This window comes from Lissotriton helveticus, chromosome 2_1 (assembly GCF_964261635.1).
Source record: "Lissotriton helveticus chromosome 2_1, aLisHel1.1, whole genome shotgun sequence".
NCBI lineage: Eukaryota > Metazoa > Chordata > Amphibia > Caudata > Salamandridae > Lissotriton > Lissotriton helveticus.
In genome coordinates this window covers 973,852,371-973,924,459 of record NC_136059.1, presented here as the reverse complement: position 1 = coordinate 973,924,459, position 72,089 = coordinate 973,852,371, and positions in this window count along the sequence as shown.

Genomic DNA, 72,089 nt, shown 5'->3' with positions numbered 1-72,089 from the left:
GGGCATAACAGAAGTTGGCCGCCCGCCTCCTGCCCGGTGGAAGGTGGGCGGCAGGCGGGTGTCACGTAACGGAACTATGTGGACAGGCACGGAGATTTGGTCAATCTCCGTGCCTCTCCGCGTAAGTCCCTTACGCGACTTCCACACACCCGTAGTTGTTGTGGCTGTGCCTCCTTGACTCCGCTTCATTTCTCCACATCGATTTTATTTGCGGCCCTGCCTTGGCAGTTGTGACTGTTCCGTACCTCACTCTTGCCGATGGAACTTCCAAGACCGCCGCATCCTCTTTATAGTGCTTTTCCGCTGTGGCTTAGAGTGGCACTACCTGGTTCTCACCCCTGATGCATCGGCCGCTCCGCTCTACGGTTCAGGGCGTCGAGCGTCAAGTGACTGGTTCCTGCCCCTCTCCTCAGCTGGCTCTTCCCGCAGCTGACGTGGCCGCTCCGCTTCAAGTATTAGAGCGTCGAGCGTCAAGCATCAGCTTTCTCCTCAGCTGACTTCTTGTGCAGTTGACGCGGCAGGCCATCTCGATCTCTTCTCTACACCATTAAGGGTGCCATTCTCCACAGCCTGACATCGTTTCTCCTCGCTGACAGGCACAGCTCACCATAATAATTTGGTTTTTCACATTGTGGCACAACACAGCCAGCCAGCGGTTACAAGGCCATTAGTTCATCGTGATATCGCTGACAGGCACAGCTCGGAATCTACTTTTGAACCCTTGCACTTACTCACATTATATGCATAATTTTCTTGTAATTCACTTTAATTACTTCCACGAACATACACAGCCTGCTACAAATTACATCGCTGACAGGCACAGCTTTGAACTCATATTTTTTTTTCTGTCCTTGTGCTTTGTTTATCTTACAAATCCATTGAACGCTTCATATATGTAAGTAATGTGTTTTAGGGGGACTGTGTTCATTCTGCTTTCATACATTGAAATGTGAAAATTGTAGGTTGCTTAACTTTGACAATTTTACAAAGGACAGTGATAATTTTACTTTCCTTTACATTGTATATAATCTTTAGTGTTATCCTTAACACTACCGTCTTGTGTATCTTCACATTGCTCTTTTCAATTTTCACTCTCTCTCTTTATCTTACCTCATTCTTTTCTTTTTCCATTCTCACTTCTACATCGCTCTGCTATGGCTGCTTTTGCTATGTCTCAACCCCACCCCCCCCATTTCTTAATGAAGCAGGAGAACCCCTTATACCATTTAAAGAAATGGGTTAACCAATTTGAATCATATTTAATTGCTATAGGAGGTGACAGATTTTCTGCAGTACGCAGACAACATATTCTCCGGCACAATTTAGGAAACCATGGCAGAGAAATATTTGATGATCTTCCTGATTCTATAGTTGAAAATGTAAATCTCAATGAAGAGGTTGAAGGGGATGCACAGCAAGATGTATATCAAATAACTCTTAGGAAACTAGAAGCACAATTTGGAGAACAAAATCAACATAGTCTCAGAACGTCATAAATTATTTTCTAGGTCACAAGGTAAAAATGAGAAGGTGAATAACTACATTGCCGTCCGGAGGGGACTAGCCTCAACTTTCTGATTTCGGAACTCCAACAGAATCTCTTATTAGGGATCAACTAGTTAGATGCGTGTCAGATAAGAAGATCCAAGAAAAACTTTTAGCAGAAGTGCCCGATTTAAAACAGCCATTGATATAGCAAAGAGTATAGAACATACCACTTTCTGCATGAGTGAGATGAAAGACGCAATTGAAATCAAACAAGTTTTGGACAATGAAATACATAAAATCTCCAGAAAGGACTCTAAACTCATCTCTACAACAACGATTCTAAGCCCAAATCTTTATCTACGGAGTCAGAGAATCAACATCCCAATAAGAATAAATTTAGGTGTTACAGGTGTGGTAATCCCACCACTTAGCGAACAAAGTGAACTGTCCAGCTAGTGTCAATTGCAGTAAATGCAATAAAAGAGGACTTTTCTCCAAAGTTTGCAAAGCATTCAAGAAAATAGTCACCCATATGGTGACAAGTGATCCTATTCACAATGAAGACATTGTTTTCCAAGTATCCAACCAAGCTGAGTGTACTAGTAACACCTATCCTAAATGTGACATTTTACTTGACAATGTTCCGTATATGGTATTCTCTGATTCTTGTTCCCCATATACCCTCATCAACGAAGCCACATTTAAAATGAATTCAAGAAACAAGGAATACACTTTAATGCCGCTTGATATCAGTCCGGGCAGATACAATCAAGACCCCATACCCTTAGTTGGCATGCTGCTTATGCACATTGACTTCAAGGACAGATCCATGTTAGGAAAAGTATACATCACTAAAAACGGTTCAACCTTGCTTGGGTGGAAACACCTGAGAGACTTAGGGATTAAGCTGGATCCAAACGAGTCTGAACCAGTTTACCTGGTAGAGAGATCAAACACTCTCAAAGAAACTTGTGAGAAGTTTCCTGAAGTGTTCACCGATAAATTTGAACTGTTAAAAGGTTTTCTATATAAAATCAAACTCAAAACTAAACAGAAACCAGTTGTATATAAAGCTAGGTCTGTTACCCTACTCAAAAAGAGAACCACTTAAAACAGAACTTGATAGATTGGAAACCACCAAAGTAATAGAGCGCATTGAAAGCACTGAATGGTTGGCCCCCATTGTTGTAGCATCAAAGGAAGGGAGGAAAAGCGTCCGCTTATGTGTGGACTTCAGAGACTTAAACTCCAACATACGGGTGGACACACACCCCCTCCCAAACATCAACGAAATGCTCGCAGTCATGCAAGGTGCAAAATTATTTTGCGTATTCGACCTTTTATCAGCCTACCATCAGGTTGCTCGCCACCCTGAATCCAAATCCCTCTCTTCCTTCATAATTCCTTTTGGAGCTTACCTATTCTCAAGGATGCCCTTCGGCCTAGCATCCGCTGCGGTAGTATTTCAGCGCATAATGCAGCATATATTACAGGGAATCAACAAAGTAATGTGTGTCCAGGACGACATCCTGATTTACGGAGAATCTGAAGTAGAACACAATAAAGTCCTGGAAGAGGTATTAACAAGACTTAGCAAGGCAGGGTTTACTACTCAAAGACAAATGCAGAATAGGTGTTGAATCGGTGACTTACCTTGGCCACACCATATCGGGTGCAGGATTCAAACCTAAGGCAAGCCTGATAGACTCAGTCAAACTGGCCCCTGCTCCTACAAATAAAGCCAAACTTAAATCTTTCCTTGGGCTAGTTGAATACATGTCCAAATGCGTTAAGAATTTTGCTGAACAAGTTCATTCTCTAAGAGAACTTCTCAAAAAAGGATCACCATTTGAGTGGAACCATCAGTGCCATAATGAATTCATGCAAATTAAGCAAGCTATAATAGAGGCACCTGTTCTAAAAACATTCGACCCCAATACCAAAACAACGCTAACTACTGATGCCAGCATGAAGGGGTTAGGAGCATCTCTTACACAGTATGTGAATGGACAAGAAAAGTTAATAGCCTTTGCATCTAGAACTTTGAAGGAAGCTGAATGCAACTATTCAACTATTGAAAAGCAGGCCATTGCCTGCTAGTGGGCTATAAACCATTAAAAAAAATTCTTATGGGGAATCCCGTTTATCCTGAAAACAGACCACAAACCATTACTTCCCTTATTTTCTACCAAATGCTTAGAAAACACTACACCACACATTTCCAAATGGATACTAGGGCTACAAGGCTTCAACTACTCCATAATCTATGTACCAGGAAACAAAAACTGTGTAGCGCATTGCCTCTCTAGATTCCCAGTCACTGATGAGAACCCGCAAGTGATTCCCCCTGATGAAACTATTCTTTCAATCGACATTCCTGCCATCAACAAGGAAGAATGGGAAAAAAGCGTGAAGGAAGACTCAGTACTCTCTTAACTGAAGAACACCATTTGCAAAGGTTGGCCGAAAAGTTTTCAAGAATTACCAGAGACCCTAACACCATTCTGGGTGGTGAAGAATGAGCTATCTACCATAAACAACCTCATCTATCATGGAGGTAGGATCATACCTCCGGAAAAAAAATTATGAGCGCATCGTCCAAATTGCACATTAGGGTCATCCAGGCAGAAGCATGACAAAGAGCAAAATCAGACGTAGCTATTGGTTTCCAAGATAGATTCTATGGTAGAGGAAATGGTTAGAAACTGCCTTGAATGTGGAACCAGCGACAAAACCAAAGTTATCCGCAAATCCCCATTAGTGCCTGTATTCATTCCCACCAAGCCTTGGGACAAGTTAGGCTTGGATATTATTGGTCCACTGAATTTGCTCAACTACACGCAGAAGTACATGTTTGTACTTATCGATTATCATTCCCATTGGATAACCACAAAAATGGTCACTAACATCACCACGTCTTCATTGATTGAATTCCTTAGAGACACCTTCTCTAAAGAAGGCATCCCCAGTACACTAGTGACAGACAATGGGGTTCAATTCACCTCAGATCAAATGAAGCAGTTTATGTCTACTTTATCCGTAACCCATATCAAATCTCCGCTCTACTGCCCAAAAGCCAACGGATTGGTAGAAAGAACTAATAGGATGATAAAGGACACCATACAATTGGCCTTAGCATCCAGTGAACCAGTGGAAGAAGCCGTAAGAAAGATGTTATGGTCATATCACACCACACCTAATGCTGTCACTGGAATTGCTCCTTTTGTCTCTCTGAAAGGGCGTAACCCAGGTTCCAAACTAACACCCAACTGGCTTAATGGAGGGTGTCTGGTTTTGCTTGGACAGTAAATCTGTTCTAGAAAAAGTGGAGAGGCATCCACTAGAGTACAAATCTAGATATGACCAGAAATGGGGTACAATCAACAAGTGTTGACAGGAAGGCCAATGGGTGGTCATTAAGAAGCCTAACATTACTTGAGCCAGAATGTTCTCATTCTCTAAACCTTTGAGACTAAAATGAGTCAGCAAAAATTCCATTAAGCTGCCCCAAGGTACAATCTTCTGTGTTGTTGGGGTGTGGCTAGCAGCCTAAGCAAATGGCAGCTAGCTAGAGGAGCTCCGCATCCCCGCAGCCTATCCGACAGAATCCTGTGCCCACAATGACTGCAAACTAAGTTAAAAGATGCTCCCCAGCCGAGATCCACGGTGGCAGACATTTGACAGAAGCGGCCCCGTGGAGGGAGAGCAAACCGGGTTACTCTGACGGGGGACGGCGGGAGACGAAAATGGTGGCGCCGTAATCTCCGAACAAAATCCTGGATGCGCTTACACAGCTTGCTATTGCTGAGAACCGTGAGGATTCTCCTGATCAAACGAGGCGGCTGACGTACCTGACGGTGGTGAAGGTCGGTGCGAGCAGGATGGAGGCGGAGGCGAGCAGGCTGCATAGCAGAGGGCCTGCCGGGTGAGGCCGCTACTTGAGGTCCCGGCTTGGAGGCCCAGTAGGCCTGTAACGCAGTGCGTCACCCTGAGCCCAAACATCGCAGCGGAGGAGAAGTGTGTTTCACTGGCGGGGAAGGCGGGACACTGCCAACGCTGTGGCCGACGAACGGGGCCTGGGCTACCGACACTGGTAAGAAACACCACCACACACCCTTAAGAGAACCCGGGCGGCCGCTCGCGGCTAAGAAGGCCTGGGATAGACCGTCTGCAGAGGAAGCGCGACGCTGCTGAAGCGGTGGCCTGTGATTGGGGCCCCGACATCTGGCGCAGATGGGGTAAAACTGCTTAATATCCTGCACAAAGCCCGGGAGATCGCAGGCTGCAGAGGAGGCGCAGAGTAAATCTCAACGGGGGAGGTGAGTTACTGCCAATGCGGCGGCCTGTGATCTCAGCCCCTCCTGATAGTAATATAATCAAGCGTTGCATGCCTCACAGATGGTCCGGACTGATTTGAAGCAATACAGTCACTAGCCTCGACCCCTGGGGTTACTGGTGGACTTGGGTGGAAAAATAGCAGCAACAACGGAGAGCTGAGAGGGCGAATTGGCAGGGGGCCTGTGTCCCTTTGTTATTGGAGATCACGCTGCAGGTGCAAGAACTGCTAACCGGCCTCTCCCCATTGCCCTGGGGATGATTGAGGGGGTCATTGGGATCAAGGAAGACCTGCAGGCCTTGCTATAGAGTGGTGCCAGAAAATAGGAAGAACCATACTCGGGCGGCCCCGGTGAGAGTGACAATTAATGACAGGGCCCTGGAGCAAGACCAGTGGCCATACGCACCTGGCACTTCCTCATTGGAGTGTAATACTGCAGCGACGCAAGGAACCCCTGTAGGATAGTCCCTGGGACAACTGTCAGGACGCCGGTGAAAGTATTATCCTCACTAATCAGGTGATCAGAAGTATCCAGTCGACACCCTTACCTACTATTTCTTCTCGTGTGTCAAAGCCCATCATGGCGACTGGCAGGGGACCAAAAGCGAATGTACAAAGCAAACTCGCGAAGTTCGCCTGGAATAAGTCAGAGGAGGATCGGGAGATGCAGCAAATGGAGGAGCAAGGATCGCGAAAAGAGTCAGGACCGCAGTTGGAGCCTACCCTGCGTGACGTGATGGAAGCTATCAGTGGAGTGCGGTCCTCTCTTGACTCCGTAAACATTGAGGTGTCCCTGCTGCGAGCAGACTTTCGGAAGATGGATGAGAAAGTGAAAGACCTCAAAATAGTCACGTCGTCACTGCAGGATAACACGGCACAACTCCAGACCCAAGTTGCCGAACTTCAAAGCCAACACGTGAGGATGGCGCAACAACTAGATGAATATGAAGGGAGGGCCTGAAGAAATAATATACGTATTTTAGGGGTGACGGAACGGGCTGAGGGGCCAACGGTGGACCTGTATGTGGAGGACCTCATAGTGAAACATCTACAGCCCAAAAGTCTCTCCAACTATTTCTCAATAGAAAGAGCGCATAGAGTGCCAGGAGGAAGGCCAAACCCAGGCGCCCCTCCGAGGTCACTCATAGCCCGCATCTTCATCTACAGGGACAGAGACATAATTCTCCAAACGGCACGATCTGGCCCCCCCACTCAAGGTGGAGAATAGCGAAATAACGTTCTTCCTGGATTTCACGGCCAAGGTCTAGGTCCAAAGGCACAGTTTTCAGGCAGTGAAGGAAGAGCTTCGGGACCGAGAAGTAAAATATGCCATGTTGTTTCCAGCGAAACTTAGAGTGGAATCAGATGGAAAGTCGTGGATTTTCACTTTACCGGAGGACACGTGTGAATTGCTGGAGGGATGGCAAAGAGTTGGAGGCCACCGTCGAGATCGAAACACCGGATCAAGGACGTACAGAGAAAATGGTGGGACTCTATCAGAAGACGGCTCCGCTAGAAAAAAAGGACAACTAGCTGAAACGTAGGTGACACAACCATACCCGCGATTTGGACTACAGGACAATCTGCTTCCCTACATGCTCCACGACATTGGTGAGAACGTTCCTGTGTTGGTATTGACTTACAGGTCCTAAAGACACTTGCTATTGCACAGTGGGAGGGAAGGGCGCTTAATGTAATTTCATTGTATCTACCGCCTGTACTGGGTAAGGAAGCACTGACAACTCTTGGCAAAATATTGGCTGACCTTCCAGTGGGCACACTGGTCCTGGGAGGGGATTATAACATGACCATGGATGACGACTTAGATCATGGGTACTCACAAACTTTCTCTCGGGGGCCAAATTTACAGTGTGGTTTGTGGCTGAGGGCCGCACCGGTGGGGGCGGGGTCAGAGGGGCAGGGGGCGGGGCTAAAGCAAACAAAAATTGTGACCATGAGGTTAAACACAGGTCCTTGCAGCAGACACCTTCATCCACTGAGCCACCAGACCCGGCATACACACATCTTTCTCTCTCTCCCTCCTTCTCTCCCTCCTTCTCTCTCTCTCCCTCTCTCTCTCTCTCTCCCTCCCTCTCCCTCTGTATCTCCCTCCCTCTCTCTCCCTCCCTCTCCCTCCCTCTGTGTCTCCCTCCCTCCCTCTATGTCTCCCTCCCTCCCAGTGTGTCTCCCTCCCTGTCTCCCCTCTGTGTCTCCCTCCCAGTCTCCCACTCTCCCTCTCTGTCTCCCACTCTCCCTCTGTGTCTCCCTCCCTATCTCCCACTCTCCCTCTGTGTCTCCCTTCCTGTCTCCCACTCTCCATCTGTGTCTCCCTCCCTGTCTCCCACTCTCTGTTTCCCTCCCTCCCTCTGTGTCTCCCTCCCTCCCTCTGTGTCTTCCTCCCTCCCTCTGTGTCTCCCTCCCTGTCTCCCACTCTCTGTTTCCCTCCCTCCCTCTGTGTCTCCCTCCCTCCGTGTCTCCCTCCCTCCCTCTGTGTCTCCCTCCCTATCGCCCACTCTCTGTTTCCCTCCCTCCCTCTGTGTCTCCCTCCCTGTCTCCCACTCTCTGTTTCCCTCCCTCCCTCTGTGTCTCCCTCCTGCCCTCTCTCTGTGTCTCTCTTCTCCCTCCCTCTGTGTCTCCCTACCTCCCCCTCTGTGTCTCCCTCCCTCCCTCTTTGTCTCCCTCCCTCCCTCTCTGTCCTCGCACCTGTGTGTGTGTGTCAGCCCTCAGCCCGGGCTGCGACAGCTTCCCCGGCCGCGCGCACACAGCCGCACCAAGTGCTTCATGGGTCTTTCAAGACCATTTACATGTTAATTAGGCTTTTTTGAATTTCACCTCTTAGGCCCCTGCAGCTCCCCTCTGACAATCACTGGAATCCCCCGGGCCCCCACAGAGCAGAGTCTGAGTCCGCGCTGCTGCAGCTGTATTTGGGAACACTATTTAATGTATTTAATTTTAAACACAGGTGTCTGCAATGTCCGCGGGCCGCCCAGGAAGGCTTGCCGGGCCGCCACCGAACCACGGGACGTACTATGAGTACCCCTGACTTAGATAGATGCACACAACGGGTGGGGGCAAGTCCTACTGTACACATGAAAGAATTCACTACAGCTAGGGGTCTTACAGATAAACCCAACGACTTCCAATACACGTACTATTCAAATGCACAGAAGAGCTCATCCCGTATTGACTATTTTTAAACACACGTAGCCTCCATTGGTAATTTGCAGAACCCTCATGTTCTGCCAAGAGGCATCTCAGCTCACTTCCCAGTAATAGTCGAACTCACACACTGGGAGTGGCAGCCACAAACCACTATAGTTCTAAACCCGTGGTTATTGAAAATTCCGGATATAAAACCAGAACTCTGTCAACAAACTTGTAATTACTGCAACGAAAATGTTGGCTCGGTGACATCAGCACAAATTCTATGGGAAGCCCTTAAAGTAGTCCTAAAGGGCCATGTCCTGTCCTTAAAGGTAGGATACATCCAGAAAAAGCATCCCCAGTTAACCCATCTGGAAGATGAGCTTCGACAACTGGAACTAGATAACAGATGGAACGTGTCAGAAGACACGTTCCATCTCCTCACTCTAAAACAAGAAGAGTATAAGATCAAAACAACGGAACACATGCTGGCCAAACACCTTAATATGCAGCACCGATTGTATGAACTGGGAGACAGGGCTGGGAAAACCCTGGCCTGGCTAGAAAAGAGAGAGCAAGGGGAGAGCTGGGTGTCAAGTTTAACTATGTCCAATGGCAGAACCATAACACATCCCAAGGATACAGCGGAGGCTTTTGCGGATCATTTAGAGCAGATTTACTCTCCCTCCACCACATACACTGCGGAGGATCCTCGACATCTCCTCTCTGACAGCAACATACCAACTCTCTCTGAGACTGATAAAGAAGCTCTAGACTCTAGAGGGTGACTTGACAGATGAAGAGATCAAAAAGGCCATTAGCCAAATCCACTCAGGGAAGGCCATGGGACCAAATGGGACTCCCTTTGAATTCTTAATAAGCAACTGCCTCCCACGTTGCCCCACATCTGCGAGCCATGTACAATGAAAGCTATGAGCAAGGGACACTGCCTAGCGACCAACGTGTGGCGTCCATAGTTGTAATCGGTAAGCCGGGGAAGCCTGGTGATAAATGCGGCTCCTACAGGCCGATCTCACTAATCAACGCAGAAGTCAAGATCATAGCTAAAGTTCTTGCCACTAGGCTGGTTCCGGTTATCTCATCCTTGGTACACCCTGACCAATCTGGGTTTAATCCAGGGAGGAATACAGCACTAAACATGTGGCGTCTTAGCAGTCCGCTGGCACGTAGGGAATTCTTGGAAGAAGGCGCAGTAGTGCTGTCTCTAGATGCCTCCATGGCGTTTGATTCTATAGAAACCTATTCGAAGTCTTGGCAAAGATGGGATGTGTCCCGTAATTTTTAGGCTAGGTTAAATTACTATACACGGATATACAGGGCCAAGTGAGAGTTAATAACTATACCTCACGGAAATTCACACTGCGGAAGGGAACCAGGCAGGGCTGTCCTTTGTCCCCACTGATATTCTTTTTGATGTTGTAGTCGTTGGCTGCCTGGATCCGTCGTGATGTTATGGTGAGGGGCTTGAAATGGGCAGAGGGTCAGGAAGATCGAATATCCCTTTATGCAGATGATATTTTACTATACCTAGCCTCCCCATATAAATTCATACATGGTGTCCTGAACATCTTTACGAACTTTGGGAAATACTCTGGTTATCAAATAAACTGGAGTAAATCGGTACTCTTTATGCTCCGAGGGCCGGTTTGCCATCTCCCACAGAATTGCATGATTGAGGTAGCAGTGGAGTGCTTTCGATACCTGGGAATATTTCCCACATCTGACCCAACCCTTTTTTATGATCGCAACTTAGCCCCCCCACTAGCCCGGCTAAAAACAGACGTTAAACATTGTCAGTCCCTGCCCCTGTCTTTGGTAGGTCGCGCTGCCCTATTTAAGATGCTGGCTCTTCCCCACTTTTTATATATTCTCCAGAATTGCCCACATTGAGAGCAGGACACATATTTCTCAGCAGTGGAGAGCAAAGTCTGTGCACTTCTCTGGGAGGGCAGGGCCCCCCCGCATCGCTACCAAAAAATTTACAAAAGGATGGTATGATGGGGGAATAGTCCTCCCAGACCTTAGACTTTACTAATGGGCCTCGCAACTAGTGATGGTAAACCAGTGTATCTATCGCTCTACCAGCGATCCTGTCTATATGTTAGACAGATATCAACTGGACGATCTGGTTCCCTAGGAGCGTTATACTCCAAAGTGAAGCGAGGAAGATATTTTGGGCCTCTCTATCATATGGTAGCGATCTGGCACCAGGTAAATTCACGACTGGGGTGGTTGAATGTCCTCACAAAAGCAACACCACTATGGTATGCCCAGAGGCTGGGTTCTCTCTGCCACCAACCTGGCTTTGATAAGTGGGACACTATTGGGATTTCCGTAGTCGGAGACCTGATTAGAAGAGGGTCGATCCTCAGTTTTGAGGAGCACCAGGAACACTATAAGATGGCCCAGGGGGAACTGTTTAGATACATGCAAGTTTGTCACGGCCTCATCACAGCCCTGAAGGACCCCACAGAGACACCACAGTCGTCACAGCTGGTAGATTGGCTGCTAGATGGGCCACTACACTCTAAAGCCATCTCATTGACCTATAAAAAATTATGTAACAACCTGCCTGACACACTACAAAATTTAGAGAGCAGTGGGAGGGAGACTTGGGACCACTCGAAGATGAGGACTGGCAGGCAACCCTGATGTCCCCTAAAGAAGCAGCCATCATCCTCCACTTCCGATTGATACAATTTATAATTCTCCATAGATAGAGCTCTGTGGCTGTAGCCGAGAGCAGGACACTTAAGACCTTGCTAATTTTAAAAATTGTACCGTTTATCTTGTGTATTTTAAAAGCAAAGAGAAGCACTCCGTTTTTAAAAAGACTACTTTTTTGGAAATTGTGGATTGTTTCTTGTGTGTTCTGTAAATACTTGATCACTTACCTCCTTCGTGATTCTCCTCCCCGCGCAGCCGAGTCAGGCGCTGCAGCGGGTCGCAGGGAATCACCGTGACCTCCGGGCACCGCCCACTGACCCAGGCCACGCCCCCTCTCTATGTAAGCCGCGCTTGGGGAAACGCTCGCTTTAGATAGAGCTCTGTGGCTGTAGCCGAGAGCAGGACACTTAAGACCTTGCTAATTTTAAAAATTGTACCGTTTATCTTGTGTATTTTAAAAGCAAAGAGAAGCACTCCGTTTTTAAAAAGATTACTTTTTTGGAAATTGTGGATTGTTTCTTGTGTGTTCTGTAAATACTTGATCACTTACCTCCTTCGTGATTCTCCTCCCCGCGCAGCCGAGTCAGGCGCTGCAGCGGGTCGCAGGGAATCACCGTGACCTCCGGGCACCGCCCACTGACCCAGGCCACGCCCCCTCTCTATGTAAGCCGCGCTTGGGGAAACGCTCGCTTTAGATAGAGCTCTGTGGCTGTAGCCGAGAGCAGGACACTTAAGACCTTGCTAATTTTAAAAATTGTACCGTTTATCTTGTGTATTTTAAAAGCAAAGAGAAGCACTCCGTTTTTAAAAAGATTACTTTTTTGGAAATTGTGGATTGTTTCTTGTGTGTTCTGTAAATACTTGATCACTTACCTCCTTCGTGATTCTCCTCCCCGCGCAGCCGAGTCAGGCGCTGCAGCGGGTCGCAGGGAATCACCGTGACCTCCGGGCACCGCCCACTGACCCAGGCCACGCCCCCTCTCTATGTAAGCCGCGCTTGGGGAAACGCTCGCTTTAGATAGAGCTCTGTGGCTGTAGCCGAGAGCAGGACACTTAAGACCTTGCTAATTTTAAAAATTGTACCGTTTATCTTGTGTATTTTAAAAGCAAAGAGAAGCACTCCGTTTTTAAAAAGATTACTTTTTTGGAAATTGTGGATTGTTTCTTGTGTGTTCTGTAAATACTTGATCACTTACCTCCTTCGTGATTCTCCTCCCCGCGCAGCCGAGTCAGGTGCTGCAGCGGGTCGCAGGGAATCACCGTGACCTCCGGGCACCGCCCACTGACCCAGGCCACGCCCCCTCTCTATGTAAGCCGCGCTTGGGGAAACGCTCGCTTTAGATAGAGCTCTGTGGCTGTAGCCGAGAGCAGGACACTTAAGACCTTGCTAATTTTAAAAATTGTACCGTTTATCTTGTGTATTTTAAAAGCAAAGAGAAGCACTCCGTTTTTAAAAAGATTACTTTTTTGGAAATTGTGGATTGTTTCTTGTGTGTTCTGTAAATACTTGATCACTTACCTCCTTCGTGATTCTCCTCCCCGCGCAGCCGAGTCAGGCGCTGCAGCGGGTCGCAGGGAATCACCGTGACCTCCGGGCACCGCCCACTGACCCAGGCCACGCCCCCCCTCTCCTACCTTATAACAATGTGCTGCTCCAGGAGGCGCAGCGGACGGGCGCAGCGGGCGCGCCGGCGGTGCGCCGAAGGCGCGCCAAAGGCAAGCCCGTCTGCGCCCGTCCGCGACCGGCCGGGACCAGGGGCCACAAACCTTGGTCCACCGACCCCCCTGGGCAGGCCATATAGTGCGGCTGCCCTACACTCCATAGGAAGAAACATCGCTAAGCAATGCACGCGCATATTCGCCCCTACAGAACTTCCCCTCAGCTGCCCAGATTGCAAACTTCCCTTCCGGAATAACCCTTTGGCCGCCGTCCCGAAATATTGTATGTATGCACTAAATTGCCGATCACTGCCCAAGCACTGCACACAAATCGCCATGCTGCTGGAGGAGCACAAGCCAGATGCGCTCTTTTTAACAGAGACTTGGCTCACGGCTCACTCCGAGCCCGACATTGTCATAGCCTTACCAGCGGGCTATCACATTCTCAGACTCGACAGACCAGAAGGGAGAGGGGGTGGACTGGCCATTATCCTAAAAGACCAGTACCACTGCCGCACCACAACAGCCACCATCCCTGGCTGTGAGAGTCTGGAATTCTGTATAGAGTTCAATGCCAATTACTCCTTCTCTGGTACGCTGATCTATCGCCCCCCTGAGTATGCAAAACTATTCCTTAGTGCACTACCAGAGATTGTAGCAAAAAGACCCCTTTCGACGGCTAACTATACAGTATTGGGAGACCTCAACCTGCATTTTAACCCGCCATCCGATCACTCGGCCAAGGAGTTAATAGATGACCTTGAAGCCCTTCAGATGGCCCAGTTGGTCACAGCTCCCACCCACGAAAAAGGGAACCTTCTCGATCCCATTTTCAGTAATAGTATGGATATAATAGCGGCCCAACCCATCCCCCTTCCATGGTCAGACCACTACCTGGTGCCGTTTACTTGGTCCACCCATAAAACCCCCCAACTCTCCCCCCAAACCTCTATAAGGAGAAACTGGAAAAAACTCCCTGGCGACCTTTGGAGGCGTGAGCTAGACGCCACCCGCCCGCCACCCTGTTCAGACCCTAATCGGGCATATGCAAACTATGTTAGCTGGATCACAAATTCCTTAGACTTACTCCTGCCTCTTCGCAAATCGTCCTCTAAGCGAGCGCAGACATCAGCCCCCTGGTTCTCTGACTCGCTGAGAGAGTTAAAACGCCGATGTAGGCAACGGGAGAGAGCCTGGCGCTTAGACTTTCTTCCGGGGAAAAAGGCCTCCTACAGAGAGGCGATTAGAAGCTATAAAGAAGGGGTCAAGGCAGCCCAGGCAACTTACTACTCCGACAAAATCTTGGAAGCCAGATCAAAGCCTAAGGAAATCTTTAACATAATAAAGCAATGCACTAATGTCCCCACTGTTCCCCCTCTAACCAAGACCAAAGAGCAATGTAATGAACTGGCGGAATTTTTTCACGACAAGGTGCTGAACATATATTCCACCTTTCCAGCTATGCCCCTGAACCATGAGGTGCCCGACCCGTCCAACTCGGAAAATCTCCCCTGCTCTGGCCTGCCTACTACTGCACCGATTCTTGACCATATCCCTCCCCTGGACCTTGTCACTTTAGATAAAGTGGCTCGCCAGGTGAAGTCGGGCTCCCCCCGAGACCCAGCCCCCCCGGATATCCTGATGCAGGCAGGTGAAGCCATCCTCCCTGTAGTGTTGGAACTGCTAAACTCATCCTTGGCCACTTGCACAGTTCCCACTGCCTGGAAACAAGCCTCTGTACGGGCGCTCTTAAAAAAACCTAATTTGGATCCTGACGACTACTCCAACTATCGCCCCATCTCATTGCTCCCGTGGACCGGCAAGGTGCTGGAAAAACACATAAATGCCCTCTTGGTCCAGTTTTTGGAGAATCATTCCCTACTGCACACCTCCCAGACAGGCTTTAGACCTGGCCACGGGACTGAAACCGCCTTGCTAGCAGTTACCGAAGAGTCTCGAAGAATACTGGATCAGGGAGGATCAGTGGCAGTGATCCTCCTTGATCTAAGTGCAGCCTTCGATACGGTCAGCCATGCTACTCTGCTGAACCGTCTCCAGAACATCGGAGTCTCGGGTAACGCACTAAGGTGGTTCAGTTCCTTCCTGGCTGATAGATCTTTCCAGATCATTGATGGAAACACAACATCTTCCAGCAAGCCTCTTAGCTGTGGAGTTCCGCAGGGCTCATCGCTGAGCCCTGTACTGTTCAACGCATACATGAAACCGCTGGCTGGGGTAGTAGAACCGTACGGCATCAAAATCGTGTCGTACGCCGACGACACCCAGCTAGTGGTTTCACTGTCCCAAGAGAACGGTAGGCAGGCCTCGGCCGGCCTGCTGAACTGCTTGGAGAGCGTGAGGGAATGGATGACCAACTCCTCCCTCAAATTGAACGGAGGAAAGACTGAACTTATGCTCCTGGGTCCAGCCTCACCACTATCTTTTTCTTCCTTGTGGCCCGCTGGCCTAGGGGCACCTCCTACCCCCAAGGACAGTGTCAAGAGCTTGGGAGTCTGGTTAGACCACAAACTCTCCTTCTCCACTCAGGCCACCAGGTTGTCTGCCACCTGCTTTGGACTATTAAGAACGCTGAGGAAGGTCCTGCCACTTCTACCTCTGGATGCCAAGAAGGTGGCGGTACAAGGCCTCATCCAGTCCCGTTTGGACTCAAACAACGCCCTATACCTAGGGGCGCCTGAGATGACTCTCCGAAAGCTACAGGTGGTACAAAACTGCGCTGCACGTACCATACTCCAAATTCCACGGTCTCAGTCCGTCAGACAGGGACTGAAAAGCCTACATTGGCTGCCTGTGAGACAGAGAGTGGCATTCAAGGCTCTGTGCATCACACATCGGGCCCTCTGGAAGACTGGATCAGCAATCAACGCCAGCCTTGTCACCCCTTACCACCCTAATAGGAACCTCCGGTCTACCGGTGCTTTTCTGGCAGCGGTACCCAGAGTAAAGAGAGCCAGGTCCGGGGGCAGGATGTTCTCGCTGAATGCCGCCAAGCTTTGGAATGCCCTTCCCCTTGCTCTTCGATCCACACCTGACCTGCTGACATTCCGCAGGAAACTGAAAACCATACTATTCATGAAGCCCCTTTAGTTTCCTCGCGTGCTCTGCCACGTCTCTGTCTATACTCAGCGCTTGGACGCCCCCGGGCAGCAACTGCGCTTAATAAATCGATAAATAAATAAATAAAATAGAGCATATTTAACAGGAGTGACATTGGCAAAAATAGGGGCCAGAGATGATGCACTTTGCCTCAGTGGCTGTAGCCAAACAGTTACCTTCTATCATACGATATGGGAGTGCCCGGAGTTCCTACGACTATGGGAGGGGGCCACGATCCAAATTCAACCTGCCTTGGGAAAGCACTGACTCTCACAACAGGGCTGGGCCTGCTTAATATATGGGGGGCAACAGACCTCACAGAGGTGGAACAGCAACTAGCCACACTCGGATATACCCTTGTCAAAAGAGAAATAGCCAAGGGGTGGGGGGGGGGGGGCAAGTTCACCGTCTATCCAGATAAGTATTTATAACTCGGGGGAGCCCAAAGAAGTGGGATCGAAAATGGGGCAAATGGAACGTATATCGTGGGAATATCTGTGTCTCCCTGACAGTGGAACTTGAAATGAGACGAAGTGGAGATCGAGAAGAAGATATGGTGTAAAAGTGACTTTCTTCTCCTTGACATTGTAATGATGTAATAAGTGATTGTTGACAATACTGATTGCTAATGAACGCATAACTACAAATAAAACTAATAAAAAGAAGTTTAAAAAAAAATTCTTCTGTGTTGTCCAGTGAAGTACACCAAGATGAATCAACATCCAACGCATGGGTCTCCATTGAACCCAGGTCTTGCCGGCTGCCATCCTGGTGTGTAGATTATAAAATGTATCACTAGCATAGATACTTAACTGTATTATTGTTGTTTATCTTGGTTTGTGCTGTTATTATAGTATTAATTGCCTTATTCAAAGGGAGATGTGTTGTAACTTAAGGTATTCCCCTCTAGTGCATCCTTCTTCCCCTCCATTGTTTCTCCCTTCCTTCCTAATTGAATTGAATTGAAAAAGGATTTATACAGCACAACTTTGCCCGTAGGCGTCAAGGCGCTAACGATGGTATAGGCTGTGAGGAAAAGGGAAGGAATTACAAATAGGTCTCCCTAAAGAACCAGGTTTTCAGGGCCTTTCGAAAAAGAGAGTAAGCTAGCTGACCTTTAATGTCTGCCGGCAGAGTATTCCAGATCTTGGGGACAAGGGAGTGGGAAGATCTCCCGCCCCATCTGGCTTTGTAGATTCTCGGGATCACAAGAAGATTTTTATTGGCAGATCGAAGGGCCCTAGCGGAGATATAGGGTGTTAGCAGAGATTTGAGATCTTCTGATCCATCGGCATGCAAGGCACGGTGAGTAAGACATAGAGCCTTGAACTCTATCCTAGCCTGCATAGGGAGCCAATGAAGGTCCCTCCTGATGGAGGTTGCTGATGAAAGTCTGGGGGCGTCAACGACAAACCGAGCAGCTGCATTTTGTACCAATTGCAGGCATTGTACCTGCTGTTTAATGATACCCAAGTACAGTGCGTTACAGTAGTCTAACCTGGAGGAGATTAGAGCTACTGTAACAGTTTTCCGGGCTTCTGGGGAAAGATAGTGCACCAACTTCCTCAGGGTTCTGAGAGCTCCACAACAAGTGGAGATCGTCCTGCTGACCTGTTTGTCGAAAGAAAGTTTATTGTCAAAAATGACACCCAGATTTCGAGCGGACTGGGAGGGCTTAGGACAGACCCCAAGAGCGGGAGGCCACCAATCATTTGACCATATTTCTTCCTTGCCTCCGAAGATCAACACCTCTGTTTTTTCCCCGTGTAGTTTGAGGAAATTCCTCACCATCCAGCCAGCCACTGCTTCCAGCAGTTTCTGAAATTCCGGGCTGTGATGTCGGCTGAGTATGAGATGGAGACCATGATCTGGGTATCATCGGCATAGGATACCGCTTCTAGCCCAAAAGATCTTACAAGTCTGGCGAGCGGTGTTACATAAATGTTAAAAAGTGTGGGGCTCAGGGAGGACCCCTGAGGAACCCCACACTGCACCGGTTTTGCTGGTGAGAGAAAGTCGCCCAGCTTGACCCTTTGTACATGGTCATCCAAAAAAGATTTCAATAGGCTGAGCGCCGGCCCGTTCACTCCTATCTCCTTGAGGCGATTGACTAAGAGGGAGGGAGATAGGGTGTCAAATGCGGCTGTAAGGTCGAGCAGGACCAGAAGGGTAGTCTGGCACTGTCGACCTTAGCACGGATGTTATTAGGGACAACTGTGAGAGCGGACTCGGTGCTATGAGCTCTGCGGAAGACGTGTTGAGAGGGATCAAGAAGGCTGGCGTTCTCCAGAAAGGCACTCAAATGGATGTTAAGATGGGCCTCTAGCATTTTGGCAAGGGCAGGAAGCAGAGAAATAGGCCGGAAGTTTTATTAAGATACCGGGATCCGGTGAGGCTTTTTTGAGGAGGGGCTTAACTATGGCCATTTTCCAGGACGTGGGAAAGACACCTTCCAGAATTGAGAGATTGATTACTTCAAGAAAGGCAGGGAGAAGAACATCTCTGCATTCTTTAAGAGTCTTTAACCGCATGCGTGCGGGCGGAATTCCGCCCGTACGCTGGGATTTACTCATTCCCATGTGGAGAAGTGTGGCTCACTGGTTAGAGGAGGCAGACCTGGAAGCAGAGGTCAGCCTGGGACCAGGGTTCAATTCCCGGCTTGGCGGGGTCTTGAGTCCTAAAATGTCCATGGACTCGACAATTCTCGCTCCGGTGCCTACTCGATTCACGGGTTCACACTCTGCGACTCTGGGCAATAGCTTGCTTAATCTCCACAACGGCCCCTCGCGGCGGGATGCCTGGCTTTCACCTTGCGGATACCCTGCCGGGGTTATCTCACAGGGGAATACCAGGACGGGTTCCCTAAGCAAGCGCTTAGAAACCGCTTGGTGATTTGCGCTATATAAATTCCTGTACATTTACATTTACATGTTTCATGACGAGCTGGGCTCGTCATGAGCGTAGCAGGAGGCTACCTCATGACGAGCCCAGCTCGTCATGAGCGTCGAAGGGGTTAAAGGGCAGGGATCCAGAGGAGAGCATGACTTCAGCTTATCTAGATACAGATTGAGTTGTTCTAGTGTAAGCTGAGGGAAGTTGTTAAGAATGCCATAAGATGATTCAGGGGGAACTACTTCCACGGAAGGAGGAACAGAAGTGGCCGAAGGTTCTGGTTCCTGATTGAGAGCTCCTACCCCTTTTTCTTCTCACCCACTGGTACATTCCATCTGTAGAACGTTGGCCGCGAGAGCTGGTCTTGGAATGTTGAGTGTGAGACTGGAAGCTGGTGCTGAAGGATCTATACAATAAACTCCTGCACTTACCTTACTTGATTGACTTCTTCTTAACAATTACCATTAGTTGTTATTTCTGAAACTTGCAATAACCGGCCATCAAAGCAGCCCTAAGGGTATGCAACCTTTACAACGCAACTTTTACCACGCAGTGCTGTTGCAACGCATGTATTACAACGAAAACCATTACAACGCATTACACTGGGGGGCGCTATAGGATAAGGAATAGTTTTAATTTACTATCCAACACCTTCCATAGTGTCCACGGGGACTGGAGTTGGAATAGTAAATTAAACTATTCACTATCCAGCCCCCCCAAGTGTAATGCGTTGTAATGGTTTTCGTTGTAATACTTGTGTTGTAACAGCATGCGTGGTAATAGCATGCGTTGTAACGTCATACATCCGCCCTAAGCAGTGGTGTTTGTCATGTCACAGTGCTTTTGGAAAAAAAGCTAGGAATGTGTAAGTGTCTCACGCATAACATGGCACTGTTGGCAGCCATGTCTGAAAGGAATTCAAGATGTGTTTTCTGTTTTGTCTGCCAGAGTTTAGTAGATGGTATAATTAGGTGGAAGAATGTGGCTTGCAATATAATCGGATTATTTAAGCGATAAAAGTAGTGTCTGCAACAATGCGATGCAGTTAGAAGTTTGATGGGGTACATTAGGGGCAGGCACCCTTTCACTGTCCCAACTGCGTTTTCTTAACTCGTTTATTTCGCTTAGATCTATACCTCCCATCCCTTCATTTGGTCATTTTAAAAGTAAGCCAATTCCATTTCTCTCGGGCCTCTGCATTAAAACAAGAGCAGTGAATAGTATTTGAGGAATCAAACACGGAAGCTGACAGGCAGCTGTAATGTTGACTTTGGTAAGGTAATACAAGCTGTTTCTTGTTCCCAGCTCCCAATTTTCAAGTGCGCACTTAATGTTGTTTGCGTAAAGGCCACTAATCTTTTGTGCAGTTTACAAACATATTTTGTCATCATGGCAAGGATGACATCAATTAAAATGATGTTTTTGTTTCTCCTTTAATTTTATTATACCATAAACAGCACACTGATATTATGGTAACATGGTCTTAACCTGTCTTAAATACAATTTGCATGCAATCATGTTAGAGTGAAATGCTGTTAACTAATGATGATTGGCAGGATGTGTGGGCCTCTAAAAATGCAACAAGGTGCAGACTTAAAAAAAACTGTTGGAATAAAGATACAGGGTATACACACAAAGGAATAAACACCCCCGTATATTTACTCATGTGTATACTTACTACCACACCTAGGTGAAACCCTGCACTTTTTTTCTATTCACTATTTCTAAGTGTAAATTTACACCTATCTGTAGAATTATGTATAGACCCCCTCAAAACATGGTGTGGTGCCTCCTACAGTGGGAATTATGAGTGTAAAGTTACTGTTAGGAACCATGGCAAACACTTTATGGGAAAGTATAAGAACATTATTAAAGTGTCATATTCTTTCAGGTAAATATTTAAATTATTTTCAGGTAAAATGTAAACGCAAATTAATTTGAAATATTTAATTTTAAACTAAAAATAATAAGATAAAATGCTCATATCCTTGATAATTCTATGGAAATAAATCAACAGATTGCTAAAATCCAAGATAACGTTAAGGATCTGCATAGTATTAATGATGACAGAGAAGGTTGGAATCCTTGAGATGGGTTACAAAGTGTATGGGGCGAATAAAGATAACTAAAGTTGTTCTCATAATACTCAAACAGATTTTAGCATTTATCTATTCGGTTAAAAAAAACAGAAATAAGAAAAGATCCACAGGCCTTGCCAATTAGCGCTACATCATTTCCAGACGATGAAGCAAATCGGTAAGACATTACAGGCTCGATTTATCAAATGATCACATTGCCCTTGCGTCATGCAGGGTGTCTCAAAGGCATCGTAATCGCTAAGTCAGATTTATGAAACAACGCAAGACCACCTTACTACACCCTGGGTTGCTTGGTAAATCTAAGGTAACGCAAGGCAGCTTAAGTAGCTCCCTTGTGTTACTCTGCCCCAGGGAGGCATTCAGTGGGTGGAGCGTGTGTGTTCCCACGCATCCACCCATGGATTTTGCCGCATTCCCAGATTTAATAGTACTTAAACCTGGGAATGCTTCAAAAGCTATGTCTTCCAAGGCGAAGCTCAATTAGGAGTAATATCTTTATTTCTCCTTGTTTCCTCTTTTGATGTGTGCTGCTTTCTGCAGCACACTTAGAATAGGATTGTTTGTGTGCAGCAAGGTGTCCCTTTCTGCACAAAACATCCTGTCCATAACTCAGGCACCCTTGCACCATGCCTGTCTTGGTGGTAGGCAGCAGATTGTGCACCAATACAGGCAGAGAGTAGAAATGTGTTGTATATTGATAAATACAGTACATTCCTGCCCTCTCCTTTCACGCAGCGCAATGCCGCAAGTTGTCTTGGGGCATTACATTGTGTGAACTATTGATTAATCCGGCCCCTACATCTTTACATGAGGCAAAGTCTCCAAACATTTCTAATAGTTTCTGTGGTAGTTCCCTTACACTGTGAATTATGTTGCCATTAACCGGCTTTCCTTCTCCCTTTCTAGGACCTCCTCTGATTGTCATCCAAGGACCCCAAATTGCATCATAATGTTGAGGCAACCCATGCCTTTATATACTTAGTTCTCTGCAAGCATGCATCAGTCCATGTCTGAGCCCGTGCTGCTGAAATTGGAACCACACAGTTCACCCACAATCTGGCACCATTCGATCAACCAACTCACAAAAAATGTAACATTGTGAAGGTGCATTTCACTCAATACTGCAAACACAGAGGTTTTTACCCACTCATTCTGCATAGTCTCTGTCATAATTTTTAGATAGTAACCCATCTTTTCCCAGAATCGCTTTAATTTGGGACCGAGGCAGACCATGTAAAAGGAGCCCTTAACCTGCCCACAGCCTCTAAGGCATAGGTTAGTATCCAATCTCCCAATGTGTTTAACATTGTTCTGGAATAGTAGACCCTATGGAAAAGCTTAAGTTATGCTAGTCTGACTCCTTCTGTAATAGCCATCTATAGCTTGTATAATATGCCATCCTCTCATTCAGTGTAATCGAGATCACCACAGATCTGATACCAAATAAGACTTCCATTTGTCGCCGTTGTCTTCAGGATTATTAATCATGGTTTTATAAATCGAAGAGCCATGTTTCTTAATTGGAGTTCTGAAAGCGTCTCTGTTCTCTCAGCCTGCTATGTGCCAATAAAGGTTAGGTCAGTCAGTTTGACTTCCAATTCTAAATTCTTTGTAACTACAATCCATGCCCTGATCATAGATGTCGTATGTTGTAGCAGATGTTTAATCTGAGTGACATTGGAGAGTGCTGCTTAAGTTCAAGTTCAAGTTCAGGCATTTATAAAGCGCACTACTCACCCAGAGGGTCTCAAGGCGCTAGGGGGAGGGGATCACTGTTTATCGAATAGCCAAGTTTTCAGTTCTTTTCTGAAGGAGATGTGATTCTGAGTAAGGCGGAGGTGGGTGGGGAGTGAGTTCCAGGTCTTGGCGGCCAGGAAGGAGAAGGATCTGCCACCCATGGTGGTTTTTCGGATGCGCGGGACTGCGGCGAGGGCTTGATTGAATGATCTTAGTTGGCGGGTGGGATAGTAGAAGGACAGTCGGGTGTTGAGGCATTCGGGTCCTAGATTATAAAGGGCCTTGTGTGCGTGGGTAAGAAGGCGGAAAGTGATTCTTTTGTTGACGGGAAGCCAGTGGAGGTTTTTTAAGTGACCGGTGATGTGTTCTTGGCGTGGGATGTCTAATATGAGTCTCGCTGATGCGTTTTGAATGCGCTGGAGCTTTTTCTGCAATTTTGTTGTAATTCCGGCGTAGAGTGTGTTGCCATAGTCCAGTCGACTTGTGACCAGTGCATGGGTGACAGTCTTTCTTGTTTCGAGGGGGATCCAGCGGAAGATCTTTTTGAGAATGCGAAGGACGTTGAAGCAGGAGGACGATACCGCGTTGACTTGTCTGGACATTGAGAGAGAGGAGTCTAGAATGAAGCCAAGGTTACGTGCATGGTCTGTGGGTGTGGGCGCTGATCCCAAAGCGGAAGGCCACCAGGAGTCGTCCCAAGCTGAGGGGGAGGATCCAAGGATGAGCACCTCCGTTTTGTCTGAGTTGAGTTTTAAGCGGCTCTGTTTCATCCATTCGGCTACTTCTTTCATACCTTCGTGAAGGTTGTTTTTGGCGGTGTTGGGGTCTTTGGTGAGGGAAAGGATTAGCTGGGTGTCGTCGGCGTAGGAGATGATGTTGAGGTTGTGTTGACGTGCGATGGAGGCGAGGGGACTCATGTAGACGTTGAAGAGGGTGGGACTGAGTGAGGAGCCTTGAGGTACGCCGCAGATGACTTCGGTGGACTCGGAGTAGAAAGGGGGGAGTCGGACTCTCTGGGTTCTTCCGGCTAGGAACGAGATGATCCAGTCCAAGGCTTTTCCTTGTATGCCGATGTTGTAGAGGCGTTGTATGAGGGTGTTGTGACAGACAGTGTCGAAGGCGGCGGAGAGGTCGAGTAGAATGAGGGCCACTGTTTCACCGTTGTCCAGGAGTGCTCGGATGTCGTCAGTCGCCGCAATGAGGGCGGTTTCGGTGCTGTGTTTGGCTCGGAAGCCGTTTTGTGAGGGATCCAGGGAGTTGTTGGATTCGAGGAAGGCTGCGAGTTGGTTGTTGACGGCTTTCTCGATGACTTTGGCCGGGAAAGGGAGGAGGGAAATGGGTCGGTAGTTTTTCAGTTCTGAGGGGTCTGCTGTTGGTTTTTTCAGAAGGGCGCTGAGTTCGGCGTGTTTCCATATTTCTGGAAAGGAGGCGGAGTTGAAGGAGCAGTTGATGACATCGCGGAGTTGGGGGGCGATGATGGAGTCAGCTTTGTTGAAGATGTAGTGGGGACAGGGGTCCGAGGGTGAGCCAGAGTGGATTGAGTTCATGAGGCGAATGGTATCTTCAGTGGTGATTGGGTTCCAGGACTTGAGGTAGTTAGTTGGAGGGGTGGGAACAGAAGGGGGTGGGGTGAGTTGGTCATTGGGAGTATTCATGAAGCTGTTGTGGATGTCGGCGATTTTGTTGTAGAAGAAGGAGGATAGCGCATCGCAGAGGTCCTGGGAGTTAGTGATGTCGTTGGATGCTGCGGGAGGGTTGGTGAATTCTTTGACGATATTGAAGAGTTCCTTGCTGTTATGGGAGTTGTTGTCGAGACGGTCCTTAAATGCTGATTTCTTGGCGGATCGAATCAGTTGGTGGTGTTTGCGGGTGGCTGTCTTGAGGGAGGCCATGTTGTCTGAGGTTGGTTCTTTTCTCCAGTTCTTCTCCAGGGTGCGGCATGTCTTCTTGGATTTTTTAAGGTCGTCATTGAACCAGGGAGCCCTTTTGCTGAATGATTTCAACTGGTGTTTTTTCAGGGGTGCTAGTTCGTCCGCACTGTTGGTGATCCATTGCCTGAGGTTTGTGGCCGCTTGGTCTGGGTCCGTTGTTAGGGTGGGAGTGTTTTGGCTGAGTGATGTGAGGAGTTGGTCGGTGGTGATATTGTTCCATTTTCTTCGGGGAATGGGTTGTGGACGGTTGTGGGTCAGGGTTGTTTTGTAGCTGAAGTGAACACAGCTGTGATCCGTCCAGTGGAGAGCTGTAGTGTGATCGAAGGAGATGTGCTTGCTGGAGGTGAAGATAGGGTCGAGCGTGTGTCCGGCTGTGTGAGTGGGGGTGTTAACAAGTTGTTTGAGTCCGAGATTGGACAGGTTGTCCAGAAGGGTGGTGGTGTTGTTGTCGAGAGTGTTGTCAAGGTGGTAGTTGAGGTCTCCTAGGAGAATGTAGTTCTCGGATGCGATTGCGTGCGGGCTGACGAAGTCAGTGATGTCGTCACTGAATTGAGATCGGGTGCCTGGGGGTCTGTAAATGAGGGTTCCTCTGAGTGTGGTCCTGGGGTCGGTGTGGATCTGGAAGTGGAGGTGTTCGGCGGTTGCAAGATTGTCGTCAGAGCTGGTTGTAATTTTGATGGTGTTTCTATGGACGATGGCTATGCCTCCTCCAGTTTTGTTAATGGTGCGGTCTTTTCGAATGATCTTGTATGTGTCCGGTATGGCTATGGCGATGTCGGGGGCAGAAGATGTATTCATCCATGTTTCAGTGAGGAAGGCGATGTCAGGAGATGTAGAGTCGATTAGGTCCCAGAGTTCGGTTGCGTGTCTGTGGACCGAGCGGGTGTTCAGTAGGATGCATTTCAAGTCGTTGGGTTCGGAGCTGTGTGTGGAGGAAGTGTGTTTGGTGAGGGTCCTGACGCAGTTGAACTTACAGGAGAGGCAGGAGAATGGGCCGTGGGTACGTCCTGGGGTAGCTTGGCAGCAGAGTGGGGTGCGTCCGGCGTTGAGGGCGAGGAGAGTAGCGGCATCATAAGTTACTCTGGGGGATTGGGAGCGGCATAGGGCAGGGGGACGGGCTCTGGGCGCGGTCCAGGCGTGGACGGGCGTAGACGGGCTTACCTTTGGCCAAGGTTTCCCAGATGCCTATCAGCTAAGTGACAACTCTTCTTGTATTGCAAATGCTCATTCATTTAGTGATGGCAAGTAATTCCTGCATATGTCAGGGTGTGCAATAACTACCATCATAGAAGCCTTGAGCCACTGTACTTAGATCAATTTTCGGGAGGCCCCTATGGCACAGCCGGGAACAAACTATTTTATAAATATTCAAATGGTACTTTAAATTGGTCAAGAGAATTAATGCATGGCTGAAACTAAGGATTGTTACGGAGGATTAAAAGTGTAGCCCAAATTAAGGCGTCTTTAGACAAAGATGACAAAATAAAAGTTCCCCTAGCAGTGTCACTGGAAAATTACACTGGTCGGGTTAGGAAGTGGAGATTACTTTAAGCCAAGAAAGACTCAAAGATCTGGGAGTCTCCTATACATTTGCTAGGTTGTGCCATATTGGAGTTCCCGAAGTGGGAAGATACCATGACTGATGAGGACCCTACAGTAGAATGAGAAATGGAATAACCGGGAGCTGGATTAGCGGACTCTCCCAAAATAGGAAAGATTTTATTAAAATACAAAGTAATACGTTTGCCCATTACGAGCCTTCTTTAAATCTTCCTATGTATCTGTAATGGTCTGTGCAATGATTTGCAGTGAGCTTGATACAGAACTTATGTTGAAGAATATAAACTGTCAGAATTCACAGATCTTGGTGAAAAAGGCAAAAGGGAGAAGGAATGGGAGTGACACTCCCTTCGCTGATATCATCAGAGAACACAGCATATCCGTCATTTCCTATGCTGATGATGCCCAACTCATCCTGTTAATGTCCGACAAGTCCACCACCATCAGTACCAACTTCACTGACTACATGATCAGTGTAGCAGAATGGATGAAAACCAGCTGCCTCAAACTCAGCTCTGACAAAACGGAAGTGCTGATATATGGGAATAGGAACTCCCCCTGGGACTTCACCGAGGACGCTGTCAGAGTTTGGTCCTACACCAACAACCACTCACCACAATATAAACCTGGGAATCATCTTAAATGAAAATTCCAACTTGTCAGCACTGGTAAATGCAGTCAGGTCCTCCTGCTTTCATATACTAAGCATCCTCAGAATAATCTTCAAATGGATACCCAGGAACGCCAGGGGCACAGCCACTCAAGCCCTCGTCACAAGCAGACTAGACTTTGGCAACACTCTATGCCAGAAACTCTAACCACCTCTTCCTCCAACTTCAGACATTCCAGAATGAAGCAGCAAGACTCATCCTAGACCTTGCAAGTTGCGTTGCTCGCACATCACGCCAGACCTCAAAGAACTCCACTAGCTACCAGTTGACAAACGTTGTTTATTCAAACTCCTCATGAATGCATGCAGAGCACTGTGCAAAATAGGTCCAGCATACCTCAACAACCGACTTCACTTTCACCTACTGACCAGACACCTGCGCTCAGCCTCACTCCCTCTCTCACCCCACCCCCCTGAATCCGCAAAAGCAGAACAGGAGTCCTAGCTTTCTCTCACATTGCGCCCAGAACATGAAACAGCCTCCCACTACACATCAAGGCCTCCTCCTCCTTCTTGCTTCTTGAATTCCTCAAGAGGCTGTGGACCTGCCTCTTCAATTAACTACAGGACCCACACGCCTATACACTTGCTCCAGCACCTGGATATCCTTCCGAGGGATAAGCAGCAATTTACAAATCCGTCTAACATAACATAACAGGCAGCTAGAATAGTGCAATCTCATCAACCAAACATCTCTCATACTACAAAAGCCAATGCCAAAGGTATGGTAAAAGCATAAAAACCACTCAAGTGTTTACTATGTTGCATAAACATTAGAAAGATCATTAAAAAAACGGATGTTGGTGATTATGCTTACCAGGTTCTTATTGGCTGGCTGCAGGGAATCTAAGACAGAATCAAAGAAAGCCAGTAACATCAATGGTGGAATCCCGATTGAACGTAAACATGGAATTCAGGGAGGAGGCAAGAGTACAAGCACTGAATCCAACACCAAAACATGATCCAGAGACAAGCCAGTGTTCAGGCAATTGCTCATCAAACTCATCCATATCATAATCCAAGGGGCAAGTCAAAGTTCAGGCAACCATTCAGCACAGAATACCAAATCATACTTCAGAAGATCAGTCAGAGTTCAATCAAGAAGGTCAGAGAAAGAAGAAGAGAAGAAAAACAGCAAATGTGAGGGTAACACAGTCAACAAACTGTAGCAATAGTGAAGGAGCCAATACTACACACAAAGTTGGCAGGCATCTTCCCAAGGAAAGTAGCTGCTTATGAACCCTGCTACCACTCATAACCTGGAAGTTCCTTCTCATGACTTACACCAATATTGATCCTGATGCCCCAACCAACATAGACGGGTCTTTCATAACCTTTTTTAACATCCTAATATCACATTACAACCTAAGAGGCCCTGAGCCCAACAATCATAAACCTAACAAATATCCACCCCAAACCAGATGCAAATTCATGAAATACAAGGAGTGTCAGTATGTATAAGGCAGACCTGCTGGCTTTGTCAGGGTGTCACCATATTAATAATGATAACCACATATCACACCTAGTCAATATAACACCATTGGAATTATTGGAAAAAATGTCAGTTTTCAAACAAATTAGTGTAAACATTGTACAGTTCATCACCAGTTTTACCAATAAAGCATTTTTAATTTGAGCTTTTCATCACATTCTACAGGTCGCAGAATACAGCCATAAGGCCAACCACAAGAGATCCAGTACCCCAGAGCCCAAGAGAAAATGCTCCAGCTTTTAGAGTCCTTGAATTAGTGGTAAACCTCTCCCGGGGTCAGAGATTAACTCTCATGGGTGAAATATGGTAACTTTTTTAATACCATTGTTTGCGGCGGATCTGCCCTTCAGCAGATCCCTGGAAACACTCAATAATAACTGGGTGCTGGACATCCTGTGCTTTTGTGGCCCTACCGCATCCCTCATTCTTCCAAGATGGCGACTATGCAACCGGACTCGGTCGAGGTACCTGAACGACGGGGGCAAGGTTGAGGATGTTCACACGCTCACTGTTGCTTACATTGCTGGGATTGTGCGGGACGGACGTTTTATTGTTTAGACTGAATGTTGGTTTTACATCGGTTCGGGGGTCCGGGGTTGAGCGGCTGAGAATACTTCTGTGGGTTGTCCTCCTCCTCCATCTTTTCTTCTCTTTCCTTTCTTCTCTACCTCTCCTTCTTTTTATATTTCCACTACTATGGGGCAGTTCCGGGGCGACAGGCACGCTGTTAGTGGGTTTGGCCGTAGCCATTACAGGGGTGCAGGGTGGGGTTTGTTATTTTAGTTTGTTTGGTTCTATGGTCCCTATCGCTCTTTTCCGGCTTTGGGAGGGTTCTTTCCTCTCTGTGGGGTTGGCTGTTTCGGGGTCTTGCGCCTTTGCTCTTCCTGTGTTTTCATAAATGTTGTTTTTTAATCCTATGGGTAGCTTTCTGGGTTTACGCTTTAAAACGATGCTTTTTGTAATGATGTTTATTGTTCGGTCCTGTAGGTGTGGTTGCTTAAGCCCATGTAGCTGCTGTCTTTATTGCCTCACTTTGATCATTAATAGGGTACGTCCCTCTTGTCGAGTGTTTTTGTGTTCCTTGATGTCAGATGTGCAGTCCTTCCTGTTGCAGCCCCCTTGCTTCATCTTAACTTTAAAATGAAAACCTCCTATCCTATGTTGCGCGCCCCGTAATCCCTTCTGGTATACTTTGCTGTATCCTGATTGTACATTGATCTGTTGCCCTCCTGTTTTTTTTTCTTTCGACCTTTGTCGTTGCGGCCGGCCGTGATGGTTGTGGGCCTGCGCATGTATATCCTGCTTATGTCTTAATAAAGGTTTTCAAAAAAATAAAAAAAAATAAATAACTGGGTGCTGGTGCCAATGTTCATCTTTATGCAACCACAAGCAAAAGGAGTATTCAAACTAGCCCTTTAGGGTGTTCAATATATGGTCACCGGTTCCTTAGCCACAGGTGTTTTTTTGTTGGAAGAGATAGCAGCCTCAGGCCTCGTTTTCTGTTTTTGGGTGCCCCAGTCCCACCCAGGGCACCCTCGGACTCCTGTTTTTATTGGAAAGGGAGCACAAAGGCCACTGCTATCTCAACTACTCCCATGCACAGCTCCTGGGAGGCATGGCAGATGTTATCAAAATGTCTTCTTCTGCCACTGCAGGAACAGTTCCTCTTCTGCTTCCTACAGATACAGGTACGTGGGTAGCAATGCACCCAGCAGAGAGATCCCTCACTCTGGGATGTGGTCCCCAGAGCAAGCAATTGCTCGCACCACCCACCTCTGGATTCAGGTCCCGGGGATGAGGTCATGGACCCTTAGTCATCCTGCGCTGGCCCTCAGTGGTAGTCATTGCAAAGGGGAGGAAGCCACATGCACACCCCCTCCCTAAAGAGACTAATTAAATAAAAATGTAACAAACTTCGAGACAGCCCAACAGTAGTTTGAAAGAATTTAAGGCTGCTTCTCTCAGGCCTCTGAGGACCAATTTTCATTATCCTGGGTTTGTTTTTCTCCTGTTGGCCAACCCTATCAATCAGAAGCATTTTCTTCAGGCACTTCCAGGATTTTCTGGATTTTCTGGCTGCCTGTGCCAGACCTGTCCTCTGCCTGTCTCCTGGTCCTCTTTTCCTTATGTTGGGAGGCATCTTACGCAGCCCGTTAGCAAAACACCCTCATTGCCATACTCCTCAGGACCAAGAGATTATTGGCTTATAGAGGGGCACTCTGGAGGCAGTGGAGTCCAGGGGCAATCCACAGATGTCCTAGTGGAAACATCAAGGTACCCCTAGCAGGTCCTTTTCCCCAACTGGTCCTCAGGGGCATAAGCAGCCAACTCCACTGTCCATAGAGAGACCCATTCTAGTCGTGGGGGGTCAGTTGAAGTCAAGGTCCATTCTTACAGGGCATCAAGTGGTCTCTCCTTCTAATTGGGCATCTTTTCGACAATGTCACTCCCAGATTATCAACTGTATCTCCCTTGTGCAGTGGGTTTTAGGTGAGAGTGAAACATTTTAGAGGTCAGGCACCCTTGGCCAATCCTGCGATGCTACATCAACCCTCCACACCTATCCCAACTCTTCTGCACAGCATTCTGGGTAAACGGTTTCTCTCAAATATGGTTCATCAACTTTTTCACAGGGTAAAATCACCTTTGAACACATCACAGTTCCTAAAATTACTATAATACCACCAACCAACGACGTATATGGTGACTAAAATCTGCTATCACCCTTCAAATGTGTTAGTTTTGTGACCCTCAAAAATAAACATTCGCTAAAATGTATTTCAATGGGGATCATGTCCGAGAGTCTTGTAATGGCTGTCACAACATATTATCAATGTTGTGGCCAGCCAATCAGAATGACCAATCCCCTTTAAATTGGCCAATCATAGTATATCTGGACACCAAGGGTTCAGATATCACTAAGCTTTCTAGGGGGTTAGCCCCGGCTTACCCACTTGAGCATCTTTTTTAACGCTAATTCACAAACTACTGAACGGATGTATACTAAATAACTAAAAGCACTCTTTCTGAGTAAAGTTCTAACATTCTGGCATATTTTGTGTAATCTCGTCCAGCCATTTTTTCTGTATGAGAGAGCAAACTTTTCTATGGGAAATTAATGTTTTGGGACCCCCTCTTTTTCTTAGCCCCTGCTCAATGGATCAATGCGTAGCTTCCATAAAGGAGCGAAAGTGGATGAACTTTGGGGCATATTACCAAGGGCCTTATCGCCGCTTTAGCAGCACTTTTTGCAGCTAAAGCAGCGATTTTTTTTATTGCCCTATCAGCAAGCTGTCGCTAACAGCAGTTAGAGACAGGTTTCTGACAAAAGCGACCGGTTTGGGTAGCGCTTTGCATGTCAGCGATATTTGTTGCTAATGACATGCAAAGTAGGCGTTCCCAACCAACAGACCTGATAAACATCCGCTAACAGGCCTATCGCCTATTAGCAAGGAGGCCCTGGCACCGGTTAGCGACGTAAAAAGCCATGCTAACCTGGGCCATCGCCGGTTTTTTAACACCTGCTAATTTCATGACTTAGCAATACCTAACATGGGGGGGAGGATTATGCTGATATGACCACAGGGTCGTAACAGCAAGGTTTTCCCCCTTCCCCATGCAACATCGCTGGTTTTGTCGTGATGTTGGCCCTTCCCTCCTGCAATCGCTGGAATATAAATCACCATAGCTCTAATTGTTGCTAATACAGCGATAGCGTGGTGATATATTCCAGCAATAGCTGGCGATGAAAAATTTCGCGCTAAGCGCGCTCTGCGATATTTTTTGCAGTTTCTTGTTAATATGGCCCTTTCACTGGAAAGTCTGACCGAATTATAATTACTCTGGCGCTATCACTGCCATAGTATTATTTTTAAGGGCTTTAGATCAGCGCTTTTCAGCTATTGGTTTGTGTGGCAGCGTCCCTATCAGACACTGGCCCGAAGGCTGTCTATGAGGTGTTGGTAATAGCATGTGACATGTCTCAAATGTCTAGTTCAGTGGAACCTGGTGATGGAGAAAAGTAATCCTTCTGTATTAGTTGTATCAATTTGCAAAGTGCATTTTTCGAGAGTGAGGATGTCAATGTATGTGAGGAAAGCAAAGGAAGATTAGATGGATAGGGTAGATACCACCAGAGCCACATTCTTATATCATGCCCATTCAATCCTTGGCCTCGCTTCTGAGTATTCTAAAAAGTGGTAGTTGTGATAATGATTCATAGCAAAGAAAGATCATGTTGCCACAAATGGGACATACGTATTTGGCATGCTGGACTCACCAAACTATGCACAGATGGCCACTTTGCTGGACCCACCTGTCCAGTGAGGGTCAAAAACCAGTCTCTTAGAAGTTAAGCACACCATACCCATGTAATAAACCACCAAGGCATCCGCCAGTTTACATCTTAAAACTCAATAAATCTTTACTTTGCATATTTTCTATGCATTTCCGTCTGATGTTAGGACAGTTTAAAATCACATGGAAAAATATTGGATGTGCATTAGAACATCAACTGTCACACATTCTCTTTTTAATTGACGTGCCTTGTAGTTTTAGTCCACACATATCCCATGGATAGTACACACTAGCGACCTGCTAGGCAAGTGATGTTAATTTGATGGATTAAGTGTTTGTTGGAGAGGCCTCTCTTTAGTATCAAGAAATTAATTTTGATAGGACCAATTCAGCGTTTTAGCTTTCAACGTTCGACAAAATGGGTGCATTTAATTTGATTACTACTAACCATTGTTATTAATAGCCATAAACAGATCTATTTGCTGTAATGTCCTATACAGAATAACCAATATCAGTAAGAATATTATTATGAAAACCGCACAGTATATTGTAGCTGATCCCAAATCTGTTAGAGAAACAGGCTTAAAACACCTCGTTTGCTCTCTCACCTTCACCTCATACTCATGGGGAGAGGAGTTGGCCTAACGGCTAAGGCGCTCGACCTCGGACCTGGGGATCTGGGTTCGAGTCTCGGTAACGACGCCAAAACCTCCTGTGATTCTGGGCAAATCACTTAATCTCCCCGTGCCTAAAAATGAAAGTGTGTGTCCTCATGTAAAAACGTAACTTGTACTTTCTATGTAAAGCGCTCTGATACCTGATTCGGTTCGGGTCTAGTTCGCGTAAAAACGTAACTTGTACTTTCTATGTAAAGCGCTCTGATACCTGATTCGGTTCGGGTCTAGTTCGCGCTATATAAGACTCTACCAAAAAAAATACTTAACGGCCCGTCCAAATCTTGACATTTTATTTTCCTGGAATATAGTGAAATAAGGTACATCGAAACAAGGTAATTTTCCAAAGATCATACAGGTTGATCCACAGTGGTTGAGCTAGCATTTTATTGCACAATTGCTGGTTCTACAGTGGACAATGTAATCCTATTTGCCTACCCGGCTACTGGTGAATGGCTTTTGGTGCATTGTTTGTCCCCATCCAAACATTGCAATTTTGATTTCCTTGTCCAGACAAACATTGTTTGGACACTCAGCAGTTATTGTGTCTAAAATCTGTTGTATTTCCTTCTCCTTTTCGAGCCTGCTTAGAAAACGTCAGATCCACAGGGTGGTACCAGTTCACCAGGATGTTTTCCAATGTAGGCAAGATGGGATATGGACAATTGTAGGGCCAGGCTAAAAGGTGCACAGGCCATCAGTAGCCCCAAAAGAAGCCACCCACATTCTCCACTCGCCCATCCCACCCGAAAGCTTTGAATATAAATGGACCTATTCACAAAAGCTATTTTGAGAATAGGAGGTAGTACTCTAGTAGTTCTACTTTATGTACTCACCAGAGTTATTCACAGATCTTCAGCTGGAGACCTCTGCCTGTCCTACTTCTTTTGTGTGGGGACAGAGACTGTGCTGTCCAATGCTGCAATAGAGGAGTCTGGCTCCCTGGCCGTCACCTACCCAGACGGTCATCTGACATTGTTTTTTCCTTGTCTCCCCGTCTGTGTCTCTTTCCCTTCCCCTTCAATGGAACTATGACGACGCCCCCTGGGCGGATATCAAAACTGTGTGTACCCACTGTGGAGACCGAGCAACCTTTGCCGATGCCTGGTGGGGGGAACAACCTTTACAACGAAGGTTTTACAACGCGGTACTGTTACCACGCAACTTTTACAACGCAAGTTGTAACAACGAATTGCTCTGGGGGCGCTCCAGGATAGTAAATAGTTTAATTTACTATCAAACTCCTTCCTTACTATCCACGGGGACTGGAGTTGGAATAGTAAATTAAAATATTTACTATCCAGCACCCCCCAACGCAAGTCGTTGTAACGACTTGCGTTGTAAAAGTTGCGTAGTAACGGCACGCGTTGTAAAAGTACGCGTTGTAACGTCGTACATCTGCCTGGTGGGGCTTTCCTATGCTGCTGTAGAGGAGTCTGGCCCCTTGGCCGTCACCAACCCACCCGGTCATCTGACATTGTTTTTTGCTTGTCTCCTCGTCTGTGTCTCTTTTCCTCCCCCTTCAGTGGAACTATGACGACGCCCACTGGGCAGATACCAAAACTGTTCTGACCTCCCGCGGTGCCTGAGCAATCTTGGCCGATGCCCGGTAGAGCTGTCCTATACAGCTATAGAGGAGTCTGGCCCCTTGGGCGTCTCCTACCCAGCCGGTCATCTTACATTGTTTTCGTCGTCTCCCCGTTCATGTCTCCTTCCCTCCCCCTCCTCCTCCCTCTGTGATTCTCTGATTCAAACTGATGTAACGATGTAACCTGTAACTCGCAGATTCAACTGATATAACTACGTATCCTGTAACTCGCTGATCCTCATATAAAGCGCTCTTAAACCTCCATGTCTAGCCAGCGCTATGTAAAACTTTGCAAATAAAAATTTAAAATAAATGAATAAAACTCGCCACAAGTTGGAGATCTTTGCAACAAATGTACGTTTTGGAAGTACATCTCGGAGAGACAAGGGGGAGTGGAAAATAGGCAATAGCTACAACTAAATGGGGGGATCCCTGATTTTTTGGTGCGGCAGGTGTGCCTTCAGTGTGCTAATGCATGCAGTGTAAGCACTATAAAGCAAGAGAAACGAAAAGGTAGTCTGGATTGAAGGCTCCTATAATGTGTGTGTGTGTGTGTTTCATATCTACCTTTATAAGGCTTGCCCCAATGATTCAGAAAAAAGCAGAAAGACTTGATATACGCGGAGGGACATAAGACATATTAATTGTTATACACATACACAAGTTTATTGCACATATGAAAATTTGCAGGACATATGTAGATTTAAAGATATGTTCACTTACAGAAATCACAATTAAACAGTAAACAAGGGCTGAAACCGCAAAATGTGATGCATGCACACCAATCCAGAACACGGAGACTCTGGCCTCAGTCTGTGTTCATCGGAAAGGTTTATCACTTAACACTGGCTGCAGTGACATACTCCTAAGGGGACTTTGGCTTCAGAATCATATAGGCCAAAAACAGACCAGCGGTGCAGTCTCTGTTCCATACAGCTGGACAACCGATGCTGAGTGCAGCCATAGACTTTAATTATCATACGTGTCATAGCTACAGACCGAAGCCCTGTTTAAGCAGATACTCTCGCACACCACAAAATATGACCAAAAACAAAACCACAGTACTTAATTCCAAATTGTAAAAGGCCGAGCTGGTGGCTGTGCCAATGCTTTTTTTATTGGCTGCAGGCGAACACATCTATCATTAAACATGCACGCTCCTGGCCGTCAATTTTGGAATCAGTTTTCAATTAAAGAAATCCCTTTTTCAAAGATGGCCACTGAAGCGTGTGAATGCATAGGGACGCATGGCAAAACATTTTGTTGTACCCAATGTAACATGGAAGATGGCCCTGTCGAACTACTAAATTAAAAGTTAAGATAAAGTTAAATAAAAGTGTGCATGCGTTGAAAAAAAAGCAAATGATTCAGTGGCAATTAAATATTATAAAATATATATTTAAAAAAAAACATATTTGAAACGGGAAACAAAATGGGGAGCATCAGGGATCGGGGTGGAGTGGAAAGAGAACGCCCATGAGTGGGGCACATGAATAAGCATGGGAGGGAAAAAGGAAAGGAACGCAGAATATGGAGCATGGAATCGAAATTTGCCTAGCTAACGTAACGGTAAGTTTTAATTCTATTAAGGACACGGAGGCGAGGATTATGCTTTTCTTTCTCCACTATTTATTACAATAAAAAAAACACAGCAGCTTCAGAAAATCTTATAAAGGAAAAATGCTTATATCACGACATAACAAAGCATTATCCATAACACAATCCGAAAAAATAAAGTCTCTTGAACTACGACTCCCATCATTCCAACGAGGATGATCTCCAACGAGTCCTTCCATTATGTCCATTTCCAATAGATAAGGAGTCCCTTCTCAGTGTTCCTCCTCTTTCTTCGCGCGAATCACGCTCTCAGGTTATTGGTCTGTCTTCGAACCGTCATTTCCTAGCAGGAAAAACAAAACAGCGTAAGCGTTGTAACGGAGGACAAATCTGCGTACAATCGCATTAACACAACAACATGGACTAAGTCCTAACCCAAGATTAAAACCATGAAAACCTAATTACTTACTGAAATACGGGTGGGATGTCGCTCGCAGACGTCATGGGTGGGATAATCCTCGCCTCCGTGTCCTTAATAGAATTGAAACTCACCGTTACGTTAGCTAGGCAAATTTCTATTCTATGGCAGGACCGGAGGCTCAGATTCTGCTAGTTCAAAGCTTACTCACCACCAAATGAGCAATATCCACCACAGGCTTAAAGTAAAACCTCTTAAAGGTGGAATCTGAGGACCAGTCAGCGGCCCGCATCAAATCCTCCAAACGAGCTCCTTCAGAGAAAGCCTTAGAGGCCATGGCCCCCCTGGCAGAGTAAGCTCCAAAACACTTGGTATCAATACTTGCCTCCTGCATGACCCAGCGCACCCACCTGGCTATAGTGGGGGAAGAGACCGCATGGTGTGGTTTTCGTAAGGCAATCAACAATTGTCTTTCGCCCGGAGGGCGAATGTCCCAAGTCACCTCTTCATACGCTTTCAGACACTGAACAACACACAATTTCGGAACATCCACGAAAGCCGGGTATGAAATGGTTTTTGAAGCCGACTTCGTGCGGTGACCAATCGTAAAGGTGACACCATCCGGCGAAAAAATACGTGCCGAGACATCCAAGGCCCGCACATCTGACACTCTCCGGCAGGACACTAAGCACAAAAGCATTACCAACTTAGCTGAGAGCTCTTTGAAAGACAGGTACCTATTAGGCTGACAGGATAGAAAAAGGTTCAACACCACATTGACGTCCCAGAGGACGGAGTAACGCGGCTTCGGAGGCAATGACAACCGGATTCCCCGCAGAAGCTGGCACACAAAAGGATGCACCCCAACCGGTGAACCGTCAACCGGTTGGTGTGCCGCCGAGATAGCAGAACGCATAGCGTTAATCGTGCGGTACGCAAAACCATTCGTGGCCAATTCCGCCCAAAAATTCAGGACGGGAACGACTCCCGCGACCAAGGGATCCAAGCCCCGTCGAAGACACCAACGTACCCACTTAGTCCAAGCGGATTTGTAGCGCTTCGACGTACTGACTGCCCAAGCCTTGGACAAAAGTCCCTCAGCCGATCTCGAAAGGCCCAGGAGCGACCAACGTCTCCGGAAAGCCTCCATGCCATGAGACGTAGAGAGCCCTGAGCGATGAGATGATGCGGCTCCCGATCCGGATTGAGAAGCAGGTGTGGAAACCGGGGAGTAGGATTGGAGAATCCCAAGAAAGTTCCAGAAGAACCGGAAACTAAACTTGGTACCTCCAGAGCGGCGTCACCAGAACCAGCTCCACTACCTGCCGGCGAACCTGAGCCGCCGTCCGCATCACCATCGAAAAGGGGGGAAACGCAAAGGGCCTCTCCTGGCTCCAGTCCTGGAGGAAAGCGTCCGTGGCTTCCGCCAGTGGATCCGGCCTCCAGCTGAAGAACCTCGGAAGTTGATGGTCCAAATGGGACGCGAGCAGGTCCACCGAGAAAGGACCCCACAGACCGTTCAACCACCGAAAAACTTGAACATCCAACATCCACAGGATGGAATCCCGAAGGTGTCGGGAGTGCCAGTCCGCGATCTGATTGGCCTGACCCGGCAGGTATTCCGCCGTCACGGATATGTGATGGTCCAGACAGTAATCCCAGAACTCTTTTGCCAAATTCGCCAGAGCACGGGATCTCGAGCCTCCTAGATGGTTCACATATCGAACCGCGGACACATTGTCCATCTTCAACCGTACACACAACCTCACTGAGTCTCCGGTCCAGCAGCGCACTGCGAACGAACCCGCCAGAAGTTCCAGACAGTTGATATGCAACTTCTGTTCTTCTAATGACCAGGTGCCGCCTGTGGAAAAATCCCCACAGCGCGCTCCCCAACCAACTCTGCTGGCGTCGGCCTCGATAATGAGGTCCGGGACATACCCGAAAATTGCCCGGCCATTCCAGGCCTCCATGTGCGACAGCCACCATGCCATTTCGGCCTTCACCTCCTCCGAGAGGGGAACCATCTGATCGTAAGACATGCCCCTGCGCAGATGGTACGCCTTGAGACGCTGAAGGGCCCTTTATTTATTTATTTATTTATTTATTGTGATTTATATAGCGCACTATAACCCAGAGGTCTCTAAGCGCTTTGTTAGGATCAGCTAGACAATAAAGAGGATGCATCAGATTCCGATTAGCGGCGGTCCCACGCTTGCTGGAAAAGCACAGTTTTTAATTTCTTACGAAAGGGCATTAGGTTTGTCTCATTACGGAGTTCCAGCGGTAGTTTGTTCCACATGGCTGGCAGAGTATGTGAAAAAGCACGGCCACCCACCGTGGTCAGTCTGCAGCGCGGTTGAACAAGATAGATGGAGTCAGCCGTTCTGAGCACCCTCCCGGGTTTATAGAGGGCCAAGCGTGATTTCAAATAGGTGGGTGCCCTCCCATAGAGAGCTTTATGGACAATGCAAAGCCCCTTGAACATCAACCTCTGCCTAACTGGCAACCAATGAAGTTCCCGCAGGAGAGGGGATGCCCTGGTGTTCCTCGGTTTCTTAAAAATGAGCCTAGCGGCATCATTCATAACCGTCTGCATTCTGTTTAAAAGACTCTGTGGAAGTCCTATGTACAACGAATTGCCATAGTCCAACCTGGCTAGAATCATTGCAGAAACCGCACTCCTTAGTGTAGAAAAAGAGAGCAGCGAGGAAACTTTCCTGAGTTGTCGGAGAAGGCCAATGCAACTGCCCACCACAGCTATGACTTGTTTTTTCATGGACAGCTTACTGTCCACCTGGATGCCCAGGCTCTTGACCACCTCTGCCGGTTCCGGGGGCACGCCCAGCTCCCCAGGCCAGAAACGATCGCACCAAGGGTTGCCCGCGATAGTAATTGGCAACACCTCGGTTTTGTCCGGGTTGATTTTTAGGGAGTTACTGGACATCCAGTTAGCAGTGCTTCTCAGAATGTTTTGCAATCTAACAAAAGCATTCTGGCTATCATCCAATTGGATGATAATCTGAGTGTCATCAGCGTAGTTGTATACCTGACATTCCATTTGATTAAGCATTAGAATCAAAGGCTGCAGGTATAAATTGAACATTAGGGGAGACAGAGCAGACCCCTGTGGAACTCCGCACGTGATCGAGGTTGCGGTGGAAAGCATGTCACCTAATTGCACTCTCTGCATTCTCCCTTGAAGGAAGGAGGTGAACCATGCCAATGCTGAGCCCTGAATGCCGAAATCCCTCATCCGCGACAAAAGTTGTTCATGACACACGGTATCAAATGCCGCGGAGAGGTCCAGCAGCACCAGGGCCCCCGGGATTTTCTTGTCTGCTCTGTTCCTAAGCTCATCTACGATTGACAACATCACCAGCTCCGTGCTGTGGTTAGCACGGAAGCCTGCTTGGTTCGGCTCTAGCAGCATATTGCTTTCCAGGTGTTCCGATAGCGTAGTGAGGACGTGCTGCTCCAGTACCTTCGCCAGGAACGGTAACTGGGAAATTGGTCTGAAATTTTTCAGACATTTCGCATCCGCCCCCGTTTTTTTTAGCAAAGGAATCAAACGGGCTTCCTTAAAAGAGGAGGGCACTTGTCCAATTTGTAAGGAAAGGTTCAAAAGACTCAGCACATCTTCCTCTATACCAGGGAGCGCGAGTTTAAACACTTCAGGTGGACAAGGATCCAACCTGGAGCCCGACTTGACCCGCCCCAAGAGAGGGACCAAACTATCCTTTGTAATCAAGGGTAGAGTGGAGAGCACAGTTGTAACTGGCAATCTAGCTGGAATGTCCACAGGTGGACAGTCAATTTGCGGGGTTGCCACAATTTCAGTAACCAAGTCAGTGATTTTGTTGGTGAAAAAATCCTGGAATTTCTGGCAATCCTCCTGGCTAAAGTCCGGAGACTGTTCCTTATTCTTCCTGAGCTTTAATGAAGCGGGCCCGGAAAGATAGCCTGGATCGAGGACGACAGAAGGCCCACCACCCTGGTGACTTGCCGTAAGGATTTGTGAGACTTGGTCACAGTCTGACCCAAGACATGTCTGATCTTGGACAACTTCCGCGACGGGAGGCTGAGAGAAGCGTCGACGGAGTCTATGACGAACCCCAAGAATTCCACGTTCTGGGAAGGTACGAGGACTGACTTGGTCCCATTGACGATAAAACCGAGCTCCTGAAGTAGAGCCACCGTCTGGCACAGCTGAGAAAGTAAACTGTCCGGGCACTGCGCCATTAGCAAAATATCATCCAAATAGACGATCAGACGTATACCCTGCCCTCGCAGGTACTCCACCACGGAGTGTAACACTTTCGTGAAACACCACGGGGCCGAGGAAAGACCGAACGGAAGGGCGGTGAACTCGAACACCTGCTCCTTCCAGAGGAACTGTAGGAAGCGACGATGAGGTGGATAGATCGGAACCACAAGGTAAGCGTCCTTGAGGTCCAACCGTACCAACCAATCTCGCGGGAGGAGGATATCTCGAAGAAGATGAATCCCCTCCATCTTGAAGTGAAGGTAAATCAACCAACCGTTGAATTCCTTTAGGTTGATTACCGGCCGGCGCCCACCGCCGGGCTTGTCGACCAAAAACAGATTGCTGAGGAAACCTGAAGGGTTCCGAGTTGACTGACTAACGGCCCCTTTGCGGAGGAGCTCCGCGACCTCTTCGTCTATCAACTGAGCATCGGTTGCCGAAAAGACTATAGGACGCGCCTGAGAGGGCTGGTCGTAGAACTCGATATGGTACCCGCGGACGGTTTGCAACACCCAAGCATCCGCTGTAAGTTCCTCCCATGCCCCCTGAAATGCCACTAACCGACCACCAATTCGAACCTGCTTCGCAGGAATAACACTCACCTGTTGAGTTATTGGCGGCGGAATTCTTTCTGAAGCCTCGACCTCCGAAACGTTGGCCTCTTGTAGGGTAGAAGGAGTTGAAATTGGCTGAGGTGTTGTACTGCCCTCGCCCGGATCCTTGCCCTTTATTGCCGGTGGGATGACCACCGCGACCGGCCCCTTGGGAGAAACGCTGCTGGAAGACGCGCTTAATGCTTGTTTGGGCCTTATCCAGCAAGGTAAATGTCGAGACGAATTTGCCCAACTCCTTAATGAACGGCTCCCCAAAGAGCCCCCCCTGGGCAACCGCCCCCACCTCCGAAGAGGCCAGGTTCCCAGCTATGGGTCCATCTTGATCAGAAATTACCTTCGACGTTCGGTCGAGAGGGCGCAGTTGGCGTTTACCAAAAAGATAACCACCCTCTGCGCCCTATTCGACAAGATGTCGGGGGAAATGGCAGTCCCAGTGACCTTAGCTTCTTCCGCCATATCAAGAATCTTGGTAATGGGCCCTACCACGTCAAGTAACTTATCCTGGCACGACCGCCAGGAGCGGTCGATGCCCTTGCGCGGGTCCTTCATAAACTTGGCGAGAAAGGTCGCCATCTTGGTGTCCGGCGTCATGGCCACCTTGCCTTCTAACGTGGGCCTAGGACACTCTCCACGGAGGCACCCCCTGGCCTCTTTCTCCAGGGGCTTGCGCAGCCGGCTGGCCACTAACTTCGCCACCTTGTCGCCCAGGGCCCAGGCTGCGGATGCATGATCTCGTCCGGGTCCAGCATACCAGAGCTATCCCGAGGCAACTCAGCAGTTGAGCTCGAAGGCCGCCAGGAGCGTACCGAGTCTCCCTCCTCGTCCGAGTCCGGGGAATCCCCCGGGGACGAAGGGGCTGTCTCCGAAGCCACCACTGAAGCAGGGGCCGAAGGCTGTTCAGGCGTGGGCGCGGTCGCCTTCGCTAAGAAAGCGTCCCTCAGACGCTCAAAGGCTCCCTTATCCACCCCCTGAGCACCCTCCAGGAACCCCTCTCTGCAGGGTTTCTTAGGAGCAGGGGGTAAGTCTCCTGATGGACCTGGGAGGGGAAATTGCTGTTGTCCTCCCTGTGCTTGGGCGAGCTTGGCGCACTCCTCCACGATGCGCGCCGAGAGGCGCTCCTCCATAGGGGCAACCACCTCAGTAACGCAACGGTAAATGGAGCTATCCACTGCCTGATAGAACTCCTCATCCTGCAAATAGGATTGCGAGTCATCCTCGTAATACTCGCCCTGTTCCATGATGCCAACCCAACACCGGAACCCTACACACTACCCAACCAGCTTGGGAGTTTTAGAATTTTGGGCAGGCCAGAGGACTGCAATTAGTTTTCATGTGCCAGAAACTGGCCGCAATAGGGCGCACTCAACCCCCACAGCGCGCCGACCCACCTCAAGGGACCAGGTCAGCCCACCTCACCGCGCGCTACCACACCATGGACGTGAGTGCAGGTCTTGCCAAACAGGCGTCAAACACGGTACCAACCGTAATACAGACCCCAAAGGGCGTTCAAAAGGGGAATAAAGGGGCTACAGACCCGGAACCGGGCGTTCAGTGAGGAGGCTCAAGGGCAAGGCTCCGCGTTCGTTGATCTCCAGCGTGGCTCCTCCGCGAGGGAAGGCACCACGCCGGGAACAAACGAGACGCGACAGTGCCCTCTAGCGGTCAACAGCGCACCGCACCACAACGGGAATGAGAGACACGTGAGAAGCGAAACGGCGCTTCCGTGACTCGTCTGGGGCTCTGTGAAAGAAAAATATGTAGCAGAGACCCAGCAACCCCAACAAATATCAACAATAATCAACCCCGAAGTCGTATCACACAAACTCTGGGAGAGAAGAAAAAACACTTAACTGGCTGCGGAGCAGCGAAGAAAGAGGAGGAACACTGAGAAGGGACTCCTTATCTATTGGTCATGGACATAATGGAAGGACTCGTTGGAGATCATCCTCGTTGGAATAATGGGAGTCGTAGTTCAAGAGACTTTGTTTTTTCGGATTGTGTTATGGATAATGTTCGTTATTGTGCATATACATTTATAGGGAAGAACGTATGAGGCACAAAATGGCATTTGCTTATTTCCATGTAATAGGTAGGAGACAGTCGAGTCCGAAGGATTTTCAGAATTCTACCCAGGACTCAAGATCAGCTGCCAGTCAGAATGCCACCTGTTGACCCAGTTACAGTGCATGAAGGTCAGTCACATAAATATTAAGTACAGAGGAGGAAAGGAGCTGGGACGGACTCTGATGCCTCATTTTAAGTGAAAGAAGGGGAGGAATGGTGGTTTGACTTTGGTTTTCAGATTGAGGATTCCAAAGAAGGAGCCTTTCCCTGCAGGTCCATTCAGGTTCTGTTTATTTTTCGAAGGCTGCAACTTCTATGGGGAAGCGCAGACCATTAGGGGGAGGTTTGAGGGGGGGTTAACAATTTGGATAAAACCACTCTGCTTTGTGTTGCCAACGTGATAGACGTGGACTGTTCTGACCTGCAGTGTGTTAGCTTGTCATTTTCACCTGGTAGTACCTATTTTATGTATAATATCTTTTGCATGCCTTGGGGGAAGGGAGCCAAGTTGCAGGTCATAGATTTGAGTTGGATCACTTATGGCAGTCCTATTTGCAGATTATTTTTAAATTGTTGCAGGAGATTTTAATTGTTAATTTGAGTCTCTGAGCAGGTCCTTGTGGTCCTTAATGGTGAGGAGGATCATGTCTGGTCAGTTCCCGGTCTCACACTTCCCTCTGTTAAGAAATGGACCGCTGTTGTGTTACAACTAAATGCTTTTACACTCAGCAATTTTCTCCGGGCCTATACTGGAAGATCCAATTCTGACAAAGAGGGGAGACAAACGGTTAACCATTTATACTGTTCTAGTCTCATCGACTATATCCTGTTGGATATTAGATTGTGGCTATCTATAATTGATATGTCCGTGACAATTACCACTGGGGGCTCTTGGCAGTTCTATAATAATAATATTAATCCACATTTGTAAAGCGCACAATCACCCGTAAGGGTCTCTAGGCGCTGGGGGCCGTCGGGAAGATTAAGCGAGCTATTGCCCAGAGTCACATGGTGCTGGGCTAACCTGCCGCCGGAGCCGGGGATCGAACCCTGATCCCCAGATTCCAGCGTCAGTCGCCCTGGCCGCGGCGCCACACCTCTTCCCCCAGTTCTCTATTAAAGGCCTCCAACAAATTATTTGACAGAAGACTTCTTCCTACCAATAACCATTGTAGGCTTAAATGGAGCTCTCTGGTGGAATCTAAGATAGTTTTGAGTAAGGTATATGAAGTAGCGTCCATGGGTCTTGATGTGGTGCTGGTTGAGAGGATGCCTCTGGTACAAACATATTCCTTGTTGATACTTAACTCTATCCATAATTCCATGTTTACTTCCTCAAGGAATCCCTTCTTAGTAGAAACTAGGACTATCCCTAAAAGGAAGAAAGAGGTCTCCAGGTAGTCTAAATCTTGCAGAATTGCCAGGCATGACCTTGCTAGAGCCATAAAAAGGGAATAGAATTGTGATCCAGGGTATCTTATTGAGAATAATTCTTAACACCAAAAGAGCTTGGGGGTGTGCAGAATGGGATTCAATGCTGTATACCATTAAAGGTAAATACTACAGCCCCTTTTGGCATATCTTTCAGGGCCGGCCTGGCCATAGCCGGCACCGGGCATTTCCCTGGTGGGCCGCCAGGGTGGGGGCTGGTTTGGGGCCCCTGAGGACTGTTTTTGTTACAGGGCCATTTTTGCAGCTTAGCTGCAATATCTACCCCTGTAACAAAATCGTCCGAAACCAGCCCTGGCAAACAGCTCGGCTTCACCCCCAAAGCCCACTTTCCCAGGGCCGGTTTTTGTTCCCAGTCCAGCCCTGATATCCGTGATAGTGCTAACTCTGACAATCATGCTCAATGGCTAATAATATTTCTGCTGATGACTAGGTTGATCATTTTTCTATGTTATATTTTGGGACCGTTGGACTGCAACATCCTCAGGATGTGCCCTCTCTGGACAGACAAGTAAAGAATGGAATTTTGAATCTGGTAGTGCTGCCATGTTAGTCTCCCATTCCAATCACAAGGTTCCAAATGTCTGTTTTATCTCCGGTGCAGAGATCAGAAAAGCTTTAGATTGGATTACTCCTAATAAAGCTCCAGGGTTGGATAAGGTCTCTGGAGACCTCTTTAAGGCACATAGGGAGGTATGATTCTCCCTACTTCTCTCTGTTCTTTAATGATATAATGACCAGCACCCCAATGTCCCCTACTTGGGCAGGGCAAGAGGTCGTCCCAAATTTCAAGAAAGGTTCTAGGTCCTTACCCTTAAATTATAGGCCACTAGCCTCATTGATAGCTCACAAAAAATATTCAGCCTGATTATTTTGGATAGGTTGCTGAGTGGATAACTGATTCTGGTGTGCTGACCCCATTATAAGCCTTCTTCAGGGATGGCCTACGGCTGCTCTACTGGAAGTATGTTACCCTGGGGAGGTAGACTTTATTTGAATTTTGTGGACCTTTGGTCTGCTTTTGACCTTGTGCCTAGGGAGTCCCTGTGGAGTGTGCTGGCAGAAATGGGGGTCCCACCATACCTCTTGAGTGTCATCGTTAGGTTACACAGTAATAATTTTGCCCAGGTCAGATGCAGAGTCCAGGGTGAATTGACAGCCGCTATTCCAGTTAAACGGGGTATGAGGCATGGGTGTGTGTTGGCTCCAACCCTTTTGGTTCTTTATATTAACCCCTTCACTGCGGCGGCTATTCTGCCGCAGTGCTAAGGGGGCGGGGCGGCCGCGCGGCAGGCTCATGCTTGTGACGGAACCGCTCCGTCACCAGCCGCGGTTGCGCTGTGCTCATGACGGAGCGGTTCCGTCATGGCCTCGCCCGCTCAATGGAACGCTCAGCGCAGGCACGGAATCCGCGCCGCACAGGCGTGCCGAGCGGGCCGTGACGGAACCGCTCCGTCATCAGCACAGCGCGACCGCAGCTGATGACGGAGTGGTTCCGTCACCAGCGGGAGGAGTTAATGACCTGGTGTTACAGCTAGAGAGATGTGAGAACGATGCCCAACTCTTGCTGGTTGCGTACGATAAATCAAAATCTCCAATAGGGATGCAGAAACTTTTGGATCGGTTTGGGTCTTTCTGCAAACAGAGGGACCTTGGGTTCACGGTCACATAGCTCTTTGATTCGTCCCCCCATGTTCAGAATTTCAGGCTCAAATTAGAACAATATTCCGAGGGCATTGTGAGGTCTCAACGGGAATCTTTTTTTGCGCAATATCACCAGCTCTTGAAATATATACTTGCCAAGCCCTGGGGGTTACCTTACATGGCGGGGAACTCTGGGGCAATAATGACGCTAGATCCCTGGGCATTGTTGAAAACCAGTTAATGCGCAATCTTAATAATCTCCCTCTCAGTACCTCGTTTTTACCCTTACTATGACCTTAGATCTATTGTCAACCTAGTGGGTCTCAAACCACTTTTATACGGGCGGAGGCTTTAGATGGTTCCTGAGCTTCTACAGTATCAAAGTAACCGTGAGGATGTCTTGAGGCAGCCTACGGCCCATAAAATCTCCTGGCTTCGGACTATTAGGCTACTACTGCATGAAATCGGGTTTAAGAATATATGGGCTATCCCTGCAGAAGCCATCGGGGTATAGAAAGTAATGGTAAAGGGCACCCACTTGGCATTACATTGATGGCTAAACCTTGATGCTCAACCTTGCAAATAAATCCTGTTTGTAAGCACACACATATCACCCCCTTAAGTTTTTTAAGGTACTGTGGGCCGTAAGGGAGATTAAGTGAACTATTGCCCAGAGTTTCATGATGCTGAGCTGAGCTGCCATAGGTCCCGGGATCGAAACGTAAACTGGCACTCCGGAGTCAGTTGCTCTGGCCTCTGCGCCACACCTCTACAAAGGCAGACACTCTAACAGCCTCCTTTCTGGGGACACTTTATATTAAATTTCATATGAACATTTTGCCACTCCACTCTAATGACAGCAATAGGGAAGCGTAACTCCAGTGAACTTGTCCCCTTTGCAGTCAGGCACATGAACCGGCTGGGGGTTGATCAGACGCAAAAATGTCGAGCCTGGCAGTGACTGATTGTTGGTACCTACGTTTATCTCTGTGTTCCTGCCTGTGGTCTTCTGGTAGGCTCCCATCTGGTAGCAGCATGATCTAGTGCACTTCAAAGGTGGAATGGTGTTCCCGTGCCTTAATGAATTTGCCAAAAAGTGAAGTGGCAATGAAAGAATGTTGGTTGTTCAGCTTATAATGGTCTAAACATGATATGGTTTTTAATCATGAGTGCGGGCACTTCAAATTTAAAGATGGATACAGTGTGCCTTTTCGTAACTCATTTTTAACTCTTTAGTGCCTGTGAGGAAGAAGTTCTCCATTTACGGGGATCCATAGAGAGTATTTTAGATGTGTACCACACACTATTGTAGTTATTAGGTGTACAATATTCTTCCAAATTTGTTTTGGGCATTGGTTCCATTCCCTTTTGTAGGAAAGTGCCAATGATGAGGGAGTGAGCAAGATGGCGTGAACCTGCCAATCACTCCTTGGGTGCTGCTTACGTGAGGCACTTCCTATATACACACTCTTTTTTTTTCATTACACTTGTAGGATTCACCACAATGCATTGGACCTGCTTTATCTTTTTAAAGAAAACAGACATATGGGCAGGTTCATACCTAGGCCCTAGAACCTCTCCTGCTCAAAAAGAAAAAAAGTGGGAGACCCACTTGACTTGAAGTGTGAAGGGCTTTTTGTCTATGGTATTGATGCTGAGTATAGGGCCCCCTTGATGCCTGTTTTGCCTCCAAGGCTCCTATTTGTTGAATAATAGGAGAAATCAGCTGAACATGTATTCTTCTGTCCAACCTATTCTTGTTACAGAAGGAAGTGAATCCTTCCGGCATGCCGCACCCTGGGCCTTAGGGGGTATAGAGCCATCCTAATCCTAGTTCTGGCCCCCAGCCTGTATCTGTTTATTTTATTGTAAATATTGTATTTTAGTATCTGTTCTCCATTCTCTGGATGTATTTGTTGAATTGTATTCTATCAATTATTAACTCTCACTGTATTTTATTGTTTTTATGTCTTAGGTATATTATGATATTATTTCATGTGGTTTTATGGATGTATAGCCGAATAAGGATTATTTGATTGATTGAACTTGTGTGGTCTAGTATTTAGCTCATTGCTTGTCACATCTGGACATCTGGCTTGAAATCCCAGCATTCCCACTTGACTATTATGTGATCCCCTGCAAATCTTTTTTATCTTTATGGAACTCTGGTATATCTGGTGTCACTATTGGGTGTGTTAAAAAGTGTGTGTCTGCAATAAAGTGGAAATTGCCATTTTTGGGGAAAATAAAGAAAATATTAATCTTTGGCCGGCAGCGATATCCGGACAGAAGATTCGATTCATGGACTGTAGCAAGAGTATACAAATCAGACAGTAAAAACTACTTCTTGTCGTGTGAACAGAGGGAGCCATTTTCCAGCATCATCTTTGAGTTGTTGGAAAGCAGACTTTGACTGTTAGCGGATAGACCATGCTGGGACACTGCGAATTCAGGCACACTGTGACAAAGTAAATGGTAGCTTTGCAATCTGCTCTTGGCTGCTGTCAACAATCAGTCCCATCATCTTTGTCTTGTCTCGGAGTAGAATCTGCTGCTAGCTGGACTGATATTGGTGTCCTTCTGGCTGATTGGGGCTATGTGTGTCATGCTGGGTGGGGGTGAGGCAGGGTGGGTCAGTGGAGGCCAGGGTGATTGACTCTCGGTACTCAGCAGGGATATAAGGAGTGATTGCAGCACAAAAACACATGTACTATCAATAAAAGAAAAAATGAGTTCCTGAATCCAAACAAGGTCTCTGGTGTAATAATAAAGTCAACCAGCCTGAACACCGTGAAGCCAAAATCCTCCAGGGTGGGACCATTGAACCAATTCATGAATAGGGATAAAAGCCATCAATTACGAAGCAGATAAATGAGATGGACAAGAAAAGCCTTCTAGGCATGAGCAAGAGATTGACCCAAAGCCCAATCTGTATATACTGGAAACAATAAGTCTGGCAGACAGCTAAAGCTGTCTGAAATTGAAACCTACAGATGTTTCAGCTCTTTTTGGCCATTGTTGGCCCTACAAATAGCTATAGCCTCAAGGGACTGCTACTGACATTATTGCAGGTTTTAAAAAATGTTGATGGACATAACCTCAGCCGTAGCTGTCTTTATATGATGTTAGATAAAATAATCGGTCTGTGTAGATAAAGGTTTATTAAATCTACCAAGAAATTCATAATTTGAACTTGATCCCCTATGTGTAATCAGTTTAATTTCCTGCACTCTGAAAAGGGTTATGAGTTGACCATGGATGCAAATTGCTCTAATGATCTTACAAGGTTTGAACCCTCCACAACTAAGCAAGTATTGGCAAAGTCAAATACATTTCTCATTTGGGACCTGTTGGCTTTACTAATGGTCTTTAGCCACGCTGCCCAACATCACTAATGCTGTGCAGCCTGGCTAATGAACTAAAAAAGAACAAAAAAACCGTTTAACTTGGCCAACCACATCATTTTGTAGGCGAGCAATTCACACTTGTGCGCAACTGCAAAATTACTTGACTTCTTTCTTACTTTTTAAATTACTGATCCTTGTTGGATCTGTAACTAAAAAGAGAAAAATGCAAGAAGATTTTTTTAAGCCGATGAGCATTATGGGATAGCAGAAGCAACACATCTGGGTGTGGGTGGGGGGCGAAAGCACCATGGAGGACAGAGGCAGAAGTAACACAAGGGCGCGGGACAGCAGCGAAATGGAGGATATGGGTAGGGTAAGCCACCAGAAGTTCTAGTTGTCATCTATCAAACAGGTTCTGCATCTGCTGGGTTTCAATGGAGTGCGTGTAGATAGTCTTATAAGTTCATGAGTTCAGATTTATTTTGAAAATAATTTCATTCAATTTGCACCTTATTTTCGCCCACACCCATAGAGATAAGGACCTGATGCCCAAACAGTAATCAGTGTCAATCAAGTAGCAACTTAAGCTCAGGCAGAAGCATCTGCATATTTTCGTTTTCTTATAGAGCACTTACAGCCATATAATTACAGTTGTTTGCTTTGGCTGTCTTATCTGTGACTTACACAACCTCTGTAAAGAGATTATTAGATAAATCAAGCTGTTCGCAGAATTTGTTGTCTGATCCTTCCTGGAGTTTAACAGCAGATTTGACTTATATGCACATAAATTGGTTGTAATGTCCTTCTTGTAAAGCATGTTGTGGTATTTTGTGTTTTGTTCTTTAGCTTTGACTGCTAGTTGAGTTAAGTGAGTGTTGTCTATGTATTGCACAGCAGTTTACTAACCTGAGTGCAGGTGGGTGTTACAATGTGTTTCGGGAAAAGTGGCAATTAGAAGATATAGAACTAGGGGGCATATTATCAAGGGATTTATCTCTGCTTTTTTGGCTTTAAAGGCCAAGAAAGCGGAGATAAAATTATCTCCCTATTACCTAGCTGTCGCTAACACCAGTTAGCGACAGCTAGTAGGAGATAGCGACCATCTTGGGCCCCGCTTTGCATGTCAGAGAAATTTATCACTAATGACATGCAAAGTGGGCGTGCCAAGATGTTAGCGACTGGAAACAGTCACTAACATCGCTATCTCCTATTACCAACTTTTGGAGATATTCGCTCTAAGCGCGAATATCTCCAAAAGCTAACACCTGCCCTGAGCAGTTCTTAGCCATGTTATCCAATGGGAGGTGATTAACATGGCTAAGAGCATTCGCTCGGTAATGCATGAATATCGCTGACTTTACAGCGATATTCATGCATTTTGGCCGATTTTTATCGTTTCTGAGATAAACCTTGCTAATAGCAAGGTTTATCTGCGATAAAAATCGTCGAAGCTCGGCGGTAATTTTTTCTCGCTAACCAAGCAATAGCGATAATTATCGCTATTGCTTGGAATTATGCCCCTAGGAGTTGCAAACTGTAAAATGGCTTATTGACTTTTACTGAGTAAAAGGTTACTGAATCATTAAATTAGTTTAGAAATGCATTTCCAAACTTAGGGGCCGATTATGATGGCGGACGGACCTGAGTCCGTCTGCCACCATAGAGTAGGAGGGACCGTCCGCAGGGGCAGCGGCGGTCCCTCCATGCAGATTAGGATGTGACCGCCAGGGTGGCGGTCACATCCTCTATTTTTAACATTGCGGCGGGTGCAGCTTCAAGCTGCACCCACCGCAATGTTAAAAATGCATGCCCGGCATTTGCGTGCACAAAGCGGCAGGCACCGCACGGTGCCTGCCGCTTTGTTCACGCAAATGCAGGGGGGTACCATAGGTACCCCCCATGTGCACCCCCCAGCCCCCCCTTCACCCAGGGGGCCCGCAACAGGCCCCCGAAGTGAAGGTCCGTATGCTTTTCCACGGCGACTTTCTACTCCATCATGATATGGCTGGCGGTGTCTGATAGACACCGCCAGCCATGTTAATGCTTTTCCGCCGCGGTCGGAAGGCGACCGCGGCGGAAAAGCGGCGGACAGATTCCAAGACCCACCAGCCATCCTAATTCGTCAGTGGGTCTTTCAAGCATCCGCGGCGGTTTTCCCGCATCCTCCGGGCCGGCGGTGGCTTCCGCCGGCCCGGAGGATGCGGGAAAACCGCGATCCTAATGACCCCCATAATTTGGACGGGATGTGTTTAGGGTATCTCTTCTCCAAAGCAATTTGTATTAAACTGTATCAATGTTTTGTAACCGAAATCTGGTTGCCAAACATTAAAAAAGTACAGATTGTCAGACTTACAGATCCCTTTTGCGAATGTAAAAAAAAGGGTGTTTGGGAGTGGCCAGTGGTCCAGGGGAATACTGCAAACGCTTAAACATTTTCTTAAAAAGTATTTTTGTTTTCTTATATGCAGACCTGTTTCCTTTGAAGAAAACAAGCTAGATTTAAAAATAAATGTGTACTTTATTGAAGTTACATGGTTTATGCTTGACCCCAACAAGCCACCATTCCTGTGATGGCATCTAATCATAGGAGGTTGAAATCTGCGGCCTACCTCATGAATATTAATGAGGTAAATCAGACTGTGACCCACTGCTATTTAGAGTTTTGTGAACCAACCTATTAGTATATAGGTCGGTCTGCAAAATTCCACACTGGTCGCAAAAATACAGATTGTAAATAGCAACCAGTATTTTGCAAGCAGTGTTTAGCACACCTGGCTCTAGATCAGTGCTATGAATGCCTGTGCCGGTGGGCCTCATAAAAAACTATTGATCTACCGTTTCTACACTTTTACAGTGAAGATGAGGATCACTTAGATAGAGATCCCTATGTGTGCATTCTGCATTGTTTCCACTTCATTCCCATCCCACATCCTTTTCCTCCCTGCAGCTGCAGGATAATTCTGCAACTTTGTCTTTGTCTAAGGGAACAGTTAGTCTGGTTTTATATCAATGGGAGACGCTGTGCTCAAATTTAGCAAGTGTACGTATGCATCACCACCCCCTTTTGTACCGCTTTGGCCGCCATAAGTGTGGCAGGGTATGCTCAGACGTGAGTCCCTTGCTCACTTTGCCACTGGATTCAAGCAAGCTGGGCTGAAGACGGCTGGAATGCCAGAATCCGGTCCTCGGAAGCTTGTTTCCGGTCCAGGGAAGGCATGGCTTGGCAGTTCGGGCTGGACTGTTTCCATGAGGCACAGGGTCAGACTGATTTGCATATAGCCATGTCTGAACTGGGGTGGCAGAGTGGGCTAAAGAACGGTGATGGATCAAACCCAGATCTTTTGACTGGGTGTGATTGTTTGATTGGTTCAGGTGCTCCGTCCATCACCACCCCCTTTTGTACCATTTTTTGTTAACCTGTATGCGGCACAAAACAGTTATGCTTAAAGCTGTTCTACTGGTTTGTACCCAAGTTCAGTTTCATGTACCGATTCTGCCAGTGATCATTTTTGTTTCTGAGCTGGTGGCTGCTGCAGGGTGGTGTGTTGGCTCCCTAACAATAATCTTTTATCCATTTTATTCTCAAATGGGGAGTATTGAGGATGCCTTGGCTTATCAAGATGATAGTCCAATTTTTCCTGACTCTATAAACTAACACAAAAGAAGGTTGGAAGAGGTATTATTAGTTGTAAAGCATAGAGGTATGACTGTACAAATGGATAGTTGCAGATTTTTTACAACTGAGGTCGAGTACTTAGGTCATCAAATTTGCTGCAGGTCTTAAAGGCAGTCAAGAAACCAGGTAACAAAGATCAATTGAGGTTCTTTCTGGGACTCCTCGAGGTTATGTGCCATTTGTTTGCAATTCTGCCATAATCATGGTGCCATTAAAGCCTTTCTTGGAAATGGGTGTTAGCTTTACCAGTTTAGAAGAAAAAGCAAGAAAAGCAGTTGTTGAAATGTGAGAGCAATTATTAATTATTCACCCCTTACAACCTACACTCTTGATGCCCAAATATTTTGAAGGATCATGAAAGCTGTTTGGGACCTGAGCAGTGTTTAGCCAAATTGTGTTGGGAAAAGAGTACACCATTGCTGTTACATCTAGACCCTTTACCAATGCTGAGTCAATAGACTCCCCTATGGAAAAAGACTCACTAATTTGTTATTGGAGATTAGATTATTTTAAAAGTTATCTGTATAGTAGAAGTTTCCACATCAGAATGGTTCATAAACATTAATTGCAGTTGTTGAATGGTAATGGAACAGGAAAAACTTCTTCAAGGTCCATCTAATATATTGTACAACCTTTATGGATACAATGCTAAGGTGTACACTAGTCTGGGTTCAATTATTGTGAGAGCAGACTGATTATCTCAATTCGCAATGAGTGGGAAAGTTGAATCGAAGAGCCAGATTGTAGAAGAATATGCTGTGACAACTGTCAAGGACTCTTTGGGAGCATGAGTGCTCATCATCATGGAAAGTGAGTGCTTTGATGCTTTGAGTCAGGATGACATTTTAGCAAAGGTAAAGGATTTCATGTAGGCAGACTGAATTAGCAGGAGGTTTGGAAAGTCAGGAATACAATTACTGTTGAGGAAGAATTTGTTATGAGAGAATTTGTTATGATTATTATATTCCGCCCCTTGTGTTACACAATGAGATTACTTAAATTGCATATATGTAACCCTCGGTGAGACATCTGCCAAAAGAAAGGTAGACAGATTTATTAGCGGTCAAATATCGATGACCAGGTGTCAAATTATGTTAAACTTTGCAAGTATCATATGGGTACAAAGAAGGATTACAAGCAGTTCAAGTGTCAATCGAGTGGTTCAGAATTTCATGATGCCCCATTGACTGGTTACTGTTAGATGGGACACAGAGGAAAGGTTGTATGATGCATTCACAAATTCAGCGTCTTAACAGCGTGGTCTGAATAATGACCGTGTCTTAACCACACATTCCTTTACAATACATACCTTTACCACAAATGTTTCTGATAAAGGCATGTATGGTACAGTGGCATGCGTGGCTAAGGTCGCCACCTCCCTCCCCACCACCATAAGGTACAATCTCCCCCAGCCTCTCTCCCGCCCTGAAGTGCAAATACCCCTACCCCCTCCCAACACCAACACAGTGCCCTCCCCTGCCCTGATGCCTAATATCCTGTCCCTTAACCTGACCCTGCCCAGCCCTAAAAACTGCCCGCCCTCCCTTAAGCTAAAAATACTACCCGACTACCCATTCCACTCCCCCTGACCTGAGACCTAATACCCTAACCCCTAATTAAAAAACAACCCTGACCCTCCTCAGCCCTAAAAACGACTCCAACCCCCAGCCCTAAAAACTACCCCTGACTCACCCAGTCCTGAAAACTTGCCCCACTCCAACCCTGAAAACTAGCCCCAGCCTTGAAAACTAGCCCCACCCCCAGCCCTGAAAACTAGCCCCTAACCCCCTAGCCCTGAAAACTACCCTCATCTCCCAGTCCTGAAGACTAGCCCCAAACCCACAGCCCAGAAAACTACCCCTGACCCAGTCCCCAACCAGGAAAACTATCCCCAGCCCAGAAAACTACCCCGACCCTTCCCCGCCCAGAAAACTACCCAAACCCCCAGACTTCAAAACTATTCCCTGACCCACCCCCAACCCTCAAAACTACCCCCGACCCACCCCACAACTACCCCGACCCACCTCAGCCCACAAAACAACATCGACCCCCCAGCCCACAAAAGTAGCCAAACCCACAAAACAACAAGACCTACCCCAGCCCACAAAACAACCTTGACCCACCCCATCCCACAAAACATTCCCGACCTACCCCAGTCCAAAAAATATTCACGACCCACCCCCAGCCCACAGAAGTACCCCGACCCACCCACCAGACCCCACTTACCTCACCTCTCCCTGCTTCCATACGTCTGTTCCGCAGCTAGACCTCACATAGGCCTTAACCACACACATGAGTGGTTAAGGCATAAGTGGTAGGGCTTGTGGAGTTGGATCACTCGTGGTTTAGACCGCGGTATTCTGACTTTTCACAAGAGGAAAGCTTAATTTATGCCATGCTGTTCATTAATATTTTCTTTAATGTGTGAAGATAAAGTGGATAAGGAACTCAAACAGAGAAGGTGTGTTAGACTTTCTCTGGGAATGTTTTCATGGAAGGGTTTACCAAGTCTGATAACTGTGTGCAATATATATTTATCTATATTTTTAAGTTTTAAGAGATTAAACATACACAAACACAATTATATGCATGTAATATGAATGGGCCAGTTGAGAGGATCAATAAAATGTTGGATGAGGGAGTGCAGCTGGCTTCAAATGTGGCTTAAAGTTTGAGCAGCATATTAGTAACTTGGGGTAGTCGTATCACAATACACCCGATTCTACAACAAGGTTACACTGTTTTAGGCACTTGAATGAAATCTAGGACCGTGTTAACTCCAGGCTGGTTGGTGGGAACCTCCAAACCTTTGTTGCCTAGAGATATGCATGAGGAAGCTAGACAGAATGTGGTGTAGAAACAACATTTCATTTTAGAAACTCAGTTCTAAAGTGTTGCATGGTGTTTCAAATAAACCATTGGTGTTTTGGTGAAGGTAACAAATCTACATTGTGTTGAAAAGGGGGGTCAATATTTAGGAGAGTTTTTTAAGTTGTGAGAATTGGAAAAAGTTTAGTTTAACTTAACATTGGTTCCTGCTGGAGATTGCCGAGAACAGGCAAATACAGAGGTGACTCTAGGGAAGAAGACATGGTACACATTCTGAACACTTCTGAGGTTTAGTGATGACATTTGTCCCTTCCATGCATATGCAGACTCAGCAGCGGTGAATGCTGGAACATTAAAATCTCACAAATCCAGTCACGCTACCTGAGACATTCCTCTGTGAAGGTCTACAAGAGAGGTTAACTTTCAAAATAAACTTGACGTCTATATTGTGGAGTAATCACTGTCCCTTCTTGCTGTTCCCTCTTTGTTGTAAAAAAGGAGGGATGGGTTCTTCTTTTTTAGTAGGATGGAGACGTGCCATAATGAGTTGCTGTGCGTAGCTGGCCTTGTGCTGGACTTGTGGCTGTTTTCCTGGTTTGTGCTCAAGTTGAGTTCTACCTTCTGTTATCACCAGTGATCAGTTTTTTTCCTAAGCTGATGTTTGCTTTAAGATGGTGCATAGGATTCCTTCCAATTAATGTAATCCAGTAAATTCCTAATGCACCTCCTTTGTCATTACACCTACCACTTTAGGACATTGAACATTCTGGTTCTATGTGAATTTATGGGGATTAAGCCTAATTTTAGAAAGCAGGCATTTTGTAAGAGGCTTGCTGCTTTGGTGTTTGTGTGGTGTCATCCGAGTTTTATAATTGTTGTTGCTTCTTCCAACAAAAGCTAAAAATATAAAATGGGTCTTGAGTGGATCCGCCTCGCTGGAGTTATCGTGTCATTTTGAGTTCCACATTCAGTTTTCGGTATATAGGTCTGTGTCGGCTCATTGGGCTGCATGTGTTAAAAGAAAAAATTGATCCAGATCTACTTTTATTCTGGTTGCAACAAGCAGTCGTCATTCACAACCAGTCTTTTGTGACCAAAAACGTATTTTGCGTTCTAGCCTATGTACTAGTAGGACAGTTTACAAAATCAGGTTTTGGAGTGGGTTGTATTCCGGGCTACCTAATTAAAATTACTTTAGTTGGTCGAAAACTGTGATACACTCTAAGTGGCCACAATTCCAGACATGTTAACCTGCAAGGGTCAACAGACCACCATACTTGTGATTTTTGTTTAAAGGAAACTGCTTTAAAAAAAACTGTTAAAAAAAGGTTTTTTTTTTAAACCTTTCAGTGAGATTTTGCAGTGGTCCCCTAGACTACTGTCTGCTTCCTCTGAAACTTGGGCCCAACTCACAAAGAAAAAGAGGTCCAAGAGGGACCCCTTTCCCTTTTGGGGATGAGATACCACCTCAACTAGGGAGTCAGTGATTTTTCAGTGGTCATTGATACATCTGATACTGATTTGGTATTTGGAAGTAACACCCAAAACACACCCTTTCCAAATAACGAATTGATTTCCATTTGCAAACCCATTTGAGAAGTCAGTTAAACTGGACCTACTGCTTCAATGGGTGTTGTATATGGTCAAAACCCTTTTTTGCAGTCGCAAGCTACAAATCAGAGCGTTTGCAAAAGCATTTTGTACACCTAGCCCTTTGTTGCTTGTGTGTGTAAGAATTATCAAACATACTGCTCAACAGTGAGGAAACCCAGCAAACTCCACATAATTTTGGGTGTGTGCCAGATCATATTGTTGAGGACTGCATTTAACTACAATTTGCAATTGTCATGTATTCAATATGTCCCAAAGTATCAGGATTCTGTGGGTGAATAGCTTTGTCCACCTTTCCTGGGGGGTATTGCACATACAGACAAAACATGGCAATGGTGATTAATGACATTAAGCTTACCCCACAAGGAAGCAGAAAGGGGACCAATTACAGCTTTGGGTGCCAAGTCAGACATTGTTCCTTTTTCTTGTTGGGGATGTCTCCAGAAAGGAGAGTTGGGGAAGACTGGGTTCCTCTGGGTCATAGTGATGACACTTCAAAATATTGCTGCAAACCTTTCTGTAGCTATGAAAATGATGTCACTGCGTTGTGTCATCTGGTTATTTTCTGCCCGTTTGTCAGCAGCTGTCCGGTCTCAGACGTCCTATTCTATAGTCTGGAACAGGATTTAAACGTTTAGTGCATTTCTTGTAGGAATGAGTGGTCTCTTTTGAGTTGATCCCTTATCACGCATTTGGATCTCCCTAAATCTACAATGTTGCCAGTTTTTCTGCCTGAGAACTACAATTATCTTCATTTCCTTAAACAGAGTTCAAAAGACGCGTCACAGGAACAAGCCCTTGCGTGGCTTACTGTTCCTGGATTGTGACCACGCCCCTTCCCTTTTTCTTTTTACTACTGTTGCTTCTGAGAAACTTTGTATCGGTGTGATCCTCAAAGGTGTCTGGTAGTGTTCTATTCTCTGAAGACACCTATTGCGGAGAACCTTGAAACCCTAAGACACAGAGCGCTCTGCGGTCTCTTCCGGCTGTGTCGGGGCAGAACTTTCCCAGCTACCAGCTTCCCACTAAGAAGAAGTTTCCTCACTTCCTGGAAGGAATGAGAGATTTATAATGTGGTAAGTGGATCCTCACTAATATATGCTTTGCACTAGAACAACAGTAATATTATACTGCGTAGGTGTATTGGGAATGTACTAATAGGTTGTCTGGTTCTCTCCTTGCAGTTACCGACTCCTTATGTTCTTCATTCTGATGTGACCTGTCTCTTCTGGCTAGGAAGAAGCGGTGTGGTCATTCCCTGAATATTTCTCCACCTCTCTCCGAGGAGAGTGATTAATGAGAGAGTGGTAATTCTAACTCGTCGTGGAGCTATTCTCGGGAAGCGTGGGGGACTATTCTTTGTTCCTGTGGATTCAGGCAAGAACCAGGTTAGTGGTTGTTCTGTAGTGCCGCTCGTAGGCTAAGACTTTGTTTGAACTGTTGTCTCTGCACCGGAGGGCTCTGTGACAGTACCGGAATCGCTGCTAATCGGGGGAGCTCGAACCGCGACCAACAGGAGGAGAACAGGGACTCGGGACTGCGAGGTCCAGCGGGCCTTGCAACAACATCATTGGCCGCAGCTGGGGCCTCTTCCCGAGCCCGCCCACTGACCCTACATCACGCCTCGCGGCCCCCGCTTCGCGGGCGCCGCTCGTAGGCTAAGACTTTGTTTGAACTGTTGTCTCTGCACCGAAGGGCTCTGTGACAGTACCGGAATCGCTGCTAATCGGGGGAGCTCGAACCGTGACCAACAGGAGGAGGAGAACAGGGACTCGGGACTGCGAGGTCCAGCGGGCCTTGCAACAACATCATTGGCCGCAGCTGGGGCCTCTTCCCGAACCCGCCCAATATCTATTTAAGACTAGGCCACCTACGCGCACGCGGGACGCGCGGGGCGGCGCCAGGCGAAGCCCGGGCCAAGGGTGTGCCCGTTTGTGGCCGTTCGTGACCGGTCTTGACCAGACCGGGCCCCCCCCTCTTGCATCTGGCCTATTTTAAACCCCTGTCTGTTAAACCGGTACCTCATGGCTGGACGTGAAACTAGGAGTAAGACCGCGCTAGCTAGAGGTTCTACCGTTGGAGGTATGGAAAAATTCCTCATTAGAGTCAACTCTGAAATCACTGCCCTTGAAAAACGTATGTCCCAAGAACTATCGGCTATTAGGAGATCCTCCCTGGGAACAATCGCTAATGCTAAAATGCCAGAAAGGCCCATTGTTATTGATACCTCTGATGTGGCTGCCCAAGCTACTATTCCGGAAACTGATGAATACGCCACACAGGACTCGGACGCTTTGGTACATGAAATTCTCCCCGACATCGAGCTAGTCCTTGATAATCATATATCCAACATATCTGATCATGATGACACTGTCAATAGCATTATGTCACAGGGGGTTAAAGAAGGAGCGACCTCAAAACGTAAGAGGGCTTACAATAAGAAAGCCGGAAGTAAGTCAAAATCAGCGAGGTTACAACATAATATCACCTCCCCCCCAATCAATTTAACTCAATCCCTGCCTAGCAATGATGTATTAATCGAAAGTTTGGGTGCCTTATTTAAATCGATCTTATTCCCTCTAGAAGCAAAAATGGAGCGAATAGAACTCCGACTGTCAAATATAGAGAAAGTCACAGCGGCTATATTAGCCAACTCCTACCCGCCCCGTAACCTGAGTATGTGCCCACTTCAATTCCCATCCCTGGACCCCCAACGGTGGGGGCTACTGCCCAACTAGATAATGAGGCCCTAAAACTAACCTGCCCTCCCTTAGGCCGTCAGGACGCTAACCCGGTAAATAATGTACCCCTTCAGCAATTACTAGGGCCCCAATCGAGACAATCAAGTAACGTTAAAGCTAATGGGTTAGCTGATGATGGTCAAACAGGCTCCTCAGTTAAAGAGCTTAGAGTCCCTAGACCTCGTTTGCCAGATCTCCCACCGGAAGCAGACCGCTTTATGGTAGTTTTAGGGGGAGCCCCTACCTTGGAAGCCGGGGAAGTTGAAACCTTTCATGCCCTAAAAAGCAGGGTTGTTAGGTGGCTCAATTGGAATAGACCGTTGCCGGCCCACCTTCACAATGAAATTATAATGGTAAGAAGGGTGCCTTGGTTGGGCAAAACTGTTAAGACCATAAATGGGGATTGCATAACGGTTAATTTTAGAGACCCTAGAACCGTTTTGCATATTTGTGCGGGTTTTAATAGATCTTTTGATTCCACCATCCAGACCCTCCCGGTGTCCTTCTTTTTACCACCAGATTATCAGAACCATGGTAGAGGCAGAGATGAGTGGACCAGGGTTGAGCGGAGGGGTAGACAAAGAAGATTCGAAGTAAGACCGACTATCCCGTCCAGGAATGCTCCCTTTTGTGATTTTAATCGGTTCAGTTGTTTGGACGGAGTTGACTGACTATCTTTAGCCCACGAGTCATCGCCAATGCCACGATCCCCCATCCCCGACCCTTGTAACGGTTTAATGGTTGGAGAGGTTGAGCTAAACGAAAACCACCTTGCAGAGTGTTTGTTAGCGGTTGTAGCCCCGACAAACCTACTTTCCCCTATTACTATTAATTCCTTAGAGCAGCCCCAGGACGTAGGTGAAGTGGTCCCCCCCACCCATTAGCCTCTTTGGTTACCCAATAGGAGTCGTTATCAATCTTAGCACTCCCTAGTGTTTTTGGGTTCACAGAGACAGTCCCTTTTGCCCCCGGCTCCAGAATTATGAGTTGGAATATTGCCGGTTGGCGACAGAAGGTGTCGTCTCTCGGTTGGAGGGAATCCATCTCCAAGTTTGACATCCTCTGCCTACAAGAGACCTGGTCTACGACAGATATTTACTTCGATGGCTTTGTGTCCTATAACTGTCCAGCGCAAGAGTCTATTATGGGTAGGGCAAAAGGTGGGCTCGTAACTCTACTGTCTGTCAACTTCCCAGTACGTGTGAAATCCCATTCTATTGTGGGATTCCATTCACAAATACTATGGTTGAACAAAGAGGGGTCCGTGATACCTTGTTAATTAATCACTACAATAATATGTTTGACGCCACTAGTACCCGTGTTGTAAATGAACTTGAGTCAGCTGTCAGGAAAATTTGTAGGGATATTCATAATCCTTATGATATTGTCTGGGGAGGGGACTTCAATTTTCGAATCTGTCCCTACTCATTCACAAATGTATGTGGGTTTGATGGGATTAATGGAGAGGATCGGGCCCATTTTATTCATACACCTTATGGCGACTCCCTTAATACCCTTTTGTTAAATTTTGATTTGTTAATCATTCAACCTGCTGTGGATAAAGAGGGTAATATTGTGCCGACTTTCGTAGGGAGGAACGCCGCCACCGTTATAGATCATCTGCTGATCTCTGTGCATATCGCTCCACTCTGTGCCGTTCCTACCATTGTTGATTTTGGTCTTAGTGATCACAATGCCATTACTATGTCGACTTCTATCTGGGGGACTATGCCCACACTTAAGCGTAGGATTATTGATGAAATTACCCCTTGCAGGCGAAATGGTATTAGGATCAAATGGTGTGGGGATAACTCTGATAAATTGTTGCGGAAAATAGTGGGAGCTGGCTCTGAAGAGTTATTCCGCTGCCTTGATGATGATGCTGCCCCTTGGTGTATTATCGCAGATTTTTGAAAAACTCGGCGAAATAATTAAAAGGTCCCTCACCATCACTAAGGGTATATCAAAGAGGGCATCAGTAGGTTGGTTTGACAGAGCCTGTACGAACTCATTACAAGAACTAAAGAGGGCACTGTCAAGCCACCCCAGAAACAGGGAAGCCGTTATACATCTCAGGGCAAGCTACAAAAACCAGCTAACCCGTAGAAAACAGGAGCTTAGGGAGGAAGCTTGGGACAACCTGACTAAAGCGGCGGAGCTGCGTGACAGTAAGTTATTCTGGAGTACTGTTAACAGCCCATTCCTCCAAAAGGAGGAATTTCCAGTTTTAACAGCCCAGGTTAGTGAGGACAACTGGGTCCAATATTTTACAGGAATTTTCGATCCTGCCAGAGAGGCTCATGATAGTTCAAGTGCTGTTATCTTAGGATCTATACAACCTCTGGGGATTACACTTTCTGAAGTTGATAATGCTATCCGCACCAGCAAGGGGGGGAAGGCCCCAGGACCGGACGGAGTTCCGGTCGACCTGTATAAGACCGATACGGCGCTTTGGTGCCCCCTCCTGACCCAGGTTTTTAATGCCTCCGTTGGTGATAATATACCTTCCACATGGAGCGAATCCATAATTTTGCCGATTTATAAGAAGGGCGATAGAGGTGAGGCCAAGAACTACCGCCCTATCTCTCTTCTGGATTCTTCGTTAAAAATTATGAGTAGGGTCCTACTGTTACGACTAGAGGAATGGGCTGAAGCCAACAAAATCCTTGCGGATTCCCAATTTGGTTTCCGTAAGGGTCTCGGCACTATTGAGCAGTGCATTAATTTAGATCTTATCATTGGGAAATATACCAAAGCTAAGCAGGGCTCTTTATTTCTCTGCTTCGCAGACCTCTCTAGTGCCTTTGATCTGGTGGATCATACTCTCCTATGGTCCACCTTACTCGAAATCGGAGCCCCAGCTGCTATAATTCACTTCTTAGCCAGACTATATAACAAGTTGTCAGCACAGATTCGCTTCGGCCTAGCGGGGGAATGCACGAAGAAGATTAAGGTAAAATCCGGCATTAGGCAAGGTTGTGTCTTGGCCCCGTTACTCTTCTCCCTTTTTATAAATGCTATGGAATCCGACTTGAGGAAGGTCCAAGCTGATGCTCCCCAAGTCGAGGGCCAAGCTATCCCGGTACTGCTTTATGCTGACGATACTGTCTTACTCTCGAGAACTCCGATAGGTCTGCAAAAATTATTGAATCACTTTTAGGATTTTATTAAGGGGAGGAAATTAAAAATCAATAATTCCAAAACTTTTATTATGGTTTGCGGGAAAAAGGTGAATCATCTTAAATCATTCCAGTTTAAGGATCATAGAATTGAGGTTGTGGACAAATTCTGTTATCTAGGTATAACTTTTAGCAACAATGGGTCGTGGGCCCCAGAGATACTTAATATTAAGGCCAAGATGGGCAAGGGGTCTTCAGGAGTTTTTCGTTTTGCTTCCAAATTAGGTAGTCGCCGCATTCCTGATATGTTAAATGCCTACCGGCACAGTTGTGCTCCGGTTGCTCTTTACGGTTCAGGAGTTTGGGGTTATTGGAATCAAGGGGACTTGCAAGTAGCTGAAAATACATTCCTTAAGAGACTCCTTTGCCTCCCCCCCTCGACATCTACCGAACTGATTCATAAAGAGGTGGGGCTGGAATATCTGACTGACCTAACAGGATTGAGACCACTTATGGTTTGGAGGTCAATCTGGGCCAAGGACGAAACAGTATTTACCAGGCGAGACTGTTTTCGCTTGGACAAAGTCCGCCAGATCCCCTGGTTGAAATATGTCTTAACATCTTATAAGGAAATGTTTGATTTGGATGTTTTTAGTGACCCCGCATGTGCTATCAATATACCTAAACAGGAGGTCAAAAGTGTTTTTCTGGGGAGCAAATCTAAAATGCGCCAAGATAAATGTAGTCATTTAACAACTCATGTATTTTATCAATCTAATATTGAGGAAGTCTATGGCATGCCTAAGTATTTAAAAGTAATTACTAAACAGTCACATAAGTATGTTCTTACAAGGCTGAGATTAGGCATAGTCCATAACCTGGTGGCATTCCCTCGGATGAAATACTATACGTCATCTCCATGCCCGTGCGATGGAACCTCCAAACAGAGCACGATGCACTTTATGCTAATTTGCCCCCTGTATTTGCACCTCCGTATTTGTTAACTCAAACCTCTTTTTAAGAAACATTCTGTGTTTACAGTTGCAAACGCCCTGAGATTTTTATTTGCACTTGATACCTCGGATATCTGTTTTTTTACTGCAACCTTTATTTTAAAATCAGTGTCCATTAGAAAAGCCTGGAATTCTAATTTTGCCTTTTATATAATCAACTGCTGCTATGTCTATGGTATTCCTCTCAACTGAACTGTTCAATATCTTGTAATATATTGTAACTCTCTTTTAACAATTTTAATTTGATTGTCTTTTTATATTCTGTGTGCTTTTATGATTGTTTATTGAATAATCGAATAAAGCTTATGAATTGAATTGAATTGACAGGAGCATGGCATGTACATTCAGGATCTTCAGGAACAGTTTATGTTACTCTGCCATTCAGAAAGAATTTGAGAGGAGGTGTGGTTAGGGGCTCACTCTAGAAGAGGTACGGTGTCAAAGGTCTACAGCTCCTTATAAGGACTGCGCGGCGAATGAGCAACTGTCAATGGAGTCAAAGAACATTGTGGGGAATTCTGAGAGCACACTAGAACTAGCTGAGGTGACTAAAGTTGTGTTATCATTATGGCAGTTTGTATCTTGATTATGACAGAGATTGCCCAGGAGTGAACGAAGAAAGGTCAGTTTGTGAGCTGTTGTATGGGAAAGAAGAAGGGATGGAAATGATAGCTGAAATGCAGTATTAGAAGCTTGTTACAGAGATTATGGATAAAATGGCTCTCATAATATAGGGAAACCATGGCCACCATGTGCATTTGAATTTCGACTAGGCACCGACAAAAATAAAAATGTTGGTGTGCTCCACTGCTTTGCGCACCATGATGGCAATGAGTACTGCTCAGGAGATCTTTGGTCCAGGAAAAGTGACGCTCTCTTGCACTAAGATTCTGCCAGAAGGTAATGGGCACAGGTTTATTTTGCCCATGCAGTACTTGGAGTTAGAGTTGGGGCTATCAAAATAGAATAACTTGGTAGACATTCTTTGTTACTAATAAAGTGGAGCCCATTTGGGAGCCAGAAGGTAAGTCTGTACTTAATCCAAGATGTAAATATTGAAAAGCAGATGTTATAAGTAAAGTGAAAATTTTTTACTGAAGTAACCCGTTTCCTCCAGGTTTGGAATGAGAAGTTGTATTTTAGGGGATACTACCATAGTATTGAGGTGAAAAAATCATCCAAGTGGCTGCTCTTCTAAATCTGGTAAAGACCAGTGCCGAAAAGCCTTTTATTCCACCGGAATTTACCAGGAGGCTTGACCCCTTGGATGCTGGTTTTGAAAGCCCAGAGCAACTCCTGGTACCTCAGTCACTTTCCCCAGCTCCCCAAGGTTTGCTGCAGGCACAGGGAGGCTTTCAGAGAGAGGGAAAGAGGGAGGGAGAGTGAAGATAGAGAGAATCAACCACAGAAGAAAAAGATAGAAATGATGGAGGGATGATGGATAGATGGATGGATGGATGGATTGCATGAGGAGAGGAAGTGAGCGGGAATGGTTGAAGCATTTTTGCCAGGCCTGCATTGGTTCCCCAGTACGGCCCTGCAACCATGTTCCACTTCTCTGCAATTGGTACAGTCTTTTATGGGATTGTAGGAATACAGGGACTAGAGTAGAGTGGGTTTTCTTTAAAATAGCAGCACTGATGAGCAGTGTTTGAATTGTTGCAGCCCTGATGTAATGGGCGAGGGTTCCACCTCTTGTATTCCCATTATTCAAGGTTGTCCTCCATCCATGTGTTTTTCTGCCCTATCTTGTCTACAGACTTCACTATGAGAACACTGATTAACAAATTAAATATGTATCTGATACCAATCAATCAATACCAATATGTATTCTATATTCGCTATAATTAAATAGCATAAAAAAGCAAAGTAAATACAAATTTAGATACAATTGAAGTAAAAAAGTACAATAAAAAATATTAATATGACATTAATATTCCATTAAAAAAGGTTTTCCATAAAATACTCCCGAGGTAATATAAAATAAGGGGACAGGTACTGTTTTTGACATAATTAACAATCAATTCAATCTTCACTCGTGATGTTAAGATCCCCTGCTCCTCAAAGAGGACAAAAAAACAAAAAAATTATGCTTGATATAAAAACCCGTTAAAGGGTCAATTAGCATTTGCATTGAATATAAAGCTGGGCGACATTGTCTGAAGTTGTGTTTGTGAATAAGCAGGAGGATATATCTTTTCCTTTGCACCTGGTAAAAGTTGCAGACAAATATAAAATGCAGGTCCGTTTGTGGGGATGTGCCATCACAGGGACCAGCTGGTAGATCATCTATAGTATGAGTGTTAGTGGGGTAACCTAGCATCAAGGGGATATAATTTTATCTGAATCTCACTAGGATGAAACAGTGTTGGGGAATTTGTGAAAAAATGTAAATAGGAGTATATATCTGTTGGTAACATGGGGGCTCTTTGATATAGCCTCACCGTAGGCGTATTGGAGCTAGCCTCCATTCGTTCTCTTGCAATTTTAGAAAACAAAATGTCTTTTATTTTTGCCTTAGATATTGTCACACAGCTATATGGATTCTCAAATAACTCCCGCAATCCCATGGATCTGAAGGTGTCCCTGATATATTGCAGCTGTGTAAGCTTGTGTGCTTGATCAAGTTTCAGGCAATCATTCAGGATATTCTGGGCAAGGTTAACTGTCTCCCTTCTCCAAACTAAATGCCACAACAAGATCAGTGCTAAACAGACGTAATCGATGATGTATGCTACGCCCATCTCAATGTGGCAGTTGTAGTTGTAGCACCTTTGGGGAAGGGCTACTAAGCCTCTCAAGAAAGCTGTCCTCTGTTCGGTGGAGGGGAGCAATATCCACCATTCCCCATACTCCAGCCCCATATGTGGCAACGGAGACAGATTTGGCCAGATACACCTTTTGTATTGCCTCTAACAGTTTGGAATCTAATTTCTTTTTGAACCTAAAGATGGCCATAATACTTTTTTCAAGTTGGAGGGCTCTGTTGACTACCATGTTGGATCATGTGTTCTTTCTATCAAATGGAATCCCTACATAGGAGAAAGTATCTACCACCTCCATCTTATTCCCATCTATATAAAATGTTGGGAGTAAGGGAACAAGGGCCGAAATGAATAAGGGCACATCTTTTGTGGACGCAGACAGAGTGGCTTCCACTCAATTAGTATAAATAGAGAACAGTGAGGGTGCAAGGACACACCCCTGCCTGACCCCACGCTGAATAGAGAACTATTTCGTACATTCCCAGTTCCTGTCATACCGTACACATGCCATCGCTTGTGAATACATCTGTCTTATAAATGTTATTATGGTGTCATCTATTCCCATGCCTTCCATGGCTGACCATTACTTGCAGTGAGAGACACAGTCAAAGGCAGTTGATAGGTACATGAATGCCATATAAACCTGACCCTTTTAGCCAGCATTTATTTTGAAATAATCAGGCTCAGATTGAGACATTGGTCCAATGTCCCTTTCCCTTTTTAAAGCCATACTGCAAGGGTATTAATATGTCCCTTTCCCAGGCCCAGTCCTCCAAACTATTCAGTCCTTCAATCCATTCAGTAATAGGCAACCCATCAGCTTTGCTGTACCGTACAATTAGGATATTGGCCTGTCGTTTTGGGGCAGGGCCTTATCACCTTTTTTATAGATGGGGATTATTACTGACTTTTTCCAAGAAGGTGGGGGTTCCTGTCTTGGCTATGATGTTCAGAACATTAGTCAATACTGGTGCCCAAAGAGCTTGCTTATCTAGGAAAAAATCTATAGCAACTTCATCCAGGCCCGGGGCCTTGTTAGTGTTACATTGCTCTCACCAAGTCAAAGACCATTTTGTCCACTTCAACTTGTGGGGTACCAGCTTGCGGCACCATCCCCTCATCTAACACCCCACAAATTCTCAAAAAGTTGGCCACCCAGGCCTCCTTGCTTACATGTAATGCTAAATTGAGATTGCTTTCGTCTTTGAGGAATGGTGCATTGATTTTACTCCAAAAATCCCTGTTGTTTTTAGAGATTGATGCCTGGTATAATTTTTCCCATGCCTCCTCCTTCAGGCCTCTTAATCTAGATTGCCTGGTTTGTTTGTATTGACAGTGCAGGTTCCTCACTAAGGCCTTATCTCTCGGGATAATGCTGAGTGCTGCATGAAGGTTTCTTAGGCCCTTTGAGCACACCCTCTCAAAACAATGCACTGTTTCCAATCTATTGGGGGGATCGGGACAGAGCAAATTTCTTCTGATTTCCCCCAAGATCCCTTCAAATGCTAATAATATATAGCGGATGTCTGATTTTAGATTTAAACTGTTCAATATCTCCGTCTGCTCTTTACCAATGGTGCTTTGGACAAATTTCACTGTGTCAATCTTATCCCATTTTAGCACAATGTCATTCCTAATTGCTATCATTGGCTTGGGCACTGTAATAGCTGGGTGCTTATGCCCATTTCCCCAACTCCTTTGACATGCGAAAGATGCGTGTTCGCTAAATGCTAAGAATTTGGCTTCTACATATGTAAATTGCCTTGAAAAGGCTTCAGAGGTAACAATAAAATTAATTGTGGAACCGTTAGACGGGGACCCAAATGTGTGCATTAATAGGCCTGTATGTGTGTCGAGAGTATTAATTATTTCTAGATTCCTAGTTATAAACAAACTATTGAGGGTGTTGCCGTAGTATGGTTGTGGCGAAAAGTGTGGGATAGTCTATCCCTCCCCATCAGACATTCCACAAACAGATTTTCCCAGGTTATTACAGTCGTGGGCAATACAGTCTCCCAGCCATAATATATTATGCGGAGTCGTTTGGCGCTCAGATCGTGTCTTACGCTGATGACACCCAGCTCTTGTTTACCCAGAACAAGAATGAGATGTTTGATGGGACACGTATCAGAGGCTGTCTTGAAGCAGTCTTTGATTGGTTCAAGAGACACGGCCTGAAATGCAACTCCGATAAATAGGAGCTGCTTTTTTTCGGGTGTGTCGCTGAACCTAATTGGAAAAGTTGGTGGCCCCAGGATCTTTTCCCTCCTATCAATGCTAGCACCAAGGCTAAAAATCTTGGCATCATTGTAGACAATGAGTTGACTTTTGGACCCCAAATAGCCAGTCTTGCAGGGAAATGTTTCGGTATCCTGAGGATGCTCAGGAAATTCCTTCCTTTGATTTCCGTGAACCATCGCAGGGTTATCGTCCAAGCACTGGTAGGGTCACGCATGGACTATGCAAATGCCCTTTATTTGGGCCTTCCTAAATATCTAGTAAGGAGACTTCAGGTCGTGCAAAATTCAGCTGCGCGGGCCATTTATGGTCTTCCTAGACGAGCGAGTGCTTCTAACCTGCTTAAGGAATTGCATTGGCTTCCTATAGCCAAAAGGGTGCTGTTCAAGAGCTTGACTTTAACCTATAAGGCTCTTCATGACCTGGGCCCCAGGTATATTAGAAAGCGTCTCGTTCTTTACAAACCGAGCAGAGCTCTCCGCTCTGCCTCCTTGTTCAAAATGTTCGTTCCATCCATCAAACGCACTCGACAAGGGGGGCGCTCGTTCAACTACCTGGCCCCACGCGCTTGGAATGAATTGCCTTTTGCTCTTAGACTGGCCCCTAGTTTGATGTCCTTCAGAAAAGCATTAAAAACCTGGCTTTTTACTTATGAATTGTGAAGTCTTTTAATTTCAGTTATGTTTCCTTTCCAATAAAGGTCCTCTTCGCCAAAGCGCCGGGACACTCCATCGTGAGTAGCCGTTGCGCTATAGAAGAGCCCAATTAACTAACTAACTAACTAATTAAGGCAGTTATGATGTCATTCCGCAGTTGCTAACACAGTTGGCCTTAAATGTTTAGATCACTTGCTAAACATCACATGGAAGTACAGACACTCATTGCGAGGAATACCCTGATGTTTTTTTATTTGTGAAACCTGGCTGCGAGATGATATGACAGGGTTACTGAATCTGACTCTCCCTATAGGCTATCTGATCAAGACTCTAAACAGGGACTCAAGAGGCGGTGGTATTGCAGTAATTTACAAAGCACAATACCCCTGCTCCTTTATTAAGGAAGATATATGTGGAGGTGAATGTGCTCGCTTTAAGATTGCTATTAGCTCACATTTCACATTTTCAGAACTATATATTTATCGTCCGCCGGGGCCTGCCTCTAAGTTTATTGAGGCGATGCTTGAGGTAGCTAGCTCACTAGTGGTGGGATCTGCCAATTTTATGATTCTGGGGGACTTGAATCTCCATTTTGGTCAGACCCAGGACCCGACTATCCGTAATCTGTTAGCGGACCTAGCCGCCTTACAGTTGGATCCACTAATTCATAGCGCCACGCATTCGGCTGGACATATTTTAGATCCAGTGTT